Raw genomic sequence first — 72,089 nt, 5'->3', positions numbered from 1 at the left:
TGATTTTTTTTTATCCAAGGTTTTTTTTTATGTAAATCGATTTTATTTTGTTTTTGTTTTTTATTTCTGGTTTTTTGTCTTAATCGATTGTTTGATCGTTTTTTTATAATTTTTTTTTTTAAAAAATTTTCTAGGTTTTTTTTTTGTATTTTAATCGATTTTTTTTTATTTAAGCGATTTTATTTCGGTTTTGATTTTTATTTTCTGGGTTTTGTTATTATCGATTTTTATTTTTTATTTTCTGGGTTTTAATCGGTTTTTTTTTTCTGGGTTTATTCGATTTGTTTTTTTTTTTCTGGGTTTATTCGATTTCAATTTTTTTTTCGTTTTTTAGGTTTATTCGAATACTAGGTTTTTTTCGATTTCAAGTTTTTTTTTCTTGGTTTGAATTTTTGGGATTAAATTTCTGGGTTCTTTTTTTGAAGCTTAATTATATTAATCGATTTTTTTTTTGTTTTAATTGGTGCAAGTATGTTATTTAGATCTGAAATCGAAGAAGCAAGATACAAGAATATTGATTTAGATATGAATGGGGGGGTTTTATTTATATTGTAATTTTTTTTAATTTATATTGTAATTTTTTTTTAATTTATATTGTAATTTTTTTTTTGTATTTATATGTTGTAATAGAATTATTTTATTGATCTATATTGTAATTTTTTTATTATAAATTGTAAATTTTCGATGATATTGATTGATATTGGCTTTATGCTTTGATGTTGTTATTTATTTTAGTCTATTTAATTTTTAAGTGGAAAAAACAAAAAAAATAAAAAATTTGGGCACTTTTGGCACCGGTTAACCGGAGCCAAAAACAAGCAAATAATTTTTTTTTTGGCCATTTTTGGCACCAGTTAACCGGTGCCAATTCTGAGTTTTGGCACCGGTTTGAAGCGGTGTCTTTTTAAACCACTTATTGGCACCCCCCACATTGGCACCGGTTCAAACCAGTGTCTTAGGGCGGGTTTGAACCGGTGCCAATTTCATTTTTTCACGTAGTGAAAGGCGTTGATCTTTGGGTGATAAACGTAGAATGCGAGTGCCTAGGGGTCCTCTTTCCCAAGCTTGAAAACCGGCCCTAAAGGAGTACGAAAGGATAAGTAAATCGATACGCTTGCTTTTAAAAGGAAAAAAGACGCAAAATATACTTAAACGGATAACATCGCCCTTAACAATTCTTCAATGAAGATATTGTTCGGATGAGTCAATTTATTTTTTGAGAAATCAAAAATGACTCGTCCAGTGGGCGTGCGCAAGTTACTAAGTTGCGCGCGGCTGTCGCGCGCAACAAAATAACTTGCGCTGGAAGGGGTCGCGCAACTTCTTGAGTTGCGCGCACCACCTGCTCGTAATATATTTTTTTTTTAATTCGAGCGTTTTTTTTATTCGATTTTTTTTTTACTTGAATCTTTTTTTTTTTTTTTTTTATTTTTTTTTTTTTTTTTTAATGTTATCCTTTGAATATGACGCTAAATCACGAAGAGACAACTTCGTAATTGGGAACCTATACCAAACTAAAAAAAGAAAAAGAAGACTATCCTAACACGTTGCACATAGTCACATAATCACATAAGCATGTCATAAGTCAACATTCACGCAATGCCATTCTAAGGTCAAAAAAGGCTTGGGTGTCCAAAGGTACCATACTTTAAGAAACGACGCATAAATCAATCACTCAACGTGTTGACCTATGACATAGCCCTCCCAACATTTCTTTGGTGATATGAGTGGGATGATTGCTATTTATTTTGGGATAGACGCCTAGTGTTGGCAACCCCTAGTCAATGAGCCAATCCCTAATGGTTTAAGTGTGCTATGCTTATGCATGATGCAATGTTGCTTGTTTGGTTTTTACTCTTGTGCAAAAGGAAGATATTATGCGTTCAAGTCTCGCTCTCTAACTAGAGATTATCCAAGTTAATTCTCTTTACAACCCATAGGCAACCTAGTGTTGGATACCTTGGACCATAACTACGAATTAATCATGTAACCTCTAAGTCCCCAGCGGAGTCGCCACTGTAAGGAGGGTGATCCCATCGTAAGGGGTACTCTCCTTAAATGCCCTTGGCCACTTAAAAGCCTAGGACTTTACACTTGTTAGGGTGTAGTAGGATTTGAATTCCTGACTATTTGGGGGACCTTGAATTAGAATTGATTCTATCATCACGCTTTTTTGTAAGAAACAAGTAGGAGTCGCCAATGAGTTTTAGGAAAAACTCATAAACCTCGTTCATCCCTTTCTTCCATGTGGAGTTCATCGAATAATTAGCACAAATCATAATTTTACCCATGCCCAAATTGGTCTATAAACCAAAAATGAGTTCGGGAGCGAGGGTACTAAGATAACGTTCCTTTTAGAGGGGAATCGTCATCCTAGCCCTAGTACGGCCTCTACTAGCTCTTCCTTTTTTACAATTTCATCACCAAACAATATATGCAATGCGATACCTAAAACTATGTTAGTTGATTTTGTTTACAAACATTAATTCACGTAGGAATTACATTGCAAAGTCATTATTCTTATTTAATTAAATTCGTGGAAGAACAATAAATAAACAAGATTCGCCTTAGCTTAAGTGATCAGCCAACAATTATTTAATTCAATTCTAGTCTTTATTTAACGCAAGATACTATGTGGAATTGATTAATTAATTATTTTAAAGGTGATCAAACAACACTAATTAATTAATTTAAATCCTTTTAAACAAGAAAATAAAGGTGATTTAACTAAGTGCTCGGGAATTTACCACTTCTCTTTGCTAGATCTCCGTTTAGAACACTTATGGACGCCTTCTTGTTGGGGAACCTACACCGTAGTAACAAAGTATCGAAAGGGTGAGTGTTTAGGACAAGAGGGCTAGGTTGCACAAGTTCACAAGTTATTTCGCCAGAGTTTTAGGTTCATTTCTGTCTGTTGAAGCCTCGGTTTAAGCTCGTATTTATAGAGAATGATTAGGATTAGGGTTTCGAGCAATCTTCCGCAACAGGTGTCGCGCGCAACAGATGGTAAGATTTAGGAGTGAAATAAATTCGGTGTAAAAGCAAACCGAATAAGGAATGTGGTTCGGTTTTTTGGGAGGGTGGTTCGGTTTCGGTGTAAAAAAAAATGAAATTCGGTTTTCGGTTTTCGGTTCGGTTTCGATTCGGTAAAATGAAAAACCGAACAAAACCGAACCAAACCGAATTAGAGGCCCAACCCTACATAACCCCTGGCCCAAAACTAAAGTAACCTAGGTATATAAAGCTAAAAAAGAAACCCTAATCACTCTCAGCCTCCCTCTCTCTCTTTCCACCCTTTCTCTCTCCTTTCCTCTTCTCCTCTTTCCCGAATTCCGCCCAATTGCCCATTCTCTCTCCTCTTCTTCACTTTCATTGTCTCATTCTCCTCTTTTCTTTTCGTTTTTCTTGTCTCTCCTCGCCACCATTAACGAAAACATCGAGGTTTTGATTAATAAAATTCGAATTCGCTTCACCATTAACGAACACCATCAACTAAATTAAAGGTTTTGATTTCGAACACCATCAAATAAAGGTTTTTCATGTCAAATTCGACTATGAAAACTCTAGATCTAGAGTTTTCATGGTCGAATTTGACCATTAAAAACCCAAATTCGACGTTTTTTCGGTGGAATGTGAGGTTTTTCGGTGGAATGTGAGGTTTGTGTTTTTTTTTTCCTACTATTTTTTGTCCAATTTTTTCTGATATTTCGGTGATTTTTATTCCAATTTTTAGTTCAATGAAATTAGGGTTTTATCTTAAATTTTTCGAAATTATAGCAATTCAATATTATAGTAATTATGTCTAGGAATGTTTGCGGATCTGGGTTAAAACTTGTTTAATTATATGTTTGTATAAATGGGTTTGGTTTGGTTTTGTTTGGTTCGGTTTTAATTGGTATGTTTTGGTTTGGATTTTTTTGCAAAATTTGATGTTTATGATGTTTGATATGAAAATTCGGTGCGGTTCGGTTTTTTTGTAAGAAAACCGAAATTTAGTGGTTTGGTTTGGTTCGGTTTCAAAGCTAAAGTGGTGCGGTGTGGTTTGCAAAATCAAGAAACCGAATTATGGTGGTTCGGTTTTGGTTTGGGCAAAAAACCAAACCGAAAACCGAACCTTCACCCCTAGTAAGATTCGAGTTTATATTTTCAGTTGTGCGCGACACCCAGCGCGACTTTGTGAGATACGCGCGGCTTTTTCTGCGGCAGCACTAAGTTTTAACCTAGGCGCTCCTAAATCTGTCATTATTAGGGTTTAAGCACGGGCTTAAGCCTAATTATGATCGGGTTTAGTTAATTGGACCTTTGTTTTGGCTTTTTCTTTAATTTGGGCTAGTCTTTTGTGTTATGTGGCTTAACCAGTTATCCATAAGTATTCTTCACTTTGTTCCAACACAAAGATGGCTTTATTTACCGTCATTGCACTTCCTGTTGGGATAGGAGGCCAAAAGTAGATGTCTACAATGGGTGTCTCTCATCATCTACGTCCTCCAGCGCCATAGTTTATACCTGTGCTTTTTTTATTTTGACTTGTATAGAACTTTGCCTAATTGACTCATTTATTAGACATATTTGTATATACATATTATTATCTATTTATTATGTCTTTATTTATCTTGAATTTATTTTTTATTTTTATGTGCATATTTGTGTGTGCGAAGAATTGTGATAATTAATAATTTTGCGCAAAAATTCCGTCACTTTTATTATTGATGGAGGGTATCCGACTTTCTCCCCCCAAAAAGAAAATGAAAAATAAAAATTGGACTTACAACAAACTTAAAATTAAGTCTGAATAAAATCCAAAAAAGAAAAAATAATTCATATATAAAATTTTAAAAGGGTATAAGAAGGGATAAAAATCATAAAGCCATTGTTCAGGTTCGAATCAGCAAAAAAAAACGCGGTTTTTGAAAAGTTCGCTGATAAGACACGTCAGCGCCACGTCAGCTTGCTGAAAAGCAAAAAAAGTGAATTTTGCTGCAAGCGATTGGCGCCAGACTTTGGCGCCAGACGACAGAACCGTCGTTTGGTGCTGAAGAGCGCTGACTCCGAATCCTTTCCGGATTGAAACTGTGCCGATGTTGTGTATATATAGCCCCCTGGTCTGCCGATTTTCTTCATAATTTCAGCAGATTAAAAATAGTCTTAGCTTTTGAAAAAATAATCATGTCTTTAATTACTAAGAGTTTTACCAACTTCACTCATGAATGGTGTCGGTCTTTAACTGCCAAAGAGAGAAAAGAATTAGACTTTTTTCATATGGGGGTATCTATGGTGTTAAGGGGGTAGATCTTGATATAGTCTTTATTCATACCGCCTTAGAATATTGGGATACGGATACTCATTGTTTTAGACTAGGGTATGATGAAATTAGTCCTTTACCGGAAGAATTCGGTGCTATCTTAGGCTTCCCTGCATTAGATCTTGCAGTAATCCCTAGAATAAATGAATATTATTATAAAGATTTTGAGCGCTTCTTTAATTTAAGAGACAAATATCTAACAAATATTATAGATGGTAGCATGGTTAATTTGAAAGAATTTGCACGCTATTACTTTGATAGATCTTATTCTAAAACTTTTCATGTTTATAGAAGAAGGGCTATCCTCTTTTGCATGCTTAACCAATATCTTCTCACTAGTGGTAGAACTAATGAAGGCCAAGCAATCATATCAACTGTTTTGGAACAAATCGAATCTGGGAGAAATCCAATGACATTAATTGTTGGAGAGACTATGCTTAGTCTTGATGAATTAAAGAAAAATCCAAAAGCACCTTTTCGGGGCTCTCCAATTTTATTACAGGTAGAAAAATAATATTTTTAATTACAGAAATCAAAAACATATTTTTGTATAGTAATATTAATTTATTTGCATTGAATTTTTTGCAGATGTGGCTAATGGAGAGACTAGAATTAATTAGTACTCCCGATAATGTTGAAAAATATACTCCAAATTGCTTTGTGAGGCGAAAGAAACGCTTCTCTAAGATGGGGCGCCATGAATGGAAAAAAGTCTTTGCCTCTTGCAACTTTGCTATCAAGTGGGTCATCCCTTAGTGGAAAATAGAGAAGATGGTTGGTGTCAACAAGCAACCTTTCTGTAGTCTTCCAAGCTTAACCAAGATAACTTTTTATTATCCCTGCAGGGTAAAAAGACAGTACGACCTACTTCAAACAATTCCTTCTGGGGATCTTTGTCGTCCCTATGAATTCTCAGTTTCTCAAGAAGTAGAAAAATTTGATGCATATTGGAGCGCTAGACCTTTATAGGAAGTGATTACCCAAAAGGTTCCTCCTTCCTTACCCAATGATGTGAAAAGGTGGCTTCTCAAGAAACCTTCAAAGGACATGAAGAGAAATCAGAGTAAAACTGATGTGAAGAGTCGTCTAGGTGACAAGGTAATTCCTATTAAGGAACTTTTGGGTGAAAAGGTTGAATTCAAAACACCTATGATGCCTAAGAAGAAGAGCTCTACAAAGGATAAAGGGAAAAGAAAAGCTGACACTTCAGAGAAGAAGGCTTGGGTAGAGAATAAACATGGAGTCCTATCTAAGGGAGAAACTATTTACTCCAAAATTGAATGTAGGTCCTCTAAAGGGTGCCTACTAGCTTAAGCCATGGACGATGAAGAGGATGCAAATAAAAATTGGAAGAGAGCAAAGAAAGAGAAGAAAGATTGAAGCATTGTTTAACTTTCAATTTATTAGACTGTGTTTTAAATTTAAAGTTAATTTGTTTTATTAAGCTTTATTAATTCCATCAATGATGTAATTTCTGAGTTTGTTTAATTAATGAAATTTCAGCTTTTTAATTAAGTCATCTTCTTTAATTTTGATTTATTAAAGAAATGAAAACATGAAATTTAATTTTCCAGAAATGTTTTCGAGTATGGAAGTCGAAAATTTTCCGAAAAACACCAAAATATGCCCAGGTACTCCCAGAAAAAACGGTGTTGCTCCTTTACGACTGGTGCCAGCTGCGACTGTCTGGCGTCTGGCGATAGACGTTGTCACCTGGCGCTGTGGTCCGTTGGCCAGCGACAGGGTTTATTCTGTGACGCCGATGCTTCGTCGAATTTCTGTCCAATTTCTTTTTATATCTGGGATGCAAGGTTTGCGAAAAGTAAAGTGGCCGCACCCGTAAAGGGTTGCCTTCGTATCCTTTCCTAAGGAATCAGGCCAAACGTAGCTCTCTTGAGTATCCTACTCAAGTAATTATGAATGGGTAGTACTTTTTAAGTTGGTCAAGATTTGTCATGTTCGAGAACTCATTGCCATCCATATCAGTTAATTTTGTTGCACCTCCTGATAGGATTGTTTTGACAATATAGGGTTCGGACCAATTAGGCCTAAATTTGCCTCTTGGATCCAAAACATTTTTTTTAATGCTTTTAACACCAAGTTTCCTACTTTGATTTTTCTTGTCTTGACCTTCTCATTAAAATGCCTAGCCATACGAGTTTGATAGCATTGAATATGATGTAGAGCTTTTAGTCGCTTTTCATCAAGTAGAATTAGCTCTTCATATCTCGCCCTAGTCCATTCAACTTTATCGAGTTTACTTTCTAGTGCAATGCGTAGAGATGGTATCTCTAGCTCTACAGGTTGTACGGCATCCATTCCATAAACCAAGGAGAATGGCGTATTTCTTGTTGATGTGCGAATTGACGTGCGATAACCCCAAAGTGCAAAATGGAGTTTGTCAGGCCAATCCTTGTAATTTTCTGTCATTTTCTCGATGATAGTCTTTAGATTTTTATTAGCTGTTTCAACTGCTCCATTTGCTTGAGGTCTATAAGGAGAAGAATGATGGTGTTGAATGCCATATTTTTGTAACAAATCTTCACACTCAGCTTGAAAGTGAGTTCCATTGTCACTTATCATTTCATGTGGGACTCCATATCGACAAATGATATTCCTTTCGATAAAGAGTGCTACATGTTTTGCAGTGAGTTTAGCATATGATTGTGCTTCAACCCACTTTATGAAGTAATCAATTGCTACTAGGATGTATTTTTGACCTCCTGTTCCTGGAGGAGTAATTTTACCAATAATATCAATTCCCCATGTAGAGAATGGTCATGGTGAAGTTTAGGTGTAGAGTAGAGATAGAGGAACATGTTGTAAATTGGCGTAGATTTGACAATTAGGGCATCTTTTTACATATTGATGGCAATCCCTATTCATAGTAGTTCAATAGTATCCTTCTTGCATTATCTTTTGGACTAGCATTTTGCCATTAACATGGGTTCCACAAATGCCTTCGTGGACTATCCTCATAGCTCTTTGTGTATCCTTTTTTCCTACACATAAGAGAGCTCAACCCTTAGGTACCCTTTTATGCAACTCGTTGTCTATGAGTACGTATTGGGAAGCCAAGAGTCTTAATGCTCGTTTTGCTCTTTTGTCAGCATGAGGAGGGTATTCTCCTTTGGTGACATAGTTAAGTATATCTGTGTACCATGGTTCTTCTTCTTCTTCTTCATCTTGGATCACTTCATCATCCTCTATAGCTTGAATATTAGCCGGTTTGTGCCTTTTCTCTATAGTTAGAGGCATTTGCTCGATTTCCGTAGGAATCCTAACCATTGAGGCTAGTCTTGCCAAGGAATAGGCAAATTGGTTTTCCTCTCTAGGTAGATATGTGTATTCTACCTTTTCTAACTGATTGGTGAGAGTTTCCAGATAAGTTTGGTAAGGGGCTAGACTTTCGCTCCTTACTTTCCATCTTTTAGAAATCTGGTTGATGATCAATGAAGAGTCCCTGAATATTCGTAATTTCTTCACCCCCAATGCCAAAGCTGTTTCAAGGCCTACCACGCATGCTTCGTATTCAGCAACGTTGTTGGTAACATCGAAATCTAGCTTTATGGAGATTGGAACATGATCTTCTTTAGGTGATACTAATAATACTCCAACGCCACATCCCTTTTAGTTTGAGGCTCCATCGAAGTATAAAGTCCAAGCGTCATCTTCTGTGACCATCAAGTCTTCGTCTGGAAATTCATTGTCGTGTATTGGCGTTGAATCTTCTATTGGAAAATCTGCTAGGAAATCTGAGACCACAGATCCTTTGATAGCCTTTTGAGGCATGAATCTTATGTTGAATTGGGCTAAGTTTACTATCCATCTTGATATACGCCCATTGAGTGTAGACTTCTCGAATAAATACTTAAGTGGATCCATTCGGGAAACTACGAATATTGTATGCACGAGCATGTAATGTCTTAACTTGGTTGTGGCCTACACTAATGCGAGGCACAATTTCTCAAGAAGTGTATAGCGTACTTCATACTCGAGCATCTTTTTGCTTAGATAGTAGATTGCATTTTCTTTACCTTCTACTTCTTGTGCAAGCATGGCTCCCATTATCTCCTTGGTTACTGTTAGGTACAACCTAAGAGGTATCCATGGAAGTACTGGTACTAATACGGGAGGATTTGCGAGATAGGATTTGATCTTTTCAAATGCTTTTTGACACTCATCGTCCCATATTACTGGTACATTCTTTTTAAGCTTCTTGAATATTGGTTCACATATTGTTGTTAATTTGGATATGAACCTACTTATATATTGCAACCGGCCAATAAATCCTCGAATTTGTTTCTCGGTTTTGGGCGGTGGCATTGACATGATTGCCTTGATCTAGGTTGGGTCTATCTCTATTCCTCTAGAGCTTATGACATAACCCAAAAGCTTGTCTGAGGTGACTCTAAAAGCACACTTGGATGGATTCAACTTCATCTTGTATTTCCTTAGCCTTTCAAAGAATTTTCTCAAGGCTACTTAATGTCCTAGGCAATCTGTTGATTTTACAATCATGTCGTCCACATATACTTCAACTTCTTTGTGCATCATGTCATGAAGTAAGGCAGTTGCTGCTCGTTGGTAAGTGCACCCGCGTTTTTCAACCCGAATAGCATTACCGTGTAGCAGTAAGTACCCCATGGTGTTATGAAGGTTGTTTTCTCCATGTCTTCTTCTGCCATGAGAATCTGATTGTATCCTGCGTATCCATCCATGAACAAGAGAAGTGCATTATTCGCTGTATTATCTACCAAAATATCGATGTGTGGTAAAGGGAAGTGGTCCTTTGGACTTGCCTTATTTAAGTCTTGATAGTCGACACACATTCTTACCCTTCCATCCTTCTTCGGAACTGGGATGACGTTGGCCACACATTCGGGGTATTTGGATACCCTTATAAAACCTGCAGTTATTTGTTTTTGAACTTCTTCTTTTATTTTAAGAGCTACGTCGGGTTTCATTCGACGCAACTTTTATTTTACAGGTTTCATTCCTGGAATTAGTGGTATGGTGTATTGAGCTATTTCTCTATTAATACCTGGAATATCTTCATATGACCAAGAAAATACATCAATAAATTCTTTAAGTAGATTAATTAAATCGGTTCTTTCTTGTTCATTAAGTGTTAATCCGATTTTAACCTCTCTTTTAATGGTTGAATCATTTGAGATATTAACCGTCTCAGTTTCCTCAATTATCGATGTTTTCTTTTCAAGTGTTTCCATTGCTTTAATAATTTCTTAGTCATTTTCATTGTTAGTTAAGCAATGCTTGTCATCTTGGGTTAAAGAAAAACACGAGGAGTAAGCAAAAGAAGACATATTATTGAATTCGGAAATCATTACATCAAAAAGGGAGATGTCCTCAGGAACTTAATTGATTACTAACTATTCTAGGAGAAGAAATAGAAGAAAGAGGGGGTACTACAACTAAGTACTTGGATGACTCTACAGGAAAAGACTTTGACTCTAACTCTGACTTAGACGAATCTTCAAACATCAGTCCTTGCCCTGTCGTTATGGAGATTTTTCTTCCACTCGGAGTAGTCACCTTGACTGTCTTGCGCCACCCTTGTACTGATCCTTCTGCTGGAGTGATGAGCTTTGAGGGGTCAAAGTTCTCGGATGAGCGAGGAGTTATATATCCTCTATGTATCTCGGCTCATCTTTTTCTCGCCCAAATAGTAATCCCATGATGTTAAAGTCAAAGCATGGGGGTGCTTTCTCCTTGTGGATAGGAGTTGGGATTTAATCTAGAAAGTAGCAATCTAAGAAAATTTCGAATCCCGATTGCCTTATGCCATTTACAACAAAAGGTTCGGGAAATTCATAGCATGTATAGTCCTCTCCTTCTTTAATGAATTGTCCATTGAGAGTAAGAGGATATTGATCAATTGGGATTGCTTTCTTTTGGATGCGAGCGTTCCTACGCGCCTTAGACCTTTCCTGGGCTGGCTTAAGATCTTCCCGAGTCGGTTCGAAACCAATTCCGAAAGTGTCTAAGTTAGGGAGGCCAGGTAATTCCAGCTGTTTTGCTATTCCCTTCTTCTTTCCTAGAGTCATTCCAGGAAAATGCCCTTGTTTCTTAAGAATAGCATTTATTGTCATATTGGAGTGGGGGTCAGGGCAGAGAAGGGTCCTTTCATCCTCCTCGATTAAGGAGACCTCTTCATTAAAGCCCCACAAGTCTTCATCGTCTTCATCGTGCTCCGCAATAATGATTGGATTTTCTATAGCTTTAATCTTCATGGGTGAAGCATAGATCGTGATACTATGGCTTTTACCTGTTGGTGGAGAGATGAAGGGACGGCCTTTAGGTCATGAAGCCAAGGGTGTCCCAACAGTAAGTTGAATGAAGCTTTAATATCTACCACTTGAAAAGTAGTAGCATGTTCTATTGCTCCCGCCGTTATATTCATGGTAATCTTACCAAGAGCTTGGCGACGAGTGTTGTCATAATCTCTTATTCCTTATGTTGACGGGGTTAAGTCTTCATCCCTTATGCCTAACATCCTTGCAGTTCTGAGTGGACAAACATTAATTGCTGATCCATTGTCTACAAGAGTCATTGGGACGTTCATTCTCTTGCAAACCACTGTGAGGTTTAGTGCCTTATAATACTTGTCGCCTTCTGGAGGTAAATCTTTGTTAGAAAAGGTGTTCAAGTTGATATGACTAGGGGGATCACTCGTAAGGAAGTTAGCAAACCCCTAAGGAGTGGTGTCAGAATCTATTCCTATCTTATCCAAGGCATTCATCACTGCCAACCTATGTTCTCAAGATGTTGTTGGGAGCTTTCATACGTTCATCTCGACCTTGGTCTTCTTGAATTGTTTGACAATATCATTGTCTTCTATGATAGGTGTAGGAAATGTTTCAAGCGTTATCCCTAGCTTGAACCCCACTGTGATCATACATTATAGTATGGTGGCGTCCAAAGGGAAAGAAGATAGAGCAAAAGAGTCGCCAACAAGTTTTAGGAACTTGTAAACCGTTCACGAGGTGAAGGTTACACCCCTTAACGATCCAAGAGATCGTTAACTCCAATAGGTCTGGAACCATGACTGGTAGTTTGGGGATGAAGGTACAAATCCAACCTAAAATAGATTGAACCTGCCCTAATAATAGGCCTCTACTTTATTCAAATCGTATTCATGTGCGCTTTCTGACTAACATGCAATCAATCGGTTTACCCTAAACCTGTTTATCTACGTTTGTAGGGAATAAATTCAAGCGTTAACCCCATGCCTGAACCCCACTGTGATCATACACTAAAGTACGGTGGCGTCCAAAGGGAAAGAAGATAGAGCAAAAGAGTCGCCAACAAGTTTTAGGAACTTGTAAACCGTTCACGAGGTGAAGGTTACACCCCTTAACGATCCAAGAGATCGTCAACTCCATAAGGTCTAGAACCAAATAAGGGTTCGGGGACGAAGGTACAAATCCAACCTAAAAGAGATTGAACCTGCCCTAATAATAGGCCTCTACTTTATTCAGATCGTATTCATGTGCGCTTTTTGACTAACATGCAATCAATAGGATTAACCCTAAACCTGTTTATCTATGTTGGTTGAATTTAATGCAAAAACAAATCTATTATTGGCGATCACTTGAAATATAATCATAATTAACCCTAAACAAGATTATTAATTATCTTATTAAGCGTTATTACAAGTACCAATTCCCTTTAAACATGCATAAAAAGGTGTGATCAAGCAATAAAAAATATATATCAAGCAACATAATAATAATCATAATAATAATTATAATCATCATAAAAACCATAATTGTAATAATCATCATTATAATCATAATCAAAACAATTATAAAAATAATCATAAAATCATGTTAAAGCATGATAAAAATAGCAAGATCCTAGGCATGATACTAACAAGATTAATAACAAACCCTAGCACGTCACTAAGCAATAAAAATCAAATCTTTAACTCTAACATGATACTAAGAATCATAAATATTAGGAAGAACATAGGAAGCATCATACTTTTAATCATATTTGATATTAAATTTACCCTAAACATGATACTAGGAATTTATTGTTGTCACCCTAAACATCAAATTAAGGAAAACATCCTAACATGATACTAGGAATAATAATAACAATCTAAGCATGATTTTTATATAATAACATCAATAAAAACAATTAAAGTACTTACTTTGATGCCTCGTACCTCTTTCTAATAACAAAATACACACGTTAGTAACTTCAAGGAAAATAATAAACAACAATTAAATTAAATAATTGAAAGAGAGATTTGGGACCAAACCCTCAGAAATTAAACCTTTCACGTCTAGGGCGAAGGCAACTTCGAATATGGCTAGGTGTTTCTAGATCTTGTGAATGCGGAATTTTGTATGCAAAAACAAAGTTTAGAAAAAGGAAAGAGAACGATGGAATAATCAAGAAAACTTGATGAAAATTGGTGAATGATTAAGAGAGAATTAATGATTGCGAATGAAAACTGATTGTAGGTGAGAATTCGTGAGAATTGGTGAATGAAAACGGTGTTTTTAATACGTTATTTATAGAGAAATCGGCCAAAATGATAAAATATCAAAACAGAGCACTTGGCGCACGCAAAACGAGATTGGCACATGCAAAACAGAGTTGGCGCCAGCACCAGCTTATTGGCGCCAAGCGCCAATGGCTAGCACCAGACGCAAATGGCTAGCGCCAAGCGCCAGGCCTGGTTCCAGGCGCCAATGCCTGGAGTTAGGCGCCAGGCCTGTTTTCAACGCGTTTTCAAAAATCAGATAAGTTTTGCCGTACTGGAGGATAAAATCGTATATTTTCCTCGAAAATGCTTTTGATTTTTATTAAAACTCTGAAAAGTCAACAAAAGTCAATTTATCAATGCTAATTGCATTAGGAATGAAAAGAAACTTCCAGAAGAATCTAGAAGACTAAAACCATTCCTAATTGAATTAGGAATGATAAATCATATTAGGCCCTCCCCTAGATCATTGGGCCGTACATAAAGCTCAAACCGGGCCCAGTTTAGTAAATCGGCCATAACCTCCTCAATATTCATCAAAATTGGGCTTATAATATATCGTTGGAAAGGTATTTGCAAGCCCCATCCAACTACACTATTATTGGACCCATATCATGGATCAACCAAACTGGATTGGTTGTTTTCTTAAAATAAGTTTTCAAAAACAGAGAGAAGAGAAAAGAAAATTAAAACTATCCGCAACACTAGACTTTCCACACTTTCGCTTCATTCGATTATGAATCGACGTGAAAGGTACTCATCACCGGGTTTGGTTTTGGGGAGACACAAATGGGTGTCTACAGAAGCCCCCACTTTGACTGATTTTGGAGAAACGCGAGTTTTGAAAACGAAAGTCAAAGTATCGATAGGGACGTAGAATGATTCAGAACGTTCTGCGATCCTAAATCATTCTTGTAACGCCGATACTTGCAAAACTAGCGTTAGTTAAACAGATAAAAGAGTTAAGAAACGCGTATCTTGCACCGTCAAGCACACGTCTCTGAAAGTAACCGATTCGTTTTGATGACCTTCTGCAAGCTAGAGAATGCCATCCCGCTTGAAAACCGCTACGCCTGTAACTGCTTCCAATTTGGAAGATTGCTTCGCCTGAAACGATCCTCCTCCGCTTTGATAATATTCCACGTCCAAAGGAATACTCGAAGATTGCTTCTCTTGAAACAATCCTCAGTTGTTTGTGACAACTCTCCACAATCTAAGGAACGCCACCTTGCTGTTTCGATGTTCACTCGTCTCTGAACAAAGAGCTTCTTTTTTATATGTTCACGCGCCTTTGAACAAAGAGCTTCTTTTTTATATGTTCACGCGTCTCTAAACAAAGAGATTCTTCTTTTTTTTTAATATGTCCACGCGTCTCTGAACGAAGAGCTTGAAAATAGGATGCCTACGTGTCTCTGAGCGAAAGAGTCTGAAAAGGATTGTCCACGCGTCTCTGAACAAAAGAGTTTGAAAATAGGAGATCTTTGATGATATGTCCACGCGTCTCTGAACAAAAGAGCTTTATGGAAATGTTCACGCGTCTCTGAACAAAAGAGCTTGAATAATATGCCCACGCGTCTCTGGAGCAAAGAGCTTTGATGGAGATGTTCACGCGTCTCTGAACAAAGAGCTTCGTTACTTGAACGTTTGTTGCGACAATATTCTGAAGAAAATTTCCGAAGACCGAAGTTTGTCGATCTCTAAAGCTCGCCTGAACTTTGTTTCCGCTAAAACCAATATGTCGGTGTTTCCGTGATTAGGCGCTTTAAGCTAAGTGAGACAATCTTTCATCAGGTCGATCACTTATTGCAATTGTAATCAAACTGACTACTTAATCATGTCAAATTGCTTATAGGGGCTAACTGGCGTACCAAGGAACCCAAAATTGCTGTATGAGGCCGAAATCTCCTTTCTGAGAGGCTTCGATCTCTGTCGCTGCTGAAATATCTCTGGCGCCAAGAATTGGATTAGGGTCCTCCCTATTCTGCTGCACCTGTATTTATTTTTTACTATAGAACTTTTCCAATCTCTTTAGCCATCTTAGGGTTAACCTAAGGCTTAAAATTATCTTAGGGTTGACCTAAGGTTTAATGTTGCTTGACTCATCGACTTGACACGACTCAAGGTATAAACTTGACTCGCTGATTGACTGACTCGAGGTTGACTCGACTCAAAGTGAAATGACACATGTGTTAGACTCATATCAAGGTAATATGACACGACATGACTCAATTTGTACATGACTTGTGTGTGCATCGTAATGTGATCGTGTGACTCGAAAGATGCAAGAAAGCAAAAACTTTCCGTCATTTTTGTGGAGGGTACCGACTTTCTCCCGAAAAAGAAAGGCGCGAAAAAGAATCGAAGTTTTTGAAGATGCATGTTGAACGAGCTTAATCAAATGTTGTTTGATACTATCTCTCAAGGTGCAAGAATTAATCCATCCTAGGCTATCTCAACTGTTGACTCAATGATGAAAGCATTTGGGTAACTTAGGCACGGAGGCTAAGCACTTCATACTTTGTGATGAAATGATGATTATGAGTGATGTGACAAGGCATGCTTTATCGTTATGTTAAGATTTCATGACAAAGGGTTCCTAAGGGAAGTATATTTGGTCATGTATCTGTGCAGTGTGTGATAGTGATACTAAATTTAGGCAACAAAAGCTAAGTGTGGGAAAATATATTGAAAAAAAAGAGTCAAATGGTGATGACTCTTAGGCTAGGTAAGCTAATGATATAAGGATCAAGACCCCAAGTCTAGCTCTAAATGGATAGGGATGAGCATAGGGAATCCCTTGATATGATAATGGTGTAAGTGTGTGAATGTGAATATGAATGCATTTTTATTACGGTCGCACCTCGATGTGAGGTTGCCTACGTATCCGTTAGGAATCAGGCCGAACGTAGCTCTAGCCAAACCTCGCACAAGTGTGTGTATACCTCAAAAAGGTCTTTTAAGGGTTGTAACGCGGTTAGGCTAAAGGTTATAGAAAAAAGGGATAAAGGCTCAAGACCCTAGATAAGCCCCCAAGGTGTGCAACCTTGCTTTTGAATATTGTATTTTCATGCTTGAGGTTTTCTACTCTTTTTTTAGCTCTTTCTTTTGCTTTAGCATTTATTTCATTTTTATAAGTGTGAGAAATCTCGATCATGCGGTCTATCACTCACTTGGCATTCATGTTTCTCAGGCACGGTACCGAGCACTCGATAAGAGACGCAATCTGAGACGTGTTCATATCGAAGACATTTTCATATCAAAGACATTGGAACACTTGCCCTTTTGTACACTTTAATTTATTTTTTGCTATTTTTGCTATTTTAATCTTTTGAATCACTCAAGCCTTTTTTAGAATTGCATAAGTTGCACACCATCTCATCCCAAGGTTAGGTAGATGTAGGTTGAAAAAAGAAAGGTCTATCGTCAGACGAAGCTCAAAGTGGTTTATGAAGAAAGGATTGTATATTTGAAAGGTGAAAGGTAATATAATGTGGCTACAAGGGGTGCCTTAAATCATTGGTATACCTTGTGCTTGATTTGACATGGATTTTTTTTTTAATGCAATATTAATGAAATGATCATATATAAGGAAATAAATGCTCATTTTATTAAAAGAAAAATATATAATGATCCTACAAAATAAATCTAAGGAGAATAAAAAGGTGCATATGCTAGACTTATTGGGGAAAGGGTAGATAAAAAAGAAATAGAAAAAAGAGGTCACGAAATCTTGTCGTTGAAACTCGCCTCTTGTCTTGCGTTGTGTCCTTTATCATCACTCACTCTTCTTGTAAACTGGAGGTATGGGAAGCTTGTTATTATCAATCAAATATTAGATATCCTCCTTTAGCTTCCAACAGCTCTCAGTAGCATGACCCCTACCTTGGTGGTACTTGCAGTGTTCGTTTGGATTCCAACTAGGAAATCTTTTCTTAAGTGTGGGATCTTGAATAGGTCCAATGGGAGTAATTATTCCCTTGGCATGGAGTCGATCGAAAGCATCATCGTAGCTAATTCCAATAGGGGTAAATTCCCTTTTCGGTTGCTTTCGATTACCCATGGCTAGGATCTCATTAAGGTCGAAAGTACCAACACAGTTGCTAGAGTAGGTGTTTCCGGAAGAAGAAGGATAATCGTTCTTTTTCCCTTTACAGCCACTATTACTATTGTTACTAATCTTGGCCTTCTTGTCGCGCGGAGGAACATGAAGGAAATTTGAATCAATGAAGTCTTGAACACGATCCTTGAGGGCGAGACACTTTTCGGTAGTGTGACCGCGACCTCTATGGTATCGACAATAGGAATTTGGATCCCAATTGGGAAAACGTTTTTCAGATGGAGGGTTTTGACTGGGACCAATGGAGCGAATATGTCCTTGATCATGTAGACAGTCAAAAGCTTCATTGTAAGTCATTCCTATCGGTGTGTATTCTTCAATGGTCCGTTTTGCCTGTGGCTTAGGAGCATTGAGTTCTTCATTAAACTCTTGGCGAGAATTTTGTTCGATGGCCATCACCCGATTTGCTAATCCTTCTACCACATTCAAGAGCATGGCAACGACATCTTGCAATTTTCGAACGTCCTCTTTTAGACTTGACGAGTCTTCCCTGGTATTATCTAAGAAAAGACTTTTATCCTCCTCAATTATGGCCACTTCATCGAGAGAGGTCATATAAACTGTCTCGATCATGGGTTCTCCTAAAGGTGTGATAAGAAGTGATGGATCGAAGGGTGCTTGGTCATCTTCGATGGCTAGAATCTCGGAAGTTTCATTGTTATCGATCAGATCTTGAATAGCTTCTTTGAGTTTCCAACACTCCTCAGTGTCGTGACCCTTTCCTTGGTGATATTTGCAGTGCTTATTAGGGTCCCACTTAGGTGGCCTGGCTTCTGGAACTGGATCTTTGATGGGCCCCTATGGGCATGACAAGTCCTTTGTGATGTAACTTCTCGAAAGTTGTTTCATAACTCATACCAAGTGGAGTGAACACCCTTTTTTATCTTTGGATTCGTGGTTTAGAGGCGTTCGTGGCATGTACTTCATTAATGGGATAGGAAGAAGAAGGATGGTCGTTCTTCTTTTCTCTCGCACCATTATCTTTTAGAAGGTCATCTTCAATGTCAATGCCTATATTATAGACAGCTTTGAAAGTATTTAAATTGTGTTGGTACTTTAAGTGCCTTGAATACTTCCCTTGGAGATTCTTGATAAACATCCTCACAGATTCCTTTTCAGTGGGAGCCTTGACCATATTAGCGGAAGTTTCCCTCCATTTGTTGAAGAAAGACGTGAACCCTTCGTTTTCTTTTTGTTTTAAGATCTCGGGTTGTCTACATTCTATTTCATCTTGAATATTGCACTTGTACCTATCAATGAAAGTGTTTATTATCGATTCCTAGTTAGAGGTTTTCTCCTTGTCAAGGGAGAAGAACCATTGTTGGAAAACGGTTTCGAGAGACAGTGGGAACAGAGAGGGGAAAACCTTCGTATCGATACCCTTAATGCTCATTATAGTTTTAAAAGCTCTTAGATGGAAGTAAGGGTTATCTTTTACCTTGAATTTAGGGATGTCAGTGGCGTTGAACTTATGCGGAAGCAGTTCCTTGTCCAGCGAGACCCCTTGCGAACTCATGCCCTGAAATTTGTAGTCACTAGATAGCTTGCATAGGCTCTCTTGCATGAGGTTCATTTGTTGTTGCTTCACGGATCATCGATCTTGAGTGTGAGTAGCTTCAGTGTCTCAGTCACGGTAACCAATTGGTTCCTAAGCTCATTGACTTCTTCTTGAGTTTCCATTATCTTTTTATCCTTCCTCTTTTGATGAATCGGTTTATCAAAAAGCGAGACTTGAATAAAGAGGTTGTCCTTGATTAATCGCCCTTCTCTCCTCGACCAAGTACTGTGGAAAAGAAATTTGGGGATACTTATTGTTAATTATTTGACTCAAGCTTTATTCGACATGCAATGGGTGGAGGCATTGAAGAAAAATGGAATAGAATGTGAAGAAGAATGATGGAGGTTGAGGGATATGAAGAATTAGGAATAGAATGTACCCCCCAACTCAAATGACGGAAAAAGACCGACTCATGCATGAACCTAAGACATGGTCATGGTGAAATATACTCAAAGTGTGTGCTAAGACTAGTGAGTGTAGAGGATACGTTAAGACTCGTGTCATGACCATGTGGCTAGACTATGTGACTAGACTCAAGCAAAGACTAAGTTAAGACTTCACGTATATGCATTAAACTTGACAGACTGTGGTATTTTAGCCATAACTTTTTATCTGTGACTCTGATTTGGATGAAATCAACTCCATATTAAAGATAAAACTCGGGGCTACAGATCCATAGGTTTTAAGACTCGTAGTTTTTCCTATAACTCCGGCTATGACCAAAACAAGTTGACGTTTGTGCAGTATACGGGAATAAAAATCCAGGTTGACTTAAAGGAACTATGACTCGATTTTATATTTATTTATTAGCTCAAATTAATTATTTAATTAATTAAACAAATTCCTTTAGTCATTAATTAGTTTATTTATTCTTAACACAAGTCAAACAAACGGTTAAGAGAAACATAGAATATATGCACAACAAATAATGCACAATTAGTCAAGTAGGCACAATATGATGCAATGAGTTCGCAACCTAACCATGGCTCTAGTTCTCTAAAGTTCGGGATATGGTTTAGTCAATATAGGGTCCATGGTTAATTGTCCAGATGCACCGCGCGGAAGCCTAACTGTGAAGGGTTGGCGCGAGTGGATGGGACACCGCGAGTTTTAGAAAAAACTCGCTTCCATGGTTTGGGGAATTCAACATCTCGGATGTACCCTTTGTTGCACGGAGCGTTCAATCGGGTAGATGGAGCATGAATTCCCAGAGGGTTATGTCCATATGTAGAACACATATGGGTTTCAGAAAAGTGAGAAAAAATTCAATCAGGAAGTAGGATCGAGCAAACAATACGAAAAACTGGTCGAAATTAGAATGCATATTTCTGGCTCGAAATTAGAACCCCGTATTTTTAATGTATTTTATAAATTATTTATTTAATTATAAAATATATTTTGGGTCAAACTATTTTAATTATTGAATTATAGATAAAGCAAGTATTTATATTTGGGTCAATAAGTATTTAATCCAAACGTAGCCCATCTTTATTATGAACCCAATCATCCTATTTTTACTTTTGGGCCACCTACTTCATCATTTAAGTCCATTATTTTTATGAAGCCCAAACCTACTCTAACCTACTCTACACTATAAATACTCTACTTATCCCCAAAATTTTACCACCCAAAAAGGTCAAATGGTCAAGGTAAGCTATTTTCTTTTTATTCTTTCTTTCTTCTTTTCCTTTTTCCTTTTCTTATTCTTTCTTTTTCTTCTTGCATTTACGTGGGTTTTGGGTGACATAAACCCACCCAAATTTCAGCCTTGTTGATGCCACATCATCACACCGACCACCACCTGCCGGGCTCCGTCGACCACCGCCGGCGACGTGGCTGCCGCGCGCCCAGCTGGAGTTCCATCCTCCACTTCTTGCTTTCTCTCTCCTCTTCTATTTTAATGGTGGGTTATAATTATATATGTGGGTTTTTGATTTTAATAGTTCTAAATGTGTTTATTTAGTATAAAAAAACATGTTATAATGATTTAAAACTATAATTTCAGATTTTTATTATTGACATTATTTTCAGATTTAATAAATTATGAAGTTAGGGTTTTTAATTCATTTAAGACTTGATTTTTAGGGTTTTTATGAACAATTGATTTAGGGCTTTTATAGTAATGATGTTTTGAAATTTTAGTGATTATAACTACTTATTAGTTTAAATTAATTCCAGATTATTTTGAACACGTAAATTCATGTTTTAATTATTAGATTTCCGTTCGTTAATATTAATCCCGTTTTAATCCCGATCAGGTTCTAAACTCCTTCGATTTTGATAAAAAAAAAAGTAGTGTTTTTCGAGTGGAAACAACATTTTAAGAAAGACTCACTACCTTTGGTAGTGAGCACCACCCTCTCGTGGCCAAATTCAGCCTCTAAATATGATTTTCGAGCAGTTTTTGATTTTTAACGAAGTTTTTTTTTTATGCTTTAAATTTTATCTTTGAATTTAAAAGGGGTAAGAGATAATTTAATGTTTCTATGGATAATTTAAGTATAAAGATGTATTTTGATGAAGTTTTAAAGGATTTTTGATTAGTTTAAAATGTTGGAATTTTATTTAAAGTAGTATAATTGTGATTTAGAATAAAAGGGTGTGATTATCCATTAAAAAGGAGTTTAATTAGGGGTTTTTAAATAATTTTCAGATTATTATAAGTTATTTAAAGTGAGTTTAAGTTGTTGGAAATTGTGTATACAAGGGTAATTAATATAGTATTATTGTCCCTTTATGTAGGAGACTTGGTTCGGGAATTGTTGTAGTGTAATCGGCTACTTTAAGGGCTTATTTGAGGTACGTACGCGTACTTAGCATATTTTGATGATGTAGAATCATGTTAGGTTTGATTTCAATCAATTACAAGTAGTATCATGCTAAGGTTTATGTATGGAATTGAGAATTTATGGTGTTTGTGATTGAATTGTGAAGCATGAATTATTTGTGATGGTTATGGATTTGGAAAATTATATTTTGGGCATGTTGTGTTTGAACCACATTTTTATTTATGGCACGTTAGAAGGCATGATTAATTAAACTACATGTTTAATTATGTTTGGAATATTGAAAAGGAATTTTATTATGGTTCAAATAATTTTTATTGATGCTTTAAGCATGAGGAAGGAGCTATATAAGTGTCTATGCACACAAGGAATAAATAGTATGTTGGTGCCTTTGTGCACTTAAGGTGTTTTTAACACCGAGGGATAGGATTTTTGGCGTATCATGCGTTTAAGGTGTCTTTGACACTGAGGTAGAATTAAAAAGGGTTCAACAATAAATAATATGTGGTCACGTACTAATTATTCAAGAATTAAATTGGTATGTTTGTTTGATTGTATAATTATTGTTGATTGACTTATTATGCTTTGAGAGTCATCACCAAGTCTAATAATCTGTAAATAACGTAAAGTGAAAGAGATTACGCACCAAAACTCTTGGAACGTATATACCTTGAGTATGAACAATGGGGGGAGTTATGGGGTTTTATATTTAACCATAACTTCCAATGGAGTACAGGACGTTGTATATTCCTTTTTTATTATTTATTATTACGCGCAGGAATTCCGCCACCTTTGTGTGGTTTTATCGCTGGTATGGTTAGCTCCCGTGCCAGTTAACCTAAAATTTATTTGGGGGAGGTTAATAGGTGGAAACCCGTTCGATGCGTAATCAATGCAAAATGAATTAATTAGTATCTAGTCATTGTGTCTTGTTGATTGGTGTGTATGCTTGTGAACAGGTGCAATGAGGTAAGTGTGTGTTGATAGGTGAAAGCATGTTAGTGTGGCTAATTTACGCTTATGTACTCAGCTTTGCTGATTGTGTGTGTGTTTGTGTATTTGGTCATGTCTTTACCTTGGCCCTATGATGACCCATTTCTAATGGAGAGTAGTGGAAAAAAGTAGAGATAAACTTTTCAGGTATTGAAGCATGATCATGATGGGGCATGAGTGAAGAGTGAATCTTACTAGTTTTCATTAGGTTACAAGGTGTTTTATGCTTTATTTATTTATGACATATTTTATGTGGACTAACACAAAGGTTTGGTTTTTGAACGGTTTTTGAATAAGGGCCTTTAATGGTTCCAAGTTGTAGTTTGATTTTATTTAACTTTGTTTGTTTGGTTTTAAACTTTATTTTCGTTTGGTTGACTTTTGAGTTGACTTGCTTAATCGGTTTTTAATTTTGAGTCTTCCGCTGTGTATCTTTGATAATTGCCTTAGCCGTTTTCACGGTGGCGGTAATGTCTTAGTTATTCCTAAATCGTGTTTTTAAAGGGTAGAATGGGTATTTAAAAGAAAGGAATTTCTAGGGTGTTACACCAATGGCTGGCGCCAGGCCTGTTTTCAACGTGTTTTCGAAAATCAGATAAGTTTTGCCGTACTGGAGGATAAAATCGTTTATTTTCCTCGAAAATGCTTTTTTATTTTAATTAAAACTCTGAAAAGTCAACAAAAGTCAATTTATCAATGCTAATTGAATTAGGAATGAAAAGAACCTTCTAGAAGAATCTAGAAGACTAAAACCATTCCTAATTGCATTAGTAATGATAAATCATATTAGGCCCTCCCCTAGATCATTGGGCTATACATAAAGCTCAAACCGGGCCCAGTTTAGTAAATCGGCCATAACTTCCTCAATATTCATCGAAATTGGGCTTATAATATATCGTTGGAAAGGTCTTTGCAAGCCCCATCCAACTAAACTATTATTAGACCCATATCATGGACCAACCAAACTGTATTGACTGTTTTCTTAAAATAAGTTTTCAAAAACAGAGAGAAGAGAAAAGAAAATTAAAACTATCCGCAACACTAGACTTTCCACACTTTCGCTTCATTCGACTATGATTCGACGTGAAAGGTACTCATCACCGGGTTTGGTTTTGGGGAGACACAAATGGGTGTCTACAACGTTGGTTGAATATTAATGCACAAATAAACTATTATTGGCGATCACTTGAATTATAATCATAATTAACCCTAAACAAGATTATTAATTATCTTATTTAGCGTGATTACAAGTACAAATTCCCTTTAAACATGCATAAAAGGTGTGATCAAGCAATAACAATAAATATCAAGCAACATAATAACAAATCAAAAATAATAAAGATAATCATAACAATAATAATCATCATAAATTATAACAATTATAATCATAATCATATTCATGTTTATATTAAAGCATAATAATAGCAAGATCCTAGGCATGATACTAACAAGATTAATAACAAACCCTAGCATGTCACTAAATAATAAAGATCAAAGCTTAGCCCTAACATGATACTAACAAAAATATTAGGAAGAACATAAAAGGCATCATTATTTTAATCATACTTGATATTAAAGTTACCCTAAACATGATACTAAGAATTTATTGTTGTCACCCTAAACATAAAATTAAGGAAAACATCCTAACATGATACTAGGAATAATAATAACAACCTAAGCATGATTTCTACATCATAATAACAATAAAATAATTAAAGCACTTACTTGGATGCCTCGTACCTCTTTCTAATAACAAAATGCACGCGTTAGTAACTTCAAGGAAAATATAAACAACCATTAAATTAAATAATTGAAAGAGAGATTTGGGACCAAACCCTTAGAAATTAAAACCTTTCACGTCTAGGGCGAAGGCAACTTCGAATTATGTTAGGTGTATCTAAGTCTTGTGAATGCGGAATTTTGTAAAAAGAGGGTAGGTTTAGAAAAGAGAGAGAGAGAGAAGCTTAAGAGAGAATAAGAAAACTTTAAAGTTGATGATTGTAGATTGTAGATTGTACATGCTTGAAAACGGAGTTTTTAGGAGGCTATTTATAGAGAAAATTAGCCAAAAAGATAGAAAATCGGACCAGAGTTCTAACGTGAAAAAACAGAGTTAGCGCCAGACGCTGACATTAGCGCCAGGCGCTAATGCTGGCGTTTGGCGCTAATCCAGTTTTTGACGCGTTTTCTAAAATCAGATAGAAATTAACCGTACAGGAGGACAAAATTGTATTTTCCTCAAAAACATTCTTTTATTCTGATTAAAACTCTAAAAAGTCAACAAAGGTCGATTTATCAATGCTAATTGAATTAGGAATGAAAAGAACCTTCTAAAAGAATCTAGAAGACTAAAACCATTCCTAATTGCATTAGGAATGATAAATCCATATTAGGCCCTTCCCTAGATCATTGGGCCGCATATAAGGTCCAAACCAGGCCCAGTTTAGTAATTTGGCCATAACTTCCTCAATATTCATCGGAATTGGGCTTACAATATATCGTTGGAAAGCTCTTTTCAAGCCCCATCCAACTACACTATTATTGGACCCATATCATGGACCAACCAAACTGGATTAGCTGTTTTCTTAAAATAGATTTTCAAAAACATAGAGAAAAGAAAAGAAATTAAATCAATCTGCAACACTAGACATTCCACACTTTCACTTCATTCGATTATGATTCGACGTGAAAGGTACTCATCACCGGGTTTGGTTTTGGGGAGACACAAATGGGTGTCTACAATAGGTATGGGAACTTGCTGCGTAGTTGATGAGTCTATTTTATATATATTTTATTCCCAGTCCCACGGTCATATTTGTGCTTATTTGAGCTCTGCGGAGCTATTTTTATTACTAATATACGTTTTCTAGTGTTTTTGTAAAGTTGGTATTATTTTGTAGGAATTCGCAGAATTGTGACAATTTCAGAGCTTATTAGACCACTACAAAGATATTGGAGTTTGATCGTATTTTATGATCGAATAATTTAATCCCAAGACCGAGTTAAAGGAATTTGGTTCGGTGATTAAGGGCTCGGTTTATTTAGAGTAATAATTTTGTTGCAAGTCCAAGATAAATTAAGAATAATGAAATTTCGGCCCAAGTGGAAAAGGCTTGAACAGATGGCCCAAAGTTTGCCCCAGCGAGATCTCCTCCAGCGAAGTACCAACGTTGGACCTTCAGCTATTGGGCCCGTTTATGCATTATCGAGTTTCGTTGTTTTTGGGCTTTGTTGGTTTGCTCCAAATTCTCGCAGCTTTGAGTTTGAGTGGGATTAGGATGTTGACTTCCTTTTTGTTATAAAAGGTGATAGTAGTAGTCACGTAGGAAGCTCTCTTAGTTTAGTTTTAAGTTTAGTTTTTTTCTTTTCTTTTCTTTTAGTTTTAGTTTTCTTTTTTTTTTCTTTTCTACTTTTTTCACAAGATTTATTATTTTGTTTTCCTTATTACTTTTATACTATTATTCTCTTTATATTAATTATGTGTGAGTAGTTTTATTTCTAAGGTTTGTGGGGATCCATAAATAATATGAAGGGGTAATTTATTGTTGTTAATTATCAATGCTAGATTAATTTCTTGTTGATTGATTTAATGCTCTGTGACTAGATTAGGCTTATCTTTTATGCATGAGTTTGAGAATGTTGATTCAAGATTCGAGAGATGAGAATTGATGTTTAGGTCTAGTTTCAATAGGCAGGTTAATTTATAAATGGTTAAGTCGAGATTCGAGAGATGAGATTTAATACCGGTAGATTAATTCTGTGATTGTAATACGTAGCGAAAGCCCTTTACAATCTGGTTAATTTATGCATTGATGATTGACTATTATTGATTATTGGTATGGCATGATAATTTCTTATTGAATTGTTTTAACGTTTTACAATTACGGCTTGTAAAAGTATAGCAATATTGAATTGATGAATCGAGCAGATGTTAATTTGATATTAAAGGCTATTTTCAATAAGAACTTAGATCTAGTAAATTGCGAGAGCCTGTTAGATCTATGTTGATTAATAAATTGCGAGAGCCTGTTAATCGTGTTATTAATGCAATGTCAATGATTGATTACTATGTTTTACCCTGGAGTATTATTTATTGATGAACCTATGCCCTAGATCCTTTTATATATTGTTTTCTCCTTATTCTTGATCTCCGTAGTTTAGTTTATTATTCAAATATAAATATTGGTTACCTCATAATCTAGATTATATTAGTTAATTAGGAATAGAAAGATTCGTTTCTCTGTGGATTCGACCCTACTTCCCTATCTACATTAGTTAGAGGATTCAGGAATTACTTTTGATTTGGGGATACGACTTTACCCTGTCAGTAGTCGGCATAGGTTGTATTGAGATGGGAGGTTGCGTTCTCCCAGATCTTGTGAGGACGTCTATAGATGAATCCTCTTCAACCCATAAATAATCTATTGAATATGACACTGAAGGTGGAGGTCTTTCCATGTCTTTTAGGTAGACATCTTCTTCATTGTTGTCCCAAACCCCATTAATGTTTATGTCTTCTTCTTGTGGAATTTGGACTAGCTTCTAATCATCAATCATTTTCTGAAATTAAATATTTAAATTTAAAACAATTTTCAATAGTGTGTCCCCCTAATTGATGGTATTGACAAAAGAATCTATCTGTCCTTTTTAGCGATTCAAATGGTCTCGGTTCGAGAGGTTTGACCTTACCACTCTCGGAGAGCATTTTGAACATTTTAGCATACGAAGTCCCAATTGGAGTATAGAGTTTATTACTCTTCTTGGGTCCGTCAGTTACTTGTAGAGAGAAGGCTTTCTTCTTTGTGGGTGGAATTTTATCAATCTTTTTTTGAAGCTCCTCTACTTGTTTCTTTGCAAATTCAAGAGCCTCACGTAGCAAATCTGTTCCTTCCCACGCACATGGACCATATAAGCATTCGTACATCTTCCTTGCTTGCTGGTTCGGGAAAGTCATCCATGGCATCGAAAAAGATCTCTTCCTCTTCTTCGATAGCATGAGTTTCTTTAATAGGCTTGATGAGAGATGAGGGATCAACCTCGTTTTCCTCATCAGAGATGGCCAAGGAATGAGCTAGAGGTTCATTGCCGATGCTTGGCTTCTTACTGGCAGGGGGTAATGGTAGTTTGTTATTATCAATTAAATCTTGGATAGCTTCCTTAAGCTTCCAACAATTTTCAGTGAGGTGGCCCCTACCTTGGTGATATTTGCAGTGTGCATTGGGGTTCCAATTAGCCGTCCTCTTCTCAACTGGTGGGTTTCGAAATGGTCCAATAGGAGTTATAAGACCTTTTGCATTTAGTCGGTCAAATGCGGTGTCATAACTCATACCTATAGGAGTAAAGTTCCTCCTAAATGGTTTCTTTTGTCCTTGGTTATTCATAGCAAGGACTTCACTCAAATTAAAGGTGATAACATTGTTTGAGTGGATAGTTTTGGAAGAATAAGGATTGTCATTCTTCTTGCCTTTCCAGCCAGTGTTGGAGTTACTGTTAGCAGCTTTCAGCTTAGCCAGGTCGTCTTCAATGTTAATTCCAATGTCATAGACGGCCTTGAAGGTATGTAGATTATTTTGATACTTCAGATGCTTGGAGTACTTCTCTTGAAGGTTCTTGATGAACAACCTCACAAATTCTTTCTCGCTTGGTACTTCAATCATCCTAGCAGAGGTTTCTCTCCATTTGTTGATATAAAGAAGTGAAACCTTCATTCTCTTTCTGTTTAAGTATTTCAAGTTCCCTATAATCAGTTTCAACTTGAATGTTGCATTTGTACCTATCAATGAAAGCGTTCACTATTGATTCCCAAGTAGAGGTTCTCTCTTTGTCAAGGGATAAGAACCATTGTTGGCAAGCGGCTTCAAGAGATAGAGAAAATAAAGAGGGAAACACTTTCTTATCAATACCCTTAATACTCATTATCGCTTCAAAAGCTCTTAGATGAAAATAAGGGTTGTCAGTTGCATTGAATTTCGGGATGTCGTTGGCATTGAACTTCTGCAGAAGAAGCTCCTTATCCACCGAGACCCCTTGTGAACTAATGCCTTGAAACTTGTAGTCACTAGACAGCTTGCTCAAGCTTTCTTGCATGAGGTCCATTTATTGTTGCTTCATAGGGTCATTGATTTTGAGGGTCAAAGCCTTCAACGCCTCAGTCACATCAGTTAATTGGTTCCTAAGTTCATTAACTTCCTCTTGAGTTGCCATTATCTTCTTAGCTTTCCTTTTTCGAGCGATTGGTTTGTCGAAAAGTTGAACTTGAATTAAAAGGTTGTCTTTGATCAAATGCCCTTCCTTTCTTGACCACGCGCTGTAAATTAAACCATTTTTGTTTTAATGACTTGACTCAAATTGACTTTGACTTTACGGGTTTATAAAGAAAAAGAAAAAAAAAAGCAAAAATAGGGTGTATATTTTTGGGAATCAAGTATAGGGTTCAAACAAGTGGTTTAATTAGAGGATTAATATCCGACTTACCCCCCTAAAACAATGACGGAAAACACGCAAACACAAGACTCTCTTAGACATGGTCAAAGTGTACCTACATATTAGTGTCTGCTTTATATGGTGAGTGCAAGTGACATGCTTTGACTCTTGTGTAAGACCATGGGAATTAGTGCCTAGACTCGATTAAGAACTTAACAAGGTAATATTATTAATAAAATAATCGAATTGATTAGAAAACTGTTTAATTAGACACAAAGTGATGACTCGAGCAATATACCGAACTGTCGCCAAAACGACAAGACTGGCGCTGCACTTTGCAGTGTAGCGCCAGACGACAGAACTGTTGCCAGGCGTTGCACTCCACATAGTGGCGCTGCAGTCCAAATCGCGGCGCCATTGCTGGAACGTTGATCTGGGACTGCTTTTGGTATTATTACTCTACATGGTATGCCTAAAGTCGTACTAAGTCAATTCTGATTAAATTATTAGACTTTCATTACTCAAATTAATTAGGCAAAGTTCTTTTAGTCATTAATCAGTTTATTTAGTCTTAACAAAAGTCAAACGAACGGTTAGGAAAAAATACATAGAGTATGCACAACAAATAATGCACAATTAGTCAAGTAGGCACAATATGATGCAATGAGTTTGCAACCTAACCATGGCTCTAGTTCTTTAAAGTTCGGGATATAGGTTAGTCAAAGAGGGTCCATGGTTAATTGTCTGGATGCACCGCGCGGAAGCCTTACCTTTTGAAGGGTTGGCGCGAGTGGATGGGACACCGCGAGTTAAAAAATCGCTTCTATGGTTTGGTGAATTCAACATTCTCAGATGTACCCTTTGCTGCACAGAGCGTTCAATCAGGTAGATGGAGCATTAATTCCCAGAGGGTTATGTCCATATGTAGAACACATATGGGTTTTAGAAAAGTGAGAAAAACTCAATTAGGAAGTAAGATCGAGCAAACAGTGCAAAAAAACTTGTCAAAATTAGAACGCATATTTCTGGCTCGATATTGGAAGAACTTGGCGCCAGCAAACAGAGGTCGGTGTCGCGATTTGGCTCTGGCGCCTGGCGATAGGAGTGTCGCCTGGAGCCAGAGTCAAAACCTTGGCGCTAGACTCTGTTTTCTGACGCTAGTTCCTACATGCCTCAGCAGCTTTCTGTGCTCGATAAAATTTTCCAGTTTCGCGCAGCATTATTTCGATCCTAGTTGTGAAAGATATTCCTCAAATTTCCAACGTGTAAAAATCCTTGTTTTAACTCATTACGGATGGTCTTTACAATGAGATCTTTTTTATGCATATGAAAATAATGTTAATCAAAATTACGCACATGAAATACTTAGAACTTTTCAAGTCTCATCCACTCATTCTAAATCATTACCGAAATAAATTTCAGGAATTAAAATAGAAATCCTCCCTAGTGGAGTCGCCAAAAACTGTAGGGAATATTTCAAGCATTATCCCTAGCTTGAACCCTATTGTGATCATACACTAAAGTACGGTGGCGTCCAAAGGGAAAGAAGATAGAGCAAAAAAGTCGCCAACAAGTTTTAGGAACTTGTAAACCGTTCACAAGGTGAAGGTTACACCCCTTAACGATCCAGGAGATCGTCAACTCCAATAGGTCTGGAACCATGACTGGTAGTTCAGGGATGAAGGTACAAATCCAACCTAAAAGAGATTGAACCTGCCCTAATAATAAGCCTCTACTTTATTCTGATCGTATTCATGGGCGCTTTCTGACTAACATGCAATCAATAGGATTAACCCTAAACCTGATTATCTATATTGGTTGAATATTAATGCACAAATAAACTATAATTGGCGATCACTTGAATTATAATCAAATTAACCCTAAACAAGATTATTAATTATCTTATTAAGCATGATTACAAGTACCAATTCCCTTTAAACATGCATAAAAGGCGTGATCAAGCAATAATAATAAATATATATCAAACAACATAATAATAATAATCATCAATAATAATAATCATATTTACCATAATCATGTTAAAGCATAATAATAGCAAGATCCTAGGCATGATACTAACAAGATTAATAACAAACCCTAGCATGTCACTAAGCAATAAAAATCAAAGCTTTAGCCCTAACATGATACTAACATGAATATTAGGAAGACAATAAAAGGCATCATAGAAATCATAATTGATTTAAGAAACTTATTCTTTACCCTAGACATGGTACTAGGAAGATCAAAACACCCTAACATGATACTAGGAATCAAAATATAATCTAAGCATGATTTATATAATATCAATAAATAAATTAAAGCACTTACTTGGATGCCTCGTATCTCTTTCTAATAACAAAATACACACGTTAGTAACTTCAAGGAAAATAATAAAACAAACAATTAAATTAAATAATTGAAAGAGAGATTTGGGACCAAACCCTCAAAAATTAAAACCTTTCACGTCTAGGGCGAAGGCAACTTTGAACTTGGATAGGTGTGTCTAGATCTTGTGAATGCGGAATTTTGTATGAAAAAGGCTAGTTTAGAAAAGAGAGAGAGAGAGAGTAATTAAGAGATTCTTAATGAGAGTATTAGAATTGAAAACTAGAGAGTTGATGATTTTTTGATAAGATTTGATTATTTTTTATGATTGAAAACGGAGGTTTTAGGAGGCTATTTATAGAGAAAATCAGCTGGACGGATAAAAAAACAAAATCAGAGTTTCGAAAAGAATAAAACAACTTAGCACAGACGCTAGACACTAGCGCCAGACGCCAAGTCTAGCACCAGACGCCAAGCCTGGCGCCAGGCGCTGGTCCTGTCGTCAGACGCTAGAAAAAAATTTCCAAGCGTTTTCTTAATTTTATAAAATTTAGTCGTACAAGAGGGCAAAATCGTATTTTCCTTAAAAACACTTCTTTTATTCTGATTAAAACTCTAAAAAGTCAACCAAAGTCAATTTACCAATGCTAATTAAATTAGGAATGAAAAGAACCTTCTAAAAGAATCTAGAAGACTATAATCAATCCTAATTGCATTAGGAATGATAAATCAATATTAGGCCCTCCTCTAGATCATTGGGCCGCACATAAATATCAAACCGGGCCAGTTTAGTAATTTGGCCATAACTTCCTCATTACTCATCGGAATTGGGCTTATAATATATCGTTGGAAAGCTCTTTTCGAACCCGACCCAACTATACCATTATTGGACCCTTTTCATGGACCAAACCAAACTGGATTGGCTGTTCTCTTAAAAATAGGTTTTCAAAAATAGAGAGAAAGAAAGGAAATAAAAACTAACTACAACACTAGCCTTTCCACACTTTCACTTCATTATACTCATCACTGGGTTTGGTTTTGGGGAGACACAAATGGGTGTCTACACTCCCTGATTCACCCCAGGAGGCGGCCGTGCTGAAAAAACGAGCTGCAAGCTTCGAGATGAGACAAGGAGAGCTCTTCAAAGCAGGCTTCTTGAAGCCTCTGTTGAAGTGTGTGACCCCAAAAAAGGGGTAGGAAGTTCTCAAAGAATTGCATGCGGGATATCGCGCATCTCATATAGGCGGCAGATCCTTGGCTGTCATGGCCAGGCGACACTAATTCTGGCCAACCCTTGAGTCGGATGCTATGGAAATGGTTAAAAAATGTGACAAGTGTCAAAATTTTGGCAAGCTAATCCATCGTCCGGCCACTGACCTAACGACAATCCATAGTCCAGTATCGTTTGCAAAATGGGGCATGGACATCCTGGGACCATATACAGCTGCTCCAGGCGGCAAGCGCTACATCCTAGTGGATGTGGACTACTTTACAAAATGGGTAAAGGCAGAGGCGGTCAAAAACATCAAGACAAAGGATGTCATCTCCTTCATTTATAAGAATATCATCACCCGTTTTGGGGTGCCTATGTCTATGGTTTTTGACAATGGTCCTCAGTTTGAGACACCTCAATTAAAGACTTGGTTGGGAGATCAAGGGATCTTAAATTATTTCGCATCAGTCGGCCAACCCCAAGCAAACGGCCAGGTCGAAGCCTTCAACAAGTTCATCTCAGACGACATAAAAAAGAAAATTGAAAGAGCTGGCGGCCTAAGGGCGGATGAATTACCACACGTCCTATGGGCCATCAGAATAACAACAAAAGGGGAAAATGGAGAAACCCCATTTCTCATGGTGTATGGGGTAGAAGTTGTCTTGCCCATTGAACATTATGAGCCGACTCTTCGAATCATGTTATATGATAAAGAGGCAAACTGGGAGGCCATGCGGCTGGCATTAGACTCACTCCCAGAGCACAGGGGCAATGCCGCCTTGCGCCATGAGATCTACCGCTTGAGAATGACTCGGGCCTATAACAAAAGAGTATACAAGTGCCCTTTGAAAGTTGGGGACTTTGTGCTACGGAAAATGGAGGCAGTCGGTAGGGCGAATTCTACAAAATTTCACTATAATTGGGGTAGAATTTGGTGAAGGAAATGTGAATTGAAGTTAGGAGAGTGTTTTTAAAGAGAAAAATCGAGGAAAATCAGTCAAAAGGGTCAAAATAAGCGTTAGGTGGGGCCATCTGACGGAAAATCCATCGGATTTTTTAAATGGGTGGTAATTTGAACATTTATTTAATTTAAGGATGTTAATTTAAAATTTAAAAAAAAATAAAGGAGTGGTTAATTCGAAAATGGTTACATTTTTTTATGGTGATTTAAAAAAAACATTATTTCTAGGAAATCTCTTTCAATTTGATTTAACCTTAAATAAAAAATTTAGTTCTTGATAACTTTTTAATGAGAAAAATATATAAACAAATATATTAAGGTGTATAAATTCCATGCACTATTCTTAATACTTCCTCCGTTAATAGTTAATTACAACAAAGGGGTTGCACGCGGACTCCAATGCAAAACTTTTAAGAGTTCTTAATAGTTAGATAAAGCCATGTGATTAAGTAGTAAAAAGGAGGGAAAGAAGTGTGGGCCTTCATAATTTTTAAAAAAAGTAATCTGACTTTTAGGGGGTGTACATTTCCCTCCCAAAATTTTCACCAAGTTTGAAATTTTGACTTTTCAACTCCAAATTTTCAGATTTAGCACCAAATGTTTTCCCTCCTTGCATTTCAACGAATACAATGGAGAGTATAAATAGTACAGCACATTAATTCAATTGTTTAAGAAACTCAAAAGTTACAAACCATGGCTTATCACTAACCAAATTACATCCACAATTTAAACCACAAAAGCTAGCACTAAATCAGTCCTACTGTTAGCTTAATTACCCAAAATACTGCCATCCTAAACCTAATTGGTGCTAAGTTAGTGACAGCATCTTCAACATCTTATTTGCGTGCTCCGGTTCTGCTTCAATTGTCCAAAAAAAAGCCACCTCCACTTCATCACCTTCTTAATCTGAAACATAAGTAAACCAAAAAATATATATGGCAGATTTCTTTGATCAAGAATTTTTTGGGATAGACCAACTACTCATGGAAGAAGACATCACTGACTTCTAAGATTCCAGTCAGAATGAAGATTCAAGAAATGACCAAGATGATGCAGAAAATGAGCAATCAAGCAACCAACAGATCCCACATGGAAGAGATCCGAATTATGGAATAAAAGATCTAACAGTACAGCAGAAACGACAAATAGTAGATGAAATTTTGCTAAAAATGAAAGATGGTGAATTGCCAAGGGGATTACAAGCTCAACTAGCAAAAAAAAATCAATGTTCACAGGTCAACATTAACAAGGTTAGTCAAGAGAATCAAGCAACAAATGACTGAGGGGAATGTAATTGATGTCAGGTCTCAAAAATTGGGCAGATGTGGTCCTAAACCAACAGAATATTCAGAAGAGTTTTTAATGTCAGTCCCTTTATACAAGAGGACCACAGAAAGAAGCTATGCAGCAGCTTTGAAAATTTCTCATGTCACCTTGCACAATTTGAGGAACGAGGGGAGGTTAAGAACACACACAAGCACCAATCACCCAGCCCTTACATCTAACCACAAGATTGCAAGGATTAAGTGGGATTTAGCTCACATAAATCCCATACCAGCAGAAGGAAACCCCACATTTGTTGACTTGCAACAAGTTATCCACATTGATGAAAAGTGGTTCTATTTGAACCCTGAGGAAAGAAAGTTTTACCTTCTTCCAAAAGAAGAAAACCCTTATAGGTGCCAACAATCAAAAAGATTCAAGGTTAAGGCTATGTTCATGGGAATGATAGGGAAGCCCCTATATAGCACAATTGGGCAGCTACTACATTCAGGGAAGTATGGGATATTCCCTTTTGTGTACACCACAAGGGCAAAGAAAAAGAGTAAGAACAAGGAGGCTGGGACTCTTGAAACTAAGGCTGTACAGAGTGTCACTAAGGATGCAATAAGGAAAATATTAATGGAGCACATAATTCCAGCAGTCCAAACACAATGGCCTGAAAGTCTACCAAAAAATGTGCTAATTTAGTGGAATAATGCTAAGCCTCATCAAATCCCAAATGATGAAGAGTTCAGGGCAGCATATATTGCAAATGGTTTTAACATACAACTAGTATACCAGCCAGCACAAAGTCCAGATTTAAATGTCTTGGACTTGGGGTTGTTCAAAGTGATACAGTCACTACAGTACCAATCATTCCCGAAGACTATTGATGATCTAATTCAGAAAGTCAAAGAAGCATATGAAGAGTTTGATCCAACTCTTAACAAGTATACTTGGTTAAGTCTCCAAGCTGTCATGATTGAAATATTGCTCAAGGATGGTGGTAATAACTTTAACCCTCCCCATATGGCAAAAAAGAAGTTAGACAGGCTGGGAATTCTCCCTAAGTATTTGGAGGTACCAAGGGAACACATCGAACATGCTGTGAATTATTTAAACACACTTTTCATACTAAACACAGTTTGGGGTACCAAAAAATCATCACAGAGATTGCCACACATAACCAATGAAGAAAGAAGCAAGTCATTTTGGGTAACATCTTAGTCTTTGCCTTTGTCTTAGTAGTTTCCTCAATGTTGGATTTAATGTTTTTTGTTGTTGTGAACTGGTTATGTGTATTTTGGCATACAATTAGAACAAGGTTTAAGGCAGTCCTGAATTAGATTCTATGTAATGGTTATGTTTAAGTCATGTATGAGGTGTTTTGGTAAAACATTGATGTAATGAAAGAAATAGTGTTTTCACCTCATTACAACTAGTGTTATAGTTATTGTTTAACTCCATCAATAAGAGCATTTGTTTTCACTTAGAATGGCCAAGTTGTTACCTCTACAACAAATCAATTGTGAATTTATTGGAGCAAATCAAACAAAGTCGTTCAATTACAATTGAGTCCCTTCATCATTTGGAGTTTTCCTAGGATATGCACATTTAGGGGAGGGACTCATTCCAGATAAGGCAATCACCAACACAATCACTCAAGGAAACCATCAAGGCATCAACACACTCACAGAAGGCAACCATCATCATTGTCACATAAGGAAACCATCAACACAATAACATAAGGCAACCTATTAGGCACAGAACATAAGGGACTCAATTCTCTCCATTATGTCATTGAGAGCACTAAAATATAGGCCTATTATCCACCCATGATTGTCAATAAGTAGACATAAATCACAGACTAGATCATCATCCATCAATTACATTCCCCAAAAGCATATACAAGCCACAACTAATAATAGGCAATCATTTAACAACAATAAACCACAAAAGGCTGCATAAATAATTATCAATAATGACTCATAAATAGATCTGAGAATCACAAACATAAATGACCAAAAATGAAGGATTAGAAAGTAGTTACGCTGATCAGTCAATTGTTAGGAAACATTTCTAGGTGGAACTCCTTACTATAAGCCAGATCAATATTCTCCACATCAATAGGGTACCCAGATCGAACCCTTTTGTGTCTAGAAAGAGCGCCTTTGCTTTGTTGCTTAGCAAGAGCAGATTTAGCAACCTCAAGCTAAGGTCGCTATTAATGGCAAGATTAGCATCAACAGGGGCCTTATTTTTAAGATCTGGGCAGATGGGAACAACGGGAGCGTTCACAGCTGCTTCTTTGCCCAGATCTGCCTTATCAGAGGAATCTTCATCATCGGAGACAATCTCACTGATCTTAACACGATTCCCATATTTCTTGAATCTAGTCCACACCAAAGAAGCCCGACGAACTGGTTTCATTTTACCAGTTCCGCGTTCGCACTTGTGCAGCTGAACACCAGGAGCATCAAGATCGATTTCCTATTTTTGAACACCAAGATTCTCATACGAGAAAGGATCGGATGATTTCTTAGGGGGAGAACTCATAATTTCGGTCGAAATTGTTCAGATCTGAGAAAGAACGAGGTCGAAATATGGAGATGAAAGAGAGTATACAGAGAAGAGATGTTGAGAGCAGAAGGGGAAACGCGTGGAATGCAAGGGTTGATGGTTTTATAGACAGATGTAGATTAGGGTTTGACGCCATGGATTAAATGCAGGTGGTTGAAGGTTGAAGGTTGCAATGAATAATGAAGCTGGGTAGTTGAATCAATTTGGGGGCAGTATTAAAAGGAAATGAATGAGGTAGTGGGATCTGATTTTTTTTTTTTTTTTTTTTTGTGGGAATGGTTAGATTAGGATTCTAATATGTTGTAGTTAAGTACTTAAGTGTATGTTAATCATTTTATAATAAGGGTAGGAAGGTAATTTTGATTTAAAAAACATACCAAAATTGGAAAAAAATAAAATTTGTTGCAATTAAAGATTAGCACCCATTTTTAGTATGTGTTGCAATTAACCGTTAACGGAGGAAGTATTTTTTTTTTGACAAAAAAAAGTAATCATTATTAATGACAGTGAATAAATAGTCTAGATGGTATAATTATCCAAACACTATTCATTACAAAAACTTATGCACATTAATGAGGGTATATATGTAAATACACATTTTGAAGGGCATAATTGGCATAACACTATTCATAAGAGTAATCTTGTACTTTTTATAAGGTAGTGATGTATATCATTATATCTGCTACCGAGATATCTTGTAAATATCATATTATATATGAAAAATTGAATTAAATCTTTTGAGTTATTTCTAGTTGTTTTTTTATTGAGCAACTCTCAAATTACAAAAAAAAAAAAAAAAAAAAAAAAAAAAAAAAAGAAAGACGACATCCATTAACAACCTTATTAGTACTAAAGAATAAATTACTATACTTTGTATTTTGTTAGTTAATAAGATATGAAATTGCAAAATGAACCCACAATTATTTAGCAAAATTATCTATAATATTATTAAAACCCAAGGAAACAACATGGTCACGCCACGTGTCACCCTTCCCACAACATGACTAGGCGACACATGTGTGTGAGGTGGCATCCTACGTTTCACGTCTTTCCCCAATATAAATTGATTCCATCGGCATCAATTAAAACTCTATAACTTTAATTAAAAAAAAAAAAAAAAAAAAAAAAAAAAAAAACTCTTCATATGTATAACCTCCAAATTTAATCATATAACTTTAATTCTCTATAATAATGTTTAATTTTTATCAAAAACTCTTCATATGCATAACCTCCAAATTTAAATTTGACATGCTTATTTTAAATATATATTAATGAAAGATCATATAGATAATTACTCCGTATATATTTCACTCACTTATTAATAATCTGTATTGTTTAACATTAATCTTTTTTTATTATTTTTTATCAAACTTAATTATAAATTTACGATGTACCGGGACATCGCCCTGGCCAATAACTAGTTATGTAAGTATAAGTCAAATTGTTGCATTTAAAAATAGAAACGAGAGGAGTATGGGTGTGTAAATTAAAGGATTTCAAATATAACTCTCACAAGATAAAATCACAAAGGAGTAATTAACGAAATACTGAAATTATACCAATTAAGAAAAGAGCATTGTATAAAGGAAGAGAAGACTCGTATACTGTGGATGATAGATTGTACTCCCTCCTTTTCACTTTGTTAGTCCCATATATAATCAATCACAAAAAAAAAAAAAAAAAGAGAACGAATAATATTTGGAATCTTACATTTTAGTACAAAAATTGCTTAATTAGTTCTATCTTATTAAATATTCTAATTTTTTTATTTGGAAAGCATCAATTACAATGCTTGTTTAATGGGATTGATGACCAATCAGAATATTTAATTACTGTCATGTCATCAATCCACTAATGGGATTAGAAATTATAAGACTAAATTAGGAAAATAAAATAAAATAAAATAAAGGAATAGATTCAATATGGATAGATCATTTTGAAACGCCCAAAATAGTATATGGGACTAACATTGTGAAATGGAGGGAGTATTTTATAGTTTCTTAAGCCGTGTATGAAATGCATAACAACTCCATCATTTATAGTTGCTTGATGTTGGCGGAATAAGTCTTTTAGCATTATGATGACTAGGGATGGCAATGGGTCCTAGACTCGACCCAGACCCGGTCTGGGTACTTAAATTTTAGACCCGATGGATCTAGGTCGGGTCTGGGTCTAAGTTTAATGGGTCGGGTCTGGGTCCGGGTCTAAACTTTTTGGACCCGGACCTGACCCATAGACCCGTTTTAATTTTTATTTTTATTTTTTTATTTTAAAAAAAAAAAAAAAAAAAAATGTATATTAGACATACTATTATTAAAATAAACCACTTAATTAGATATATTAGATTAGTAATATACTACGTAATTAGAGGTTGATAAGATAGATTTTAGAGAAAGTACGTCCCCAAAACAACAAGCAACCAAGAATCTTAATTTTTAAGTTTTTATTCTTCATGCATTGTCTTTACTTTATAATGAACAAATCATTTGTGTATAAAAAATATGAACAATTTTTTAATATGCTTCTTTTATTATTTATATATATATATATATATATATATATATATATATATATATATATATATATATATATATATATATATATATATATATAAGATTATGAAAAATTATAAAAATTGTAGTTGGACCCGTTTAATACCCGAGACCCGCTAGACCCGATGGATTTGGGTCTGGGTCTCATTTTTTTTAGACCCAATGGGTCTGGGTCGGATCTGGATCCACCTCTAAAATTTTGGGTCTGGGTCTCATTTTTTTTAGACTCGATGGGTCTAGGTCGGATCTGGATCCACCTCTAAAATTTTGGGTCTGGGTGCTGGTCTCAGTGGACCCGACCCATTGCCATCCGTAATGATGACTATTCTAGCTAGCTTATTATTCTTTAGCTATCTTGATATTTTGTTTGTTGTAATTGTCATATACTTCTTCCATTTGTGTCATTTTCACCAGCCTTAAATTATAAAATGGGTTGGAAATGCATGATGTTTTTAATGTTCTTTGATAACATGATTAACCTTCAATCTACCACTCAACTGAAGATAGCTCTAGAATAAAAGAGCATCCAAGACTTTATTTTACTTAAATAATTATTTACTTCTACATTCGGTGTCTCGTTTTTACAATATACTTAATTGTTTCTTCGTGTTTTTAGTATATGATGACTATTAAGATTAAAAATGAACAAAATATAATATTCTTTTAAAACTATGACCTTTAAATTTTATCTTGTTACTTTAATAAATTTGTCATTTTAATACAACCACCATAAACAAATATATTCAAATTTTACTTTTATTATGCATCTAATTGGTATTAGAGCTAGCAAATTGACTCTCTTATTCACGATCCAAATAGAGGTCGGAATCAAGCATGATCAAAAGCAGAATAGTCTTCGATAATTCTGATTCGTTCCAAAAGCTACGAAGATAGTTCATTTTTTAAAAAATGGATTTTTTTTTTATGTGGAAACGTTTTTACTTTTTCAAATCGCATTTTATATATTAACAAGGCATGATTTTTCAAGTGCTATGTATTTGCATAAATCTTAGTGACTGAAAGTTTCGAGTCATTGCGAGTTGTATATATACTTTGACTTATATATGTAATGATTCTTTTTGCATTAAACTCCCAAAACATTGAAGTTTGTCTCTTTAAAAGTACTTTTTGTTCTTATCAAAAGAGGAATAAGAGATAAGACTTTAAGATTTGGATGCTTATCTTCATTCGGAGACTTGTTGTGATGTTTTATTCAACCATAAAGGTACTTAATTTTAAGGCTCTTTGTTATCCTTAAATTAACTAAGTAGGCAGTAGGCTTGTTTGATAGTGTTGTACCATGAAATCTGATACTAACTCATGGACTAATCTTTTAGTTAAGATGCATAAGAAATTTGTTTAGAGCTTATAAATTTTATTTTAGTTCGAATGCTCACCTAATCATTACAACAAAACTGATCTATTTTTTTTAAACAAAACTGATCTATTAGTGTTAATGAATTTGGGAATGAGTTTGAATGCTTATCATTGGCTTGTGATTGAAAATATGGGAGGAAAAAAAAGACCGATAAATTTATTCTTAGCGGACAAAAAACCTATTGACAATCAAGTTGAATTGCAGCATTACTAGTCATTTGATGAAGCTTATTCTTAGGTCTACAAAACGGAGAGGCAATTGAGTTGTCCTAGTCTTTGTTTTAATCATCCTAGTGGCAAATACTATGCCTAAGGCCAAGGGTCTATTTTGAATGCTAGTTAGGCTAATTCTTAGGAGTGTTCAAATCCGCTTACTTAGTGTTTACCCTTTGAAAGCAATGCCGACCGAGACGGAGCTGGGAGTTTTTTAATTACCTGTGAAGGTGTTAACACTTAAAATAGTCCCCCATTTTAGCACCTAATGGGTCTTATTCAAGCGAGCAATGACTGATAGATGTCCATTGGGGGCCTCTGAACTCCCTAATCATTCACCTAGCCCTGAAAAAACCCCCTTAAAAGCTCTAAACCGAGGTCTAAACACCAAAATCAAATCCGCAAACCCTCAAAGTCAAACTGCGAACATCCAAAGCCCAAAGAAAACCTCCAAGGGCCCAAACCACAACCCAAACTCCAGAATACTTCATGTTCCTTAAGCCCAATAGTTATGGAAGGTAAAAAATTTACCCTAAAAGGAAATGTGTCAACTAAAAAAAAATTTCCTAAAAGGAATACGTGTCAATGAAAATGAAACAGAAGTAGTATTTAATATACTAAATGTTCAAAATTTGCGATTTTTCAAATTTATTTATCAAATATTCAAAAGTATAGGTGTTGTGCAATGCGATTGTTCATATTTTTTTATTAAATGTTCAAAATTTGCGATGTTTAAAATTTTTACTAAATGTTAAAATTTTGCAATTGTTTAAATTTTTTACTAAATGTTCAAAAGTATAAGTCCACCTTAAAATTTAAGCCTTAAGCGCACCTTAAAATTTGAGCCAAATTTTTTACTAAATGTTCAAAAGTATAAGCCCACCTTAAAATTTGAGCCTTAAGCCTTCACCCTGAAGAGTGTATGCACCTACACTGCTACACATAGGACTGTTTATGTTGGGATTATTGTTGGAGTTATTCATCCCTGTAGTAAAATTCCAAGTCTACATACATTTTTGCTTCAAAAGATCAATAACCAAATTTGCAACTATCAATTAGTTGACTTTTTGCCATAAGTATTTCTTTCCATTACCCGTTTTAAGCCTAATCGTGCATAATTGAAGCTAAGTTCATAATCCTTTGAATGCTTGTGATCACCCAATTAAAGGGACTTGATTGATACTTCTTGACTTCGGCATGCATGGTTGCCGGAAATTAAAATGGCCATGCGCTAAATCCACACACAAAAACAACGAACGAAGCAAGGTTAGATACGATATGTTTTTCAATGAACCAAAATTAACAAAGGTCAATTTCCGGGATATATTGCCTTAAAAAAAGTGCTAGATTACAACCATTTTGAGTGAATTAACTGAATGAACTATACTGACATTTATCAATATATTGCTCCAAATCTTGTAGAACTTCTTGTAGTACCCTATAACTTAGACAATACTATACTAATCTTATTGTTTTTTACCATACAACTCCTTAACAAAACTAACAATCATGATAAACAAACATACAATAACTAAAATACTTGTGATCCCACAGAAATTCCAAACATCTTCCAGCCAAAAAAAAAAAAAAAAAAAAAAAAAAAAAAACAAAACAATCATTCATCTGTTTCTCTATTCCTTCTATGCTCTTCTTCCTGCTCGTTGTGCTTCTGATTTCTGAATGCTATGTCGCGATTCAAAGAAAAATGATCCTATATATATATTTCTGGATTATTACAGCGACCCATTTAAGTCGTGCAATAAGATAAGACACTTGCACTAACAATTTGTCGAATGCAATAAACACGACTGTTTATGCACAATCAAACGAGCATCCAATGTTTATAGGAAAGCGACAACATGAAATTTGTGCAAATGTGGTATTTGATTAGACCATAGAGTGACACTTCTTGAAGGATTGAACAAGACTATACGAAGGTGCCAACATAGCCAAAGCCAACGATGAAGAAGGTGATGCTTTGGAGGAAGAAGTAAACGTAGTAGCTCCACTTGCCATATAGAAAATCGTACCATCCGATGGAGAAGAGGAATACTCCAACTATCAACTCCAAGAAATTCATTCTGTCAAAATTGTTACATCAATCAAGAGCATGTTAGCAATGATTCTTAATTAGAAAACCGATAGATTAATGTACTTAGAGGTGAAAGGAAAAGTCATTTGCTTATTGTTCGGTTCATAAAAAAGAAACAATGTTGTTTTACCTGTCTAGAATCTTGGATCGCGCTTTCCTTACTGCAGCTTTTACCCCGGCTGATTTCTCTTTGGCATTCCCCTTGTTTTTCTGAGAATCTCCGAGCTTCTCAGTGACAACCCATTCGTTTGCCCTGCCTGCTTCAAAGAGGCCAATGAGTGTGGCCTTAGTCCGATGCAAGGACATCACATTCTCAAACAAGATCCAGTAAAACAGTAGGTGAATTGACCTGCATTTTATATTTTATAGCAGATTGTAAATGAAAGATCAAAGATAACGAAAGTCGTTGACAGAAATTAATGTTGAGCTAGTACTAGACCTTGGAGTTCCAACAGAGTTGAGGATGGTGATAACTGAAGGGATATAAACTGATCCCCAAATTGGGACTTCGACTTCAGGAATGAGTATTGTCAAAGGCAGGATAATACAGTAGAAGAAAAAGGTGACCATATGAGCTGTGATCTTTCTCACTAAGAAGAAGCTGTAGATTGTGTACACTTTCTTCCAGAATCTCACATTCTGCAAAACCAAGATTTTTATGAATATACGAAATGATCAAAAGAAGCTAACTATGATTAAGGCTAATATAATCGATTTTATTTTGTATAAACTGATTGAATGCTGACCTTATTTCTGACAATCTCCATGACCATTTTCCTGAAGAGATTAGCAGGGCCACAAGACCATCGATGTTGTTGAAAGCGGAAAGCCTTGAAGGTACTTGGCAATTCACTTTTAACCTGATCATAATTTTACAGAGGAAAATACACCACAGTTAAAATAGTATTCTCTCAAGATTAAAACCGGACTAATCTAAACAAAGAAAATAAAGATATTCTCTATAGCATGATGCTTAACAAGTAAAATAAATGACCACATTATCAATTTTCTAATGTTACACTATTTGTATTGGCCATCTAATTATGCTCATAGAGTTTGATCCGTTGATTAAATTCCATATTGCTCTCGAGTTTATAATTTACTAGATTAAACCCCATGCAATGCACGGTTATCAAATAATTATAATGACAATAAATTTAACCAAAAAAGTATCAAATAAACTCAAACTCAGTATTAAAAAGTATGAATATATATTGTTTCAAAAAAAATGAAATATATGTAAAAGAAAAAAAAATTAAATATGTAATAGTTATAATGGAAATACTTCTCTCAAAAAAAAAAAAAAAAAAGTTATAATGGGAAATATGATATTTAAAGAAGTTTATTTTAGATTTTGTACAAATTAAGAGTCAAAATTTAGATACAAACATAAAAATAAAATTTTTTTTAGCAAGTTATTTTGGACGGAAAACTCGTTATATTATATTGCCAAGTGTCTCTTTAGGTTTCGCCTTTAGTATAATGTAATTAAGAGTCAAAATTTAGATACAAACATAAAAATAAAATTTTTCTTAGCAAGTTATTTTGGAGGGAAAACTCGTTATATTATATTGCCAAGTGTCTCTTTAGGTTTCGCCTTTAGTATAATGTAATTGATACATGTAAATTAAGGGCTTGTTATTATGTTCATAGAGTAAATTCAAATAAGAATTATACCTGAAGATCACCGAGATAAACAAATTTCCATCCACGAAGACTAGCTCGAACAGCAAGATCCATGTCCTCAACCGTAGTTCGATCTTTCCACCCTCCTGCCTCATCAATGGCAGCTATCCTCCATACACCAGCAGTCCCTGCAATTTTGGAAAGGCGCAGGGTTAATAAATGTCAATTTTTTGCATAAACATGTTGTGCCTAATATCTCCTCATTTAAAGAATTGATTTCATTTCCTGCATTAAAATCCTTATAATTAATACAGAGTATATTTATGATATTCATATTATAATTTAACCCAATCAATATTTCTGTCAAGGTTTATAATTGTCAGCAAACTTTTCTTAAAATGATTCATTCTTATCAGAATGCCCATCCTTGCTAGCTTGAACACTTGAATTACGCAAAAATATCACACTCAAATTAAATGTCATCAATATTTTCAATAAACTTTTCTCAAAAAATGTATTTTTATTAAGCAATTATAATTAGACTTAGGTAAGAACATTTTTACGCTTGGGCAATTAGCCTCCGGCCTCGTAAACAACAAGATCAATCATATGGGGCATTGCTAAGAGCACTATTAATCCTGAGCAAATGGAAATTTTAAGTTTTCATATTATCTAATAGGTTGGTTAATATTGCTACTAGAAAAATTAGCCAATAATCAAATTTCAAAATATCCGAAAATAAATGTAGATACTTCATACTCCGTAGTCCATATGATACATATGAGGCCTTGTTCATTTTTTTAATATAACATTAATGTTTTTTCCAACCAATTTCAATAATTTGCTATTACACATTGAGTATCAAACACTACTACATACTCTAATCCAATTAAAATTATGTCCTTGTTGAGTACTAAAACTAACAATCAAAGGCTGTTAATTATGCTGCTACATTACTTTAAACTAAATGTCCACTTCTTCTTGAATACTCAATTTCGATATTAATAATACCTATAAACATTTAATTTTATTATTAATTTTTTCTATATTTTAGTACAAGTGTGATAAGTTAACCTATGATTGCGAGATTTGATATTCTGGGTGAAACGTGTCACGTGACGTATCATAAATGAGGCAGTATATAGCAGTTCCTGAATTGTGTCAGGTGTAACAAATGGCTAAGTAATGGGAGAAACAAGAAAGTTGGAAATTACCATTGAATCCAAAGAAGGCATGAGTTGAAGACCCCACTTCTTGTTCTACCTTAAAATGGTAGTCTAGTGACATCTCTTGCATCCTCGTCATTAGGCATTCGTTTGCGTTCACTGTAAATCAGCCATGTTAAAATGGATTAGTATAAGTGTGTAACCAATTAAGAAATCGATAAATTACTTGCGTTGACCATTTGTTAGACAACGAACAAGAAGTTAAATGTTATAACGTCCAGATTTGTAATCTAATAAGGCTTGCTTTCTTCAGCTTAATTTCATTTCAGTTCAGCTCAGCTCCAATCAGTTCAATTCAGTTTCTAATTTCCTTATCTCATAAACAATTTATTTCAGCTCTATTTAGTTCAGCTCAGCTAAGTAAATTAGAACAGGTCCTAATTGTTTGGTAACGCAACTCACACATGACAACATGACACTGCTCTTAAGTAGTAATGTTTCGTTCATTACATATTACCTGACTTTTTTTTTTAATCAGCTTACACTTAAATATTAATATATAATTACTTGTTAAATTAATTAACCACCGATAAATTAAAATTTCAACAAATCCACTACTTTGTACTCGTAGTAACTACCACACTCAAAAGTGCACATATTATAAAGTTTACTCTACCATATATAGTGATAAGTGACATTTATATTTACATAGTTAAGCCTAACACATGATCATAACAAACTAAAATTACAATGGCATAAGATTCTAAAGAAAAAACACCAAATCCACAGCAATTATTGAAACCTAATTGTGATTTATTAAAATGGTGGAACACCATTACTTTAGGACAGGTAGTGTCGGCGGAGACAGAGTGGGGTCTACCAAATTTGGCTGTTATTAATCAGAGTGAGTGAGAAAGTGTCAGTAAGCAAGTAATAGCTCAGCAAATAGATGCTATTTTACCACGTGCTTGTGGGGCTGTCCAACTGCTCTACCACTCTAGATTTCATTACCTCTTTTTTTTTTATCCCTTCGTTGACCAACTACCCTTCTTCTTTTTTATCCGTACTGTATAGGTGTAATTGTAAAAGGTAAATTTATTGCCAAGAAAAAAATTGTTTTTTATGAATGTATTAATTGAGAAATATAGAGTATGTAATTGTATATGAGAAAATTTCATACTCGTAATAATTGGTGTTATTAAAGTTTTGAGTTTTGCGGGGAATTGGGTTGGCCGAGAACTTGCCTTTTAACAAAAGGGTTAAACAACCCTTGTGCGCGCGAAAAGCAATGTCAGAGTGACACATTAATAGAATTAGGGTTTGTGCTGATTTAGTGAAAATAATTAAACTGAAATGAAATTAATTGTTTATGAGAGAAGGAAATTAAAAACTGAATTGAACTGATTGGAGCTTAATTGAACTGAAATTAAGCTGAAGAGAACAGGCTTTGACTCACACTAATGTGATAGATACTATCACTCATGATTATTTTATCAAAGCTGATTTAGAGCCTGTTTACATTTATTGAATTGAGCTAGTTGAGCTGAGCTGAACTAAACTAAAGTGAATTGAATTGATTAGAGCTAAACTAAATTGAACTGAATATTTTATGAGAGTGAAAAATTAGAAACTGAATTGAATTGAAAATAGGATGAAATGAACAGACCCTTAAGATAAATTTATCAAATTTTAATATGAGACGGAATTATAATAAGCACATTGTACTCGTATAATTTATTGTAGTTTCATTCCACCTCATATGAACCGACAAAAAAAAAAGCTAAGGGGGGAGAAAGGTAATGTAGGCATAACATAGTAACATGGATTGTTATGCTAAAAGACAAACCTTACCCCAGAAATTTAGGTTGATCACAATTTACAACAAATATAGCAGAAATGAGAAGATAAGAAGAGAAGAGCAAGGTAATGGAGAGTGGTCCGGTGGCATGTAAATCTTAATTTAATCAAGCTTTAGAGTGAAGAAAAAGAAAGAGGACACTTTAATTATACCTTTAATCAGAATCAATTAGTAGCACTACATGCATTAAAAGTTTTAATATAATCACCATTATGTTCAAGAGATTGTTTATAAAATCTATACATTGGAGATAGAGCAGCAAAAAAAGATTTGAGCATATTACAGCTTGGCCCCTTGGGAACATTTAGATTCTTATTAGTCCTTGATCTCTTTGTTTATATTATTGTGCTCTTATTTACCAGTTATGACTCAATTCTTCAATATTCAACGTTGTCTTACAGATAATACTATATTCACTTGACTTGTTCGACCAACAAATAGTACTCATGTTGCTTAAGTTGATGGTTATTTTTGTCGGTGCTAAATAGACTAGCTCAAAACTTGGTTCAATCAACTTCTTTTACATCTAATCTTTGTTATACTCCTATCACATTCATTCTCGTATTAATTCTTTTCAAATCCACACGATTAACTATTACTTTTCTATAGACAAAATTACATTAGGTGCCCCTCCGTACGAGCGCTAATTACATACGTAGTCATAAGTCTATGAGTTAATAATTGATATGTGAATGGCTATAAAACAAACTAAGGACCATCATCAAACCCGTTAGAGTAGGAAATATCCCGTGATTGGTGGGTACCTCGATTGAGAAAGAAACTCCTAGTATTTTCTCGTGTATTAAACCAAACAATTTCATTTTTTCATTTTTGTTTTTTTCTTTTTTATTTGTTTTTCTTTTTGTATGCTATTCTTTCCCAAAGTGTAAACTTTACCCCCACCACATCCCTATTCTCAAACAATGTAAAATTACACAAAAATTGAAAAGATTGGTGGCATTTTCCAAAAGCATATAAAAGTTATTAAAAGACAGAATTATAATAAAAATAAGCATTTTTTTTAGCAAAGAAGTTAACAGTCCACCGACAGTTTCTCGTTATAGAGAAAAAATAAGGTAGATGGTCACTAATCGTAATTATTTGTGCGGGGTATAAGACTATACTAGTCTAGACGTATAATATAGTAATAATATTCACTATTTTATTTGTGTGTGTCAGTGTGTCACATCCTCAACGCACATTAATAGATATGAACATATTGATACTAAGAAATTTCTTTAAAAAATCGAGTTTAACACTTGGACAAGAACACAAGTCACGTATCAATATCAGACATTATTAGGTAACGTATAGGTGAATAGAATCTATGTACTTACCAAATCTCCACCGTCCTTGAACAAGAGCTAATTCAGGGTTGTACATTAGGAATGGAATTGCTCGTCGGAGATAATCGGGCTCCGGCCGGAAATCAGCGTCGAAAATTGCAACGTACTCGCAATGCTTGACATAGTCCCTCTTTAAACCTTCCTTAAGAGCACCAGCTTTGTAACCGACACGATTTTCTCTAATTTGGTACACTATATTAAGCCCTTTGCTAGCCCATCTTTGGCATTCTAATTCCACCATATCCTGTAAATAAAATATTCATAATGTCTCAAATTTAGCAACATAACGCAAAAACTTTAGTGGAGTGCAAAGATGTAATTCAATAAAAATTTGTGGATTATCTTAGTGAAATGATTACAACTAAAAAAAGCAGCAAATTATATCGAATTTTAAAGATTAAATCACATTTTACTTTTCCCGTACAAGAAAAGGCAAAAATGTCATGTCATAGAAACGGCATCTAGGCTTAGAGATTAGGCCTAATTTAGTTAACTCTTAAAGCTAGTTTATTAAGTACATTATAATCAAATTGATAAATCTCATACCTTACACCAAAAAAAAAAAAAAAAAAAAAAAAAAAAGAGAAAAAAAAAAGGAAAAAATTATCTCATACCTTTCAACTAATTAAAAGTTATGGGAACGGTAATTACCGGCTTTTTTTAAAAAAAAAAAAACGTCTTAATATCTAAGAAAATTAAGTTATGATTAAAGAGGGTAATTCAAGTCGAAAACACGAATCAATAGTCTTACTAAATTCGGAATGATAAATTTAATGCGAAAGAGAAAGTAACACTTTATTTGCTACTAATAATTAAGTACAAACCTGTATCAATCATGGTTTATGACAATTAGATTACATTTTTGGCATTAACACATTATCTTACTCATCTACCAAACATTTTATTTTAATTAAAATTGTAACAATGACTAATAAATCACCGATAATATTAAATGAAAAAGGGAAAATGATGTAATAGACAAAACCTATTTAAGGAAAAAACAGAATTCAGTTGTACTCCTAGTACACTAATATAGTGACTATTGTACTAGACTAGGCATTAAATTACGAAAATGCCCAAATCATTTTTACCTTGATAACCGGATCAGTTGAGTCATCAAGTACTTGGATCACCATTCGATCAGCCGGCCATGAAAGGTTACAAGCCGCACCAATTGATACTTTGTACACCTACACAAAATTACCAAAATTATACATTAAATAAATTAATATATTTACTAATCATAATTAATTATTTAATTAACTTAAATTGTGAAAAAGTGGCAGCTTTTCTTTAATTACACAACTATCAAAACCAAATCAACCAAGTGGCACTAACACCGCACCAAGTCAAGGCAACATCTACCATGATTTGTGTGAACCTAAAAGAAAAAGTCTACTATGATGCATAAATCTTCTCTTAGAATTTTTTTTTTTTTATTATTATTTCTACCCACAGTAATCTCAATATAGACGGGATTTGATCTCAATTTTAGAAACCACCTCAAAGACGTCACCAACTGAGCTATTGGTAACTTTAATTTTGTCTTCCCACGTTAACATTGATATAGACGGAATTCGATCCCGAATTTCAGACACCACCTCCAACACATTACCAATTGAACTATTGCTAAAAAGCTAGTTAGAAAATTCCCAAATTCAAGTATCAAAAACATTAGGAAAAAAGGGGGGTATGAAATATTTATACCTCTCTTTCATTGAACATAGGGATTTGAATAAGAACATGAGGGAACTTATTTGAGCCGCCAGTTTCAATATCATCAATAGAATCAGGTAAAGCTTCCCATTTATAACGTTTTTCAGGCTTCTTCCAAAACAACTTAACCAATACAATTACAACACCCATATAAAGCCTTTCCATAAACAACATCAATGACATTGCTAAACAAATAATAACACCAAGTTTAAGCATTGGTACAATTAATGGTGCTTTTATTGTTTCCCACATTAATCCTAATTGAAATGATAAATCTCCCCTTGCTTGTAACAGCTGATCTTGGATTAAATCCGCCATTTTTACCCCTAAAACAGGGGATTTTGGGCTTAAAAAAAAGGGGGATTTTTGGGTTCAAAACAGGGGATTTGGGGATAAAAAAACAGGGGATTTTACAAAAAACAGAGTAATTTCTTGAGAAATTGACAATGTGGGTGAAATGGGGTTTTTGAGAGGATGATTTGGGGGATATTTTTATTATTTTTTTTTATTTATGTATAAATCTCTTCTTTCTTCTGAGTTTTGTGCCAAACAATACTTGCTGTTTTCTTTCTAGCAAGGTAGAAGAGAACAGAAAGTATTGTGGCACTAGACTAGAGAGAGAAAAAGAAGAGAGAGAAAGAGAGAAGTAGGAGAGAGGTGGGTGGTGGGAAGTGAGAGTAGAGCAAGTGATGATGAGAGAGAGTTTGTATAGATGTTTTATAGTCAATTTTTGTTTGGGTTTTTGGTTAATTGCTTACTTTCCAATCTCTATTTTGTTTTAATTTACCTTTTTCTTTTTCTTTTTCTTTTTTTATTTTTTTTTATTTTTTATTTTTTTATATATATATTTATTTAGGGAGGGGGGTAAGGGTGCATTTTGCTTGCTTGATGACTATTATTTGGTGGCATTAGTTAAATATAGATTTTTTTCAGTAAAAATCCGTTTTAATCAATAAAATTTAGTTTTAACCAATGAAAAATAATTAATTAGTTGTATTAAGTGGGGAAAAGTAACGAAACAGCGAAATCAATTGTAATTAGTAAATATTATATTCCATGTTTAGAATTTAGTTTCACGCGAAAAAATAGTTATTATCCTAGGAAATTCATTTTCTTTTATAAAAATAGAAGCTACGAGTAAAAGTTGTTTTGATTTGGTAAAAATTAAGTTACGAAGATAATTTCTTGTCATTTTTTGTGTCATGGATACAAATAATGTACTCTGTACCTAAAATTTAAAAAATTGATTTTGAGTACATAACTACATACAATGTGGCTTAAGGATTGAAACAATGTATTTAGGGCTTGTTCTCATTGATTGAGCTCAGCTGAACTGAATTGAACTGAAATGAATATTTTATAAGAGAAAGAAATTAGGAGCTGAACTGAACTGAACTGAATTTCAACGTAAGAGAACAGGTCCTTACTCCGTATAAGATAACAAGATGTAGTACTCTCGTACATGTATTGAATGTATGATGTACTGTATGTAACTATGTAAGTGATGTAACATAAAATTCTTTACTTGTCTCTTTAAGCATATAAGTCACTAAAGTATTTCCATTTACAACTTCTTGGTTGTAAAATATTTAGAAGCATTATACTTGTTGGTAAAAAGGGACAGCTCAACCTGCCTTCATCTTAACAGTTGTATAAAAAAGGAGAGATTATAGATTGGTAAAGTATATGGTTAAGACTGAAGAGTAACCACGTTGTTTGTGTTTGAGATTTTTGCTTATTTTTTTAGCTTTAAATAAATAAACCATAAAGTATCAAGCTATCAACCTAGTTAAAGAAAAAGTAATATGACATGCATGTACTCACTCCGTTATTATTTGTCTTAATTTGACATTTTATATTTTTAAACTATTCATAAAATCCACTCTTAATTAATACTAGTATTATTAGTGATTTATATACACAAAAGCTAAGAAAAAATAAAGTTATATTAACACTCACTTGAATCATCTCAAATTATATATAGTTTTTAAAACTTTTCTTAATTTATATTTATTAATAATTAAAAATATTATTGACCAGATTTTTGCATTGACATATATATCAGTCAAAGTGGGACAGTTGCAATAAATTTGAGAGAGTATACGTCTTCAATATATGTTAGAATCACGAATAATAATATACTGATTGACCTGAACACCTTATAATCTTCAAAATTGCGCTTATTAGAGAGGCCGCCACAACCCACTGCTCTCTCTAACCAGGCTACGTTTGTGAATAAGATAGGGTGGCTAATGGGTTTCCATTGTAAACCTCGATATGAAGGCTCATCAAACTATCGTGAAAGAACACTTTTTTCTCTAGTTTTGTGAGTAGGTTGTGTCGACTTGTATACTTTTAATTAATCTTGGACGAACCAACGTCACTCTTAGAAGATTGACACAAGACCGACATGACACAAATGTTGTGCACTTGACCGCTCTTATCTCATTTAAGATATGGTTGATTAAGGGAAAATGTCCGATGGCCCAACACATGACCCGACTTATGGCTAGTGTGCTTTTATAGCCGCACCTAGTTAGAGGAAGAACAATCCAATTTTTTTAATATAATGTTGGCATGTTAATATTCTTTGTGGATGTGAGTAAACTTATTTGGTAAATTCTTATTAACTGATGAGATATCCAATCATTAGAAATCAAATTCTATAGAAATCTATATCTATACTTCTATACTTAGTATTTAAAAACACAAACAACACATTACTCATATGCCACATGTCACCACAAACCACTCATATGCCACAAGTCACCTTCTTTATCAAAAAATAAAGTTCATGTCTTTGTGCATTCTGTAACTTGCAAATTTAAGTAAGCAAATTAAGTGTTTCAACTAGACCAAAATAAAGTCTTAGTCTTTTCATCTCATAAACTTAAAATAAAGTAATAGTTAAAAAAAATAAAAAAAATAAATAAAAATAAAAAAAAAAAAAAAAAAAAAAAAAATTTTTGCTAATTAGTTCACATTATATAAACATACTTTTTTTTTTTTGAAGGAACACATTATATAAACATATATATAAAGTACAATAAAACAATGCTGACTCATATAACACAAATAAACAACACATTACAAGGAAAATATTCTAAGTAATAACCCGTGCATGGAACGGGCCAGAAGGCTAGTTACTGTTAATCACGGTTCTGTCTATACTACTCCGTATATCAAAATGCTTTGTCTTTTTATTAGTACTTGCATTTAATAATGACATATTGAGACGACATAGAATTACTCTAGCTAGTCATCAGCAACAGCCTTTGTTTCTTTTTCTTTAAAACCCCGTAATTTTCTGCATGACCTTGGTTACAATCGGAAGGTGGCAACAAACTAGTACGGCGTTACATATACATCATCTCATCCACATAATAAAATAAAATAATCTAGTTTGATCTCTTGGTTAAGAAATTTAACAATCTTTGATTTGGTCCAAAACACCTTAAAAATCGATTTTAGACCAAACTTTTTTTTAAAACCTGTGAATAAAACTTCTACTATAAATATTTAAGAGTCATTTGGTTGGGAGTATTCATCAAAGGAAATGAGATTCAACTGCCCTCATTCCCTTTGTTATTGTTTGTTAGCCTTTTTTCCCATTCTCTTTACCCTCTTCATTCCCCCAAGTTCTTTCAAATTGATTTCTAACCCTCCTTAGGTATTTCCATTCTCATTCCTTAGCCACCACCACATCACCATACCACCATCCTCTTACCTATCCAAACCGCCAGAAACACAGCCACCGCACTGAAGGAAATGTGTCCTCGACTCTCGTGCAATTACTAATATAATATTGATCGTATTATGGAGATAATAAGTTCGTTTAATTGGGTCGTCTTTACGTCTTGCTAGAGACCAATATTGATCTATCATTGGGTTAAACCAATGACAACTAAATGGATCCTATGAGGTCACACGTTACAGTGTTAGGTCGAACATGAATACCGAGTCCAAAAGTTGGGCTTAGTGAATGACTGGCCATAAGGAGTAAGATAGGAATAAGTCTTGCCCTAATTAGATAATATGATTATATATAATAAAGGGCTTAGGGAAAAATAAAAACAAACGTTCATCTCTCAAAAAGAAACAACGTAATATTTTTCCCTTCCTCTCTCTCTACAACCGGTTAGAAGTTCTCCATAGAAGAGGAGATTAATCTCTCTCGTCTAACTAGCATTGGTGGAGGTTCGATCTACACTAGTGGACCAATATTAGAGGAGCAACAATTGGGGCTATAATCTCCACAAGAAGGTAGAAAAAAGCTTGGGAATTCACGCATCAAAGGTTAATTCTAAACTATTATGTGATCCTTTATTTGTATATGCATGAGATCCTGTTTAGGTGCGTATGAATGAGATTCATGAAATTCCGCTTAAAGTACCTAAAACCCTACAGTGGTATCAGTTAGCCCCTTGCATATAATTTATTGGTCACAATAATATGATTATTTTGATGTATTTTATGTTAATTTTAATTTGATTAAGGGGAGGAATTGAATTATGGATCGAATAACCCAATTAAAATATGATTTTGATTTATTGGAATTGATTAAATGAAGATTTAATTGCTCAAAATTTTTTTATTAACCCTAGCCGAATTTTTTAGCCCTAAATGCATTAATTAATTTTCTGATTATTGTTGTGTTATGAACCCTAATTTCGAAAATTAATGTGTTAATTTCATATTATTTGATTTAATTTCTCATACTTAAAAGGTTTTTAGTGTGATTAATTAATTCATGTAAAAGAGTTTTATATGAATTAGAAATCAAATTTTATCAAAAGCCCTATATTATTTAAAATGGAGATTTTAGATTAATTTTCTGAAATTATGCATAAAGGAGTTTATGTTTAATTTAATTAGATCACCAAATTAATTTTGCAAGAGTTGTGGAATTAATTTAACTCAAAAAAAAAAAAAGGAAATTAAGAAGCTGAGTGGGAGCAGCCACGGCTGGGTGGCAGAACCGCTCGTCGGTGGTCCACCGTGGCTGCTCGGTGGTCGTCAGGGGCGGAGGGCAGCAGGTGACGGGTTCAGGGGAGGGGCAGTGGCTGAAACGTGCAACTGTTGCACGGTTCCAGCCACTGCTCCTGCTGGTTGGTGTGCTGGGCTGCTGCCTGGTGCGCCAGCCAGCGCTGCTGTGGCTGGGCAATCTGCCTGGCTGCGGCGGCCAGCTGCTGCGGTGGCTGGGCTCCGGCCTGGCTGCTGCGGCGGCTGTGACGTGGCTGGGCAGCCTGTTCAGCCACGGCAGTCACCTGTTTCAGATTATAAATAAAAAAAAATTGATAAAAAATAAAGTATTTTAATTAATTTTGAATCATGGATTTAAATTTAATTAAGGATAATTGTTTAAAAAAGCTGTTTTTAAGGAGATAAATGAGCGATTCCAATTATGATTATTTGACTTGATTTAAATTAAGTGATTATCCATAATTTGATTTTTTAATCAAATTAAAATTAGATGGTTAACTAATGATTAGGATAGAATATAAATGTGATTTATTTTCTTAGATTATATATTTATTTGATTTCATCTCATTCCTAATTTAAATATATGATATTTTAATTATGGGAATGAATAATATGGAGATATTATCTAATCGATCGTGTCCTAAAATATGTGATATTTTGAAATATACGTTGCCTTAATTAAGAATATTTGATATTTTAATTTAGGTAAAGTATGCTATGTGATTTATTATGTGGCAATTGTATGTTATATATGATATATTATTATTGCTATAAATGACTAGTATGGCCCAAAGTTTAAATTAGAAAATACGATCTGCGTATCGTTGTGTATTTTTGTAATTTAAATACGATCTGCGTATCGTTAAGTATTTTTGTAATTTATTTTAATTATGAATTAGTTTAATTATTTAAATACTTAATTAATCCAAAGAAGAGCCCAAGATGAGAAGGCCCATGATGAAAATGGATGGAGATCCATGAAGAGTTCAAGGAGGTGCCTAATCAAGCTTAGTTCTTAGGATTAGGCCGGGGTCATACTAGCTCATATTTAATTTTGTTCATTTTATAATTATTCTTAAAATGTTTATAAGGTTATTGAATGTTGTTATCAAATGCGCTAGAGTTCACTAATTTATAACAACATAATAAACTTAAGTCCCCCAAATATTGAGGCTCGCTTTTCCAAATATAAAGTACTTATTAAACACTTGATTAATAGTAATGGGTCATGCCTCCGCAGGGCATTATTATTAATCTTGGGAGGTAAGGTGAAATTGCGAATTTTACACTCTTAATTTGGTCACCCTCAACAAAATCATCAAAAGCGTTTTGGATTTTGAAGCAAGGGGATAGTTGAACATGTGATGTTATCTATCCAACCAAGAGTTACAAGAAGTTGTAATTAGTAAAGGAGTTTCCTTACCTTGAAAATGTAACCTTAAGGAAGGGCCTCCGTCCGCTTAATGCTACATAGGGATAGGATTTTGGAATCACATTATTCATAAATATTGATTAATTTTCATGTTATGTATATCTCCTCAATTGAAAGAAATATTGAGAAACGTTCTCAAAACTAAAAGAGTATCCGTAAACCATTATCCATGCTTTGCTAAAAGGGTTTTAAAGGCTAAAGGAGTGTTAAAACCTATTTAATAATGTCACATGTCTAATTATAGCTTTCAAGAACTCAAAAAGTTTGAATAATGGAATGGCTCCACCATTGACTCATTTTGAAAAACGTTTCAAGTGATTGGACTCGATGGAGAGGTACAAGACCTCTAAAAACAACATGAGTACGACTCACATGAAGAAACCAATATTTTATCTTGATCAATATGATTGAACATGGTGAATGACTTGGATTTTCATACTGTCAAATGTTGACTAATTTAAGTGACATCATTCATCACTTATTGCATGCGGTGTTAAATACAAGATTAAACTCCAACATGAATTGTGTTGAATGGTTTTGGCAAAATTATGTAAGATGCTTAAAGTAGTTGAGCATAGTATCATTTTGAGCTTGAAAGAAATGTTCTAGATGGTTCAAATGAGAAAGGGTTAAGAAGGATGGGGACGACAATAAAAGCCAAAGGATAAAGAAAAGACAAATAATTTGTCAATTCTTAATCTCAAGGCTACTAAACTGTCAAGTGCTATTATGAATAGCAAATGTTTAAAATGAGGACTAGCTCCAAGAAATTGAAAACTACCCATAAATTACAGTTGGAAGGTAAAGAATGGAAATGTTCCACATCAAGTAGTCATAGAAATTGATTTAGCAAAAATCTACTTATTTGACATGTGATGTCGAGATTAACTCTCTTATTGAAGAATGAGGTTGAGCCGAAGAGTTGAAACTTGGATAAGGGAAAAGTAAATCTACAATGTGAGAAACAAATGTTGTTTTACATGTATGACTTTACATTTCACTTAACTATATATAGTTTAGCATTGACATAAATAATCGTTATTATATTCTTGCTATAATCAAAACATCATTCCATTGCAGTTATCACTAAATGTCAAAGATTCAAAGCATCGAAAAAATGTTATTCTATGCTTAGTTGAATCAAGGGATGTTTTGAAATGCTAAATAGGTTAAAGAGCTCTATATGTTAGATATAGATGAACCATTTCTATGTATGAATCACTTCTAGAAATGTCAATTTGATCAAAATACGAATAAAATTGCATACGGAAGCTCCGAAGGGATGGACTTCTAACATCATAAGATTATGAATCCATTGATGCATGCAAATCTTATTGTAGTTTGATGATTGAAAAGTTTATATTTTGGAGAAAAGGTGACGTGAACCCATGGTTGAATACATAACGATGTGATTAAGAAACCTAAGGTTCACAGGCTAGAGATGAACATGGACACTTCATTTGAATATGATCACACATGCTTACATGAAGCATGAATCTGAAAATTTTGAAGGAGTTCGATAAGGTTCAAAAGAAGAATAAAAGAGACTTGGAAAACATTGCGATATGATCGTAAAAGTTTACTTTTGAGTCAAATTTTTAACTTGGCAAGAATTCAAAAGCATTTACGATGTGATCGTAGTGATGAGCCACTGAGCCAAAACTTGATGATCATCCCAAGGATTGTAAAATTAGTTTACAACCTACTCCACTAAGAGAAAATGTTTCTCAAATGGAGGAAATAAACTATATAAGATATAGCATATTTCATGATGAACTGTACCTATCTTCCAAACAATAGTTCAAAGGATACACTTTTAAAATGAGCTTTTTACACTAATTACGACTGCGTCAAATCACAATGTAGATAAAACATAATATAAGATATGGATAAGAGAAGTCCTTATTTTGTTTTTCTACAAATTTAAGAATAAGAAACTTGTATTAAACTGTTTAATGCAATGTTGAATTCTAAACCTTAGTACAAGGGTACTACAACCACAAAATGTTTTGAGGACAAATTGTTTGTTGCTCTAATTGGTACATTTTTGAAAAAAGGTGTCATTTCTAAAAGGCAAGTGGGAGTAATTCTCGAAAAGGTCGAGAAGAGCAACATACCCTATGCTAAAAGAGCAACATACCCTATGCTAAAAGACCCTTTTTCATAAGGCAAGTGGGAGTATAAGTCTCGAAGGTGTTCGAGAGAACCAACAAATGAGCATGATTCACACCATGTTAAAAAAACATGTGGTCTCATTAATGTAATGGGATACGTAACCATGTGTCAAGGGCCACATTCCATGTATACCCTTCCTATGTTGTTCTTCATTGAAAATAAGTTTTCACTTGTTGCGCATAAACCCGCAAAGTCTAGTAAATCTAAGCCAGAGAAATAATAAGTTCGATGGTTAAGAAATTCTAAAATATTGATTTTTGAATGTAAGATTTGACGAGTCACAAAATAGCCTAGTACAATGAAAATCTGAAATGGTTTCCATGTCTAAAAAAAAAATTGAGTGTGAGACACTTGGTTGATTTGCATGAATTGGGAGAGAATCATTGAATGCAAAGAGTAGACAAGGAAGGAAAAATGTTTTCTAAGCATTGATTAGTCACTAAAGGATTCAACGAATTCATAGTATTGACTATGGTGAAATCTTTCATTGCTAATATTGCTTATATCCATTCAGATTCTTCTAGTGATTTCAACTCTATGTGATATGGTTGATGGAGTTCAAAACGCTTTCCTGAAATTGTTCATGAAAGAGAATGTGTATGTGATACACACATTAACGTTTTGAAGAACCAGGAAGTCCTAGAAATGCATGTAAGTTTCATAAGTCCATTAGTGGATTGAAGTAAGCATCACGGAGCAAAATCTTCGATTTACTAAGTTAATCAAACTGGTTGATAGTCTTATAAATGAAGAAGCTTGTACATACAAGAATTTTAGTGGGAGCTATGCAGTCTTCTTGGTTTTGTATGTAGATGACATACTTCTTACAAAATACGATGTTTCCATACTTGAATAGGTCAAGTAATGGATAATGAATTGTTATTGTATGAAAGACCTTGAAGGTTTAAATGAGTACATCTTGGGAATCAAGATTTATTGAGATTGGTCTTGAAAGAGGATTGAACTTAATTGAGAAACTTATATAGATGAGGTTCTCTCTAGGTTCAATCATGAAAAACTCCAAAAGAGGTTTCACTCCCATGTGGCATAGCACATTGCTTATCAAGACTCAGTGCAAAGCAAAGACTGATGAGATTTAGCAAATGAGTGACATTCCCTGTGCATTTGCAAAGGATTCGTCATAAAGGCTACGCATTATACTCATTAGATGCATGTATGCAATTTTCAATCGAATTCTGATATGTGATATTGGAAATTATAGAATTAAGAGTTTCCTGAAGTACTTGGAGAAGAACAAAAGACAACGTCTAAGTATATGGAGATAAACTATCATAAAAGAAAAGGTCACAAAGCTCATATGGATGAGAATGTCTCAAAATTTGTTAACTAAACTATTTCAGAAGCCTAAATATGAAAGTCATATTAGGTTCAATAGAAATTGAACATATTAGATGGCTTTGATTGTGTATTGGACACAGTTGCAAAACTATCAATTGTGTTCTCCCTATGTTTATCAATGTGAAACAAAGTTTCATACTTATTTAATCATGGTTTAGTATTAAATAAAATGTCCAATATATTTTATGAATTTCAATGGGTTTGTCAAATGCGTGATTTGATGAATGAAACCCCATAAGTGAACTGAATTCATGGAATATTTAAGTTCCTAATCCAATTTGTTAAACTGGACATAAACGACTTATTGAAAAGGATTAGCATATAAGATTGATTGATAGCGCAGTTTAATGGGTTATGGGAACATAAAGATGTTCAATCAATTATATGGATTTGTATGGTTGATACAGATCGAACTGACCTACTTAGAAATTCTAAAACTTCGCAAATTATATTAGTGGATTCCTTAGACATGAGTGGAACACTACTCAATTCAATGATTAGTGTAACCTTGATGTTGTCAAACGTCATGCCGTAAAAGGGGACTATAAAGGCGACACTCGGGTTGCGCTAAAAGTTGAGTGGGAGTTTTGGTTGCCACAAGATTGAATAGGTCCTCCTATATTAGATAGGATGGGTGTCTTGGCCTCTTGAAGAGTAATGATTGGAAATGCATGGCCGTGCTCAAATGGATTACTACATAATCATTTGTTTAGCAATTCAAACTCGGATTTCAAGAAATAATTTGAACGCTAGTATGGATGACATAGAGATGTAATCATACTATCAAATTGGACACTAAGAGACTTAAGGAATTTGAAGATTGCACGCTTGTCTCAGACAAGTGGGAGATTGAAGGAAATGTGTCCTCGACTCTCGTGAAATTACTAATATAATATGGATCGTATTATGGAGATAATAAGTTCGTTTAGTTGGGTCGTCTTTACGTCTTGCTAGAGACCAATATTGATCATTGGGTTAAACCAGCAATGCCAACTAAATGGATCCTATGAGGTCACACGTTACAGTGTTAGGTCGAACATGAATACCGAGTCCAAAAGTTGGGCTTAGTGAATGACTGGCCATAAGGAGTAAGATAGGAATAATAAGTCTTGCCCTAATTAGATAATATGATTATTTATAATAAAGGGCTTGGGGAAAAATAAAAACAGACGTTCATCTCTCAAAAAGAAACAACGTAATATTTTTCCCTTCCTCTCTCTCTACAACCGGTTAGAAGTTCTCCATAGAAGAGGAGATTAATCTCTCCCGTCCAACTAGCATTGGTGGAGGTTCGATCTACACTTGTGGACCAATATTAGAGGAGCAACAATTGGGGATCTAATCTCCGCAAGAAGGTAGAATAAAGCTTGGGAATTCACGCATCAAAGGTTAATTCTAAACTATTATGTGATCCTTTATTTGTATATGCATGAGATCCTGTTTAGGTGCGTATGAATGAGATTCATGAAATTCCGCTTAAAGTACCTAAAACCCTACACGCACTGTCCTTGCTTCCCACACCCTTCGTCGGCACTACTCTGCCCCTCGCCGGCCTCCATACAGCTCTCCGTCCCCTCCCCCGAAAAACCTCCATCAGCCCTGAAAAACCATAGAACCCATTCTCACTTGCCATAAAACTCATTGGCCTCCTTTCTCCACCCTCGAAACCCTGGGTAGAGCTGTGTGGGGGTGGGCGAAGGGAGGCAAATAGTGAGAGGTGCGGTAAGTGGTTTGGTGGCTGGAAAAGGTGAAAAGTGAAGGTTTCAGGTGGTTGTGTGGTGGTGGGACTGGTAGGCCTCATTCCCTTTAATTTTAAAACAAACAGCGTAGAAAATTTAAGGTATTTTCATTCCATTTCTTGTCTTTTCCTTTGTTCATTCCATTTCGATTACCCCGTAAGAACCAAACGGCCCCTTGATACATTATTTATCTTTAATACTTGTCAAAAAAAAAAAAAAATCTTCAATAGGCTATAAATATTTTTAATTATGTGTCATTTATGTTAGATATTCAAAATAGGCATTAAATAATTATTTCCCACATATTTAAGTTTTCTAATTTTATATTGTAATAAAATTCTAAATTTGGTCCAAACCGGTGTTATCTGAGTTTTGAATTGGTTTACTTATCAATCCAATTCAAGTTCAGTGCATCTTTTAGCATTAATGAAAATGTGCTTTTTTTTTTTTCGTCAGCCTTATAGGTAAGCAAAAAACTATTTCGGTCTTCAAGTCTTAAATTTTCAATTTTTTAACGTCGATCTGATTCGATATGTATTACTCAATTCAAGACCATCAAGAAATGAGTTTGATCGAATTCTTACAGCGTATCTTTAACTACTCCAAACCTTATGATTATGTTTTTACATTCAACTCAAATATATTACAGAGTGTATACCTTTTTTTTTTTAAAAAAAAAAACCAAACTCGAGGGTGTATACTTTTTTTTGCATTAGGTAATTAGCTAATTTTTCATTACTTAAAACTATTTCAATAAACCATATATAATAATACGTGAGTAAGGGCCTATTCTGATTTACTTAATTAAGCTGAACTGAATTGAACTGATTGGAGCTGAATTGAACTGAATTGTTTATGAGAGAAGTGAATTAGGAACTGAAGTGAACTGAAATGATTGGAGACAAACTGAACTAAACTGAAATTCAGCTGAAAAGAACAGGCCCTAATTTGATTCAAAACAACACAATGCTCCTTTAAGCTATACACTAGTTCCTTGACCTTCTTCTATTAAAGTCGATCTCAAGTCAAATAACTACCAAATCAACTGTCAAAGTACTCAAGTTAGTTTGTGCACAACCTTGAAAATAATCCGTACTCCTAGATCATAGCATGAAATTGAGGCAGCACTTCCCAAATTCCAATCAAGCCATATCAATATGGTCAGAAGTGATACGTCTATTTAACATCTCCACTATATCTTCTTTTTGGCTCATAATCTATAATATTATCAAAGATAACATACTTGTATTAATTAGTAGGCCTTTTTCTTTATTTTTAACTTAATTTAAGGCGTAATTCAAGCTTAGAGATTATTGTGCTTAATATTGCAACTAGTGCTCACTAATTTGTCTTTTTGTCACCCAAAATATGGAAAAATTAGCCTGAAATTAAACAAAGTGGAAAAAGAGTAAGAAATTCTGACAAATTATCGACGACTTCTACCTCTCAAAATTGACCAAATTAAAAAAAGACGATAATTTGGTCAGCTTTCCTTTTACCTGCTTTTCTTTGTGACATTTCTTTGGTCGGAAATGCTTGACATGGTACATGTACTTATGTACATCAATCCAAATACCTACCCAATTTATTACTTGTAACATTTTTTTTAACAAAGATTAAATTTTATTTAAAATCTATTTAACTACATGTACAACAGTACAACAACGAGAATTGTTAATTTGGGTTAATAGGTTGAGTTCGGGGTCAGGTTGTTTTTAAAAAATTATTTAAAATAGTATAGAAACTTAATATCAATACACAAAAGGATAAATGGGCCATATCATATTGAGTTCAGGTCATTTGGTCGGGTTCAGATTTCTCTCAGCAACTTCGGGTTAAATTCAATTCAGTTTGAATTGGGTTATCAAGTTGGGTTAGAAATTAACAACTATAACAAGTAAACAAAAATAAGTTGGATTAAGGGTCTGTTCTGATTTACTGAACTGAGCTGAACTGAACTGAACTGATTGGAGCTGAATTGACGAATTGAACTGAATAGAGCTGAAATGAATTGTTTATGAGAGAAGAAAATTAGAAACTGAATTAATTTGAACTGAACTGAAATTAAGCTGAAGAGAACATGTCTTTATTATTCTGATAGGTAAAAGAAAGATAATTTTATAAGTTGGTTCAATTACACACCGACTACCGAGTAGCTATGTAAACATTGTAAACAATGTAAAAATTCATCGATTGATAAAAAGTAACGCACTCCTGAGCTTTCTTTCGACTTTTAGTTTACTCACCTATCAAGGAAGTTGCTTTAGATTTCTCAACTTTTGGTTACTCACCAATCAAGTAAATTACCAGACTTTTAGGATACTACAATTCTTGCATTTCTAGAGTAATGAGCTTATCAAGTAGGGCTTGAACCAGGTAGAAATATGTTGAGTATTGAAATCCTGTATCTTGCATAAATTTTGTCTAATCATTTTGTTGTATCCACTTTTGTGTGTATTTTTGTTTGGTTCTGATAAATTTAAGGCCAATGACCATGTTAAAGGTATCCATAATTAGGGCTTGGCTAGACAAATAATAATAATTTTTAAAAAAAATTGTTAATTTATCAGATTGGACTAATCAACCACTCTCAAAACCATGATTTGAGCATGGCTTTTACATGCCTAGGCATTGCTTTGATCAATTTATTTTATTGTAATTTTACAAGCTAAATTATGCACAAAAATTTACCAGGAGTTATTGAACCAAAAGAAGGAAAAAAAAAAAAGGCCACCTTAACTGGTCTTCAAAACTTGGATTAGGGTTTTATACTTTTGATATGTGACTTAAAAGCGATGCACAAAAAATATGACATAGAGGGCTTTTAAGAGCAACTACAATGGTTGGCTAATTTATTTAATAGCTTAGCATGCCAAATCATCTTCTTAAGCTACAACAATTCAAGCTATGTGTTGCTCCAATGGTTAAGCTAATTGTAAATTAATTTATTTTTAAATTAATAATAATTTTAATCTAATAAATATTTGCCAAGCTAATCAACAAGATGTGAAACAATGGTGTAGCTACTAGCTTAAGCTTTTTAATATTTGCAAGCTAGTCCCTTTTCCCAATCATTGGAGTTGCTCTAAGGCAAATCAATCTTACTTGTAAAAAGATTTCTAGTATGGTATGATAAAGAGGACTCAATAATTGAACACTTTCATAAGTAGTAGAATTTGTATTAGTATTTAGTAAGCTTTTTTTTTTTTTTTTTTTTTGAGGCATAGTATTTAGTAAGCTATAAGCTAATTAATTATCTAATTTTTGTTCTTCTGATACTTGCGCATAAAATTTTTATAATTGTAGCAATTCCTAATTTATGATAATAATCCCACATTGTAATCAACCCTAGTATTTGTAATACGCAATCAATTTTTAATTCATCGATCGGAACTAGAATTTCGTACAATGTACAGTGTAAGTGTAAGTTTCCCTGCAAAATTAAACTTCCATCATATGGCCTTTTGCTTCTTGTTAAAATAATAATTTACAAAATTAATTAACTATCATCAATTTTTTTTAACAGATGCATCCAAATCTATCATTAACTAGTAATGAAAAGAATTAATAAGTAATGTAATTAAAAACAGCACATAACCAGCTACTATAAGATACTAATGGAATCTACCCATAACATGGCAAGTCTTAATTAAGTGCATGATATGATAATAATATTAAGTCACAGTTGCAAGTGTGTTAATTATTTGTTTTATATTTTCTCTCTCTAAATGTAGCACATGATAAGATGGTAGAAAGAGTAATGTGTACTACTTAAAAACAAAAGCATATATTAAAATAAATGTGACTCAATAATTGTTATTATTATTATATGTAGCATGTATATTTATAACTATTATATATGTATAATAATAGAGTATGTAGTAGATCATGATTCATGAGTGAGCAAGTGACATATATAGGCAGAATCGTTGCGGCCTAAATCTGGTGATCCACAATTTCAATCAATTGTGGAAGAATTAGAGTGTGATCACATGAGAAACAGCGTGCCTTCACTCATGAAAATAAAAAGGTTCTTCTTTCCTATACTGCTGGCTCATGTGGAGCCTACTTATGCTTCATTCCATATAGGTTTTACACATCGGGATTATCTCGTATTTCCTTCGTTTATTTTTAGTTGTTTCAATTTGATTGTGTATGCTTGCTATGTTAGGGTCCGTTCTCTTCAACTTTACTTCACTTCATGCAATTCATTTCAGTCAATTATAACAGGCCCTTAATCTGTAATTTCGAGCTTATATATGTACGTGTAATTGTTTAAAATATGAAGATTAATAAATTGAACAACCCTAATGATGAGATTTAGCATAACATTGGCTATGCAATTTAATTTGATCTGGTATGTTTTTTTGATATAATTATTGTTAATGGAATAATGAAATGAGATGTTGTTAGACTTATATTGTGTGTACTTTATAAATAATACTCCTATGATTTTCACTATTATAGAATTAAATATATTGAGGGTTAGAGGTAAGTTTTGATCTGTTTCGTTCGATAATTTGTACCAGTGTGGTTTAATTGATCTAATACGGAGTATGATCATTATTTCTAAAACAAGAAAAAAAAAATTCTTAAATAAGTATCGAACATAATCCAAGTTTTTGGTACAAACTACAATCAATAGTTTAAGAAAAGTAAATGAATAGTGTCAAAATTTTAAGTGAATGAAACCACTACAGAATTAGACAAATTAAAATATTTTTTTTCAAAATAAATACATTATACAAGTACAATAATTTGTCACTTTGTAATACATTACTATAAAGTAATTAATAGAGAATATCCATAGAATATTCTCATCTTAGGTTTAGGATATATTTTATATAAGATTATCTTTGATATCTGTACATATCTTATGTTGTCTAATATGATTAGGTTTCTCATTGTAACCCTATAAATATTGATAAATGAAAATCACTCTAATCAGGAGTTTTCCCGAATATCTAACAGTAATAAATATTAGGTGCATTTCAAATAAATTGGGGCTTTAACTTTAGTTCTTTTACTTATTTTCTTGAATATGTTTTTCCAATTAAATATCACTATTCATTAAGCAAAATGCAAACATTAGCTTACTAGGTAAAGTTCTTACTACTTAGCTAGGTTTCAAGGCTTGGAGTTCGAAATCTTGTTGAGTAATGGGGAAAACTATTAAATATTAAAATCTTAAGTACCCGACTTGCATATATTGAACCAAAAAAATTCAAAAGCGTTAAAGTTTAGGGCTGGTTTACATTTATTGAACTGAAATGAACAGAGCTAATTGGAGCTAAATTAAACTAAACTGAATATTTATGAGAGAAGAAAATTAGGAACTGAACTGAACTGAAATTAAGCTAATATGAATAGGCCTAGTCTAAATCATTCTTTTTATCCAAATTAAATATGATCTTTTTTAAAATACTATCTTCGTTTTTTTATTATTTGTAGTAATTTAACATTAAATAGAGAGAAAAAATATCTAATCTGTTGCAAATAATATAAAACGGAGATACGGAGTATAGTAAATAAACTTAATTATTAGAAAATCAATTATTGCACATTTATGCAACATGTACTGTATATGCTAGACTCCTAGATCTTATCAATCAATGTTGATGGCGAAGTCCTATTGGTAGTAATCCAGAGTTGCGGACCCAACCTATTGGCGTTTTGTCTAATTTGCCATGAAAGACATGATTGACCTTCACAACTTTCTGAGGTCAGATGTTTGTATACACTCGTCTCCTCTAATCTGTAATGTTGCCCTACTAAAAAAAAAAGATCCAAATACTAGGCAATTTCCTCTCCAAACTAAAACTAAAACAAAAACAAATAAAATAAAATTACTATTCCAATTTAAATTAGATATGTAGTATTGTATTGGTAAAAAATTTACTATGAATTATAATTATGGTTGATTATTCACCTATTGATTGTCAATGTAGTGCTTATTGGGGTTGTATTTGATAGGAAAACAATATGTTTGATCTCTCGAAACAACAATTCTGATAGGACAGAACCTTATCAATCACTCAAAATTAAACCCCGAATTCAAATTAATCCAAAGAGAAGAATTGGGTGAAACAATAATAAAAAAAAAGGGTTTTTCTATACAGTGCTCCTGAGGTATTGACTTTTCCAAGCTGTGTCCACCCATTTTCAAAATTCCACACTGTACCCCTAAGGTCTCTTTAGTGACTACGATGTAACCCTACCCTAATCCCTCTATTAACTTAAGTTAACTTTCCGTTAACTTCAAAATAAAGAAATTAAAAAAAAAAAAAAACAAAAAAAACCAAACACCTCTCTCTCCTCCATCACAACCACCCACCACTACACCTCCAACCGCACCATTACCCCACCTCTCTCTCCTCCCTCACAACCACCCACCACTACACCTCCAACCGCAGTCCCCATTTCCGACCACTCCCTCCCCCTTCGCCCTGACCGCCCTTTTCCGGCCACTCCTTCCCCTCTCTTTCAGCCGTTCCGGCCAGCCCTCCCCCCAGCCACGCCTCATCCTACAAAAATCCAAATTCCAAATCAAAGTCGAGAATTTTAAATCAAATAATCCATCTAGTACAAAACAAAACTCAGAATTCCTAATCTCATGGTATAATCGATTGAATTTGGGCGAGGGTTTTCGATGGTTTTGGGCGAAATTCGTCCCAAAAATCCAAAAATCGAGATGATTTCATGAAATTCGAGCTTAAGAAAACCGATTCCAGCATCGCCAATGCACTTCGCCGCGTTATGATCGCCGAAGTTCCCACCGTCGCCGTCGATCTCGTCGAAATCGAAGTGAATTCCTTCGTTCTTAACGACGAGTTCATTGCTCACCGACTCGGCCTCATAGGTGGTGGGTCGAGGAAAGAGGAGCGCAGCTCGGTGGTGCGGCTGGGGGGTGCGGCGGTGGTGCGGTTGGAGGTGTAGCGTAGTGGTGGGTGGTTGTGATGGAGGAGATAGAGGTGTTTGGGTTTTTTTTTGTTTTTTTTTTAATTTTCTTTAATTTGAAGTTAACGGAAAGTTAACTTAAGTTAACGGAGGGATTAGGGTAAGGTTACATCGTAGACACTAAAGAGACCTTAGAGGTGCAGTGTGGAATTTTGAAAATGGGTAGGTGCAGCTTGGAAAAGTCAATACCTCAGGGGCAATGTATAGAAAAACCCAAAAAAAAAAAAAAAAGGTTGATTATTCCATGAAATCAATGATGATTGATGAATGGTGGTTTCAAAAGCACTATGCACAATGCACGTAGTCCCTCAATTTACAAATGATTTTGAATTAATTGAAGTTGGAGTTAAAATTTTATCATAATAATTTTCCAACGACTGTCATAAGCCATATAATAAGAAACATGCACGAAATATGTGATGACAAAATTACTAGGAATTGTACGAAGTTGAAAGTTTTCAGCCCAAATGTTGTTTGGGCGAACATAGGAGTGCCGGAAGATTTATTGTTTCTTATTTTTCGGGTTCAACTTAATTTCAGTTAAGTTCACTTCACTTCAATTAAGCTCCTAATCTTCTTTTCTCATAAAATATTTTTCAACTCTATTCAGTTCAATTCAGCTCCAATAAGTTCAGTTCAGTTCACTTCACTTCAGTAAATGTGAACATACCCTGACTATAAATAAACACAACCTAAATTTAATAGGCGTAACATACTAGCTTAATTTGGAAATAACACTAGTTCTATTAACCATGTGTAACTTTCAAATCAATTAACATATTCAATTTCACAAATAATAGATAATCACAAGCTTGAATGTTTAATTTCATATTCAGTACAAAATGATCCAATTCACATCAATTTGGTTACTCAATAACATAATTAATTTATTAATACGTTTATGATTTATGGACGCGTAAACAAAACTTATTTGTATTTAGGATCTTATAAATATATATTAGAGTTTTGATCAAATTTGGACTAATAGTCGTCTTATTCTCCCTCCGATTTTGATAAGTGTTTATTGATAGCTGTTAGTAGCAATTGACATTTATCAAAGTATCAAATAAACTTGATATGCGTGCCAAAAATATCCTTTTGTTACATTTCGTGAATTATAGTTATTAGTTAATACGTAGTATGATTTGCAGTAGATGACATTTCTATTATAAAGTTTATAATATGTACTTTATTTATTTCACGAGAAATGAAAGTTTTTTTTACTTTTGCACTAGTCAAATACTAAATTTAACTTTAAATCTATACTAATATATTAAAATATCTAATAATAAAATAAATATAATTGTTAGATTAGTTTCTAAATATATTATCCAAACATTAAATTTTTATAATTTTTATATATTACTGAACTCTAGTACATATAAATAAACACCTCAAGTGTAAAATTAGACATTAACAAACGCATAGGTCAATCTCCTGTTTACACATATTTAGATAC

The 72,089-nt window shown here is 34.4% G+C and overlaps 2 protein-coding genes across 2 annotated transcripts; one reads left to right on the top strand and one right to left on the bottom strand.

Annotated features, from left to right (window-relative positions):
• Nucleotides 1-35,471: 35,471 nt before the first annotated feature.
• On the top strand, nucleotides 35,472-36,686 carry LOC145557768 (uncharacterized). Its single transcript, XM_081618945.1, has 2 exons — nucleotides 35,472-36,059; nucleotides 36,168-36,686. The coding sequence occupies exons 1-2, from the start codon at nucleotides 35,472-35,474 to the stop codon at nucleotides 36,684-36,686; spliced, it is 1,107 nt and encodes a 368-aa protein (XP_081475071.1).
• A 6,872-nt stretch (nucleotides 36,687-43,558) lies between these two features.
• LOC145558598 (glucomannan 4-beta-mannosyltransferase 2-like) lies at nucleotides 43,559-52,775 on the bottom strand. The gene is made up of 9 exons (XM_081619886.1): nucleotides 51,977-52,775; nucleotides 51,361-51,459; nucleotides 50,261-50,513; nucleotides 47,114-47,224; nucleotides 45,951-46,087; nucleotides 45,020-45,133; nucleotides 44,713-44,912; nucleotides 44,404-44,622; nucleotides 43,559-44,262 (listed from the first exon to the last, which is right to left on the bottom strand). The coding sequence occupies exons 1-9, from the start codon at nucleotides 52,301-52,303 to the stop codon at nucleotides 44,109-44,111; spliced, it is 1,614 nt and encodes a 537-aa protein (XP_081476012.1). The 5' UTR covers nucleotides 52,304-52,775; the 3' UTR covers nucleotides 43,559-44,108.
• Between the last annotated feature and the right edge of the window lie 19,314 nt (nucleotides 52,776-72,089).

Source organism: Chenopodium album, chromosome 9 (genome assembly GCF_948465745.1).
Source record: "Chenopodium album chromosome 9, dcCheAlbu1.1, whole genome shotgun sequence".
In the NCBI taxonomy this organism is placed as follows: Eukaryota; Viridiplantae; Streptophyta; class Magnoliopsida; order Caryophyllales; family Amaranthaceae; genus Chenopodium; species Chenopodium album.
Note: the sequence above shows the minus strand (reverse complement) of the source record. Positions and strands in the feature narration are given on the sequence as shown.

Bases quoted from the DNA above. Each gene is read 5' to 3' on its own strand.
- LOC145557768 (XM_081618945.1), top strand. From the start codon at position 35,472: ATGACTGAGGGGAATGTAATTGATGTCAGGTCTCAAAAATTGGGCAGA. The intron at 36,060-36,167 runs GTACAGAGTGTC...GTGCTAATTTAG, and splicing joins GGACTCTTGAAACTAAGGCT to TGGAATAATGCTAAGCCTCA.
- LOC145558598 (XM_081619886.1), bottom strand. From the start codon at position 52,303: ATGGCGGATTTAATCCAAGATCAGCTGTTACAAGCAAGGGGAGATTTA. The intron at 45,134-45,950 runs GTATAATTCTTA...AATTATGATCAG, and splicing joins TTTATCTCGGTGATCTTCAG to GTTAAAAGTGAATTGCCAAG. The intron at 44,623-44,712 runs GTCTAGTACTAG...TATAAAATGCAG, and splicing joins AACTCTGTTGGAACTCCAAG to GTCAATTCACCTACTGTTTT.